Below are 72,089 nucleotides of genomic sequence, written 5' to 3' on the forward strand. Positions count from 1 at the left end.
AACCAACACAACATGAACACTTTGCGCTTGTCCTCAACGATCTCCTCAGTCACGAACTCTTTCGCAACACGAATGGCCTCCACAGCACCACGAACGGCTCCCAGAAAACCTCGACGGTGTCAAGTTGAGTCTAACACCACCAACAAGGCTACCTTGGTATTCTCGGTGTGAGAATCCAGAAGGTGGGCTCTTTTCGAAATTAGTATGAGGCAGATGAACAGTGGAAACACTGATCGCATACACGACTGGGAAAGTGGGAGATGGCAAAGACCCATCGTATAAGTCGATGCCCAATTGTTTAGATAAAGCTATGCGATCATCTAGCAAAAGTCATGCGATCGTTTAGCCTATCGTTTAGCTCGATCTGTTATCTACATACTCTACACGATCATTTACCTTGGGTTAGTGATCATCTAGCAAAACTATATGATCGTTTAGTAAATACTGCACGATCGTCAGCTCTACTCTGCACGATCGTTTAGCCCGCCCAGTCGTCATTTAGTAAATCTGAATTTACTTGACGACTTCATGAGTTTCTTTTGCGCGAGAGAGAAAACTCAAAAACTTTTTCTATCATTTGCAAAACTTCTTTTGAAAATAGGAAAACTAACTCACGATTACCATGATCCAATAACCACGCACTACTTTGGTTATTTAAAAGAAAAAGAATTAATTATCCAATAATTAATATTATTGTAAACATAAATGATAACCAACTTATCATACTATATTTATAACCTATAGTTTTAATATTTCATCTCATGAAACATATAAACCATAGTTCTTTTTCTATTCCATGGTATTTAATGTAAATCTCATTTACATCAATCCTCCATAGATGTAACTTATACATCATACCGATTATATCATATATAATCAAAATACCTCTTGTCAATTTGAACATTTCAAATCAACACAAAGAACTGATCCTTAACTAAATCCATTGAGCTACCAAGGGGACCTCATGGACCTGTAGCTTGAAGCTTCAACAGTACATGAATAACTGACTAAACTCTTTAGTCACGGGATTCACCATCCGTTAACTACCAGACACTCCACTAAATACCGACAACTGAACTCTCTTTACCATAAATATATTATGTGTTTATTTTAACCAATCAGTAGTGTGACAACCCTTCACAGATCGCTTGTAAGTACAACTGGGCTAATAACCATTATGCCCCTGTAGTTACATCTGCTTTCTTAAGTACCACTGATCCTTCTAATGAACATAAGTCATAGTTCTACTATGATTGAGTCTTCTCTTCCAAAGAGAAGCTATGACCACTATGTTCAAGCCCCAGAATCAGCCCTTAAGGGAGCAATCTCTCTACTTCTCCTTGCTTCGGGAAAGAAGTGAATTCCATATTGTGGATTGATTTCCCAGCTCCCAGATCAGACAATTCCCCAAAAAGGTAGGCATGTTGAGCTGACAATCTGGCCACTCTCACCCATACTAATCAAAGGACCACCCTCAAGGTAAGAGTTTCCAAAACACTCAGGATTGAGTTCGTGTCACCTATGGTCGTTTAGGTGAGATGTAAGTCTCTAGTATCAACGGTGTTATATACAGAGTCTAGTCATCTCATGGTCCAAGTCTTATACAAACTCTTTATATAGAACACCCCCGCTCACACGTCTCCATATGAATAGTTAGGATCTACCATCTGTTGTAGTTTACAACACTTGAAACTTCTACAAGCGGATCGTATCTGTAGTGTCACCAGGATCAGGTATTGTAAGATGAGAAATTTGTAGATCGTGTTTGTCAACAACTCGTGAGGTTGCTGATGACGTAGGCGCTTTGCGATAATGATAATATGCGATACTACGTCTAAAATGATGTATGCGGTGATGCTTAGATGCTTTCGTAGTATGCATTCGTGTAGTGTTCCGTGTGTCACAAGTTTTCTTACGCTAGAACCAAGTATAATTCCAACGCAAGTTTCTCAGAGTGATCTGAGGTCGAACACGGGGATTGTGGTGATTAGTATGATACTGATGTGATATATGAGACCAGGAAACAAAATAATAATGAATTGGTTTGAGAAAAGTAAAATGCGATAAAAGTAAAATGCGATAAAGAATAGAGAGCAATGATAAATAAAGTGCGATGATAAAATGAATTGCGGTGATAAAATAAGATGCGAAAATAAAGTAGAATGTAGTAACAAATAAATAAATAAACAATTAAATATACAAATTAAGGACTGGCTGTGAAAATGTGCAAGAGTATCTGATGAATGTAGTGGCAAGTCTTGTGAAATGCGTCAGAAAAAGAATGGGTTGAGGGAAAAGACATTGCAAGTTCGTCAATCTTGTTGAGGATGCAACTAAGGTTCCCCTTTCCCTTGGCTTACACCTTTCAGTGATCGGTCGCGTTTCCATATGTCTATGGGGAAACAGGGATGAACGTTGTGAATGCAAGGTTGTTTCCATCTCTAGAAATACTTCTCCCTTTAGTTAACGCATTCTTCCAACCTTCTTTCTAGAGGCGGAATAACATTTTCACTTCTGCTCTCATAGGTGAAGATGTCATTGAGCACGCGTTAGCTAAACTTAGCCGATTTTTTCAACAAAAATTAACTTACTCCCTCAATCCTTCCCCCTTACCCTAGGGGATTAGTTACACATGGTGAAGGAAATGAATCATGAATTTATGGTGAAGAACAGAGATATGATGATGAATACGATAATGATATTAAAATCTAAAGATAAGCGTTTGTTACAGATAGTGAATGAAAGATTAGAGATCAACACAGTGGATGAATAGAAAATGAGAACAAATACGGAAAGCGTGTCAATGTCTTGACACGGATCCCGATCGGAGACGATTTGCTTGCCAGCATGTGGTAGGAATGGAGTGGAGAACTTCCTTCTCAGGCTTGTTTTCCAGGTAGAAGTGATCTTTGCACAGAGCTTCTTCTTCGGGAATGGGAATGATATTCTTGCTCCTGAGACTTACCTTTCCGTCTTGTCTCGTCTTTCTCCCTGGATTTTCTATAAGTTGTCTCTTCAGACCAGCCTCCTTTCTTTGAATTCGATGAAGCTATTTATAGACTCTGGCACCTTCTGCATCAATGGTCCCACTTTGAAAAGCTAATTTTTCCTACCATGGCTTGTAGAAACGTCCGCTCTGCTTCACATTTAATTTGTTAGAATCGTACAACAGAAAAGCTGTACAATTTCAGAAGTCCTTGTGAATGCGTCACTCTTTACATCTACAATCGATCGCCGCATGCGGTGTAATTACTTTGATCGTTTTATCAATTGTCACATGTGATACAAATGCGCTAATCATTTGCATCCATGATCGATCGTCGCATGCGCTGCAATTGCGTTGTTCATTTTCATTCTCGATTGACCGCTACATGCAATGCAAATGCATTGTTTTTTTTGTCCTCGAGCGATTGTCACATGCGGTGACCTCTTTCTTGCCAAACAAAGACTTGGACTTTTCATTTTTCCATCGCAATGGGGTTAGCGAGTGTGCTTACGACACTTTACAATTTTCACGTTTCAAAGCCAATTTCTATACAATCGACGCAACTTTTCCTCCTTTTGCTGCATAATCTAAATAAAATGGTATAAATAACTTGTATTTCTACAAATTATCAGGTATCCCACCTTAATCCTTATACTACAGAACTATTTAGGTTATCACTTAAGGCACGATCCACTTGTATATCACATATACATGCTTAAGTTCACATAAGATAACCAAGGAGCTTTGTTTATTGGATATGAGTAAATGCCAGAATTAAATAACATTTATTTATTCATTGAACAATATGTATCTTTACAAAACAACCAGACTCTGGGAGAATTAGGACACCAATCCCAACAAGCTACACAAGATGAAATTTACTCCTTCTCCGAGGCAGGGGTAAGTAGATAAATTGCTCCCTTAAGGGCTGATTCCGAGTCTTGAACAATGTGACGCCACACCATCTTCTAGCCTGAGAGGGGTTCAGTCATAGTAGGATTATAATCTACTGTTCATTTGAGGGATCGGTGGTACTTAAGAAATTAGATGTAACTACAGGGAAAAACGGTAATTTGGTCTAGCTATACTTACGAGCAATTTGTGAAGGGTCATCGTACTATTGATTGGTTATATCCAATGGACACAAAATATATCTGTATTATGAAGAGTGCAGTTGTCAGTCTTTAATGGATTGCTTGATATTTAACGGATGGTGAATAATGTAATTAAAGAGTTTAATTAATTATTCATGTTACGTTGGAGCTTCAAGCTACAGATCCATGAGGTCCCTTGGTAGCTCAATAGGATTTAGTTGAGAATCAATTTTTGGATTAATTTGAATTTTTCAAATTAATAGAGGGAATATAATTAAATTGTTTTAATTATATGAGATATAATTGTCATAATGTATTTGATACATTATAGCTTAATGGGAGTAAATAAATATTTGAATTAGATTCAAATGTAGTTTCTATGAATTGGATTAATAGTTGTTAACTTTAATATAAATATGATTTATATTATATGTCATATAATAGAGAAAATAAACTATAGTTTATATTGTATGTGATACAATGTTAGAGTTCAAAGTGGGTATGAATATTTCATCTCTTTCATAAATGATTATCCAAGGTTTGGGTATCTCTTCCTAATGCAACGTAAGTCTGAAGCTCTTGACAAGTTCAAGGAGTATAAGGCTGAAGTTGAAAACTTGTTAGGTAAGAAGATAAAAACACTATGATCTATTCGTGGTAGAGAGTATATGGACCTCCAATTCCAGAACTATATGATAGAACATGGAATTGGGTCTTAACTCTCGGCCCCTGGTACACCTCAATAGAATGGTGTATTAGAAAGGAGAAATAGAATCTTGTTAGATATGGTTTGGTCTATGATGAGTTATGCTCATCCTTCAGACTCGTTTTGGGGTTATGCAGTGGAGACTGCATGTTATATCCAAACAATGTTCCCTTCGAAGAGTGTTTCAAACACCTTTTGAGTTATGGAGAAGCCGAAAAGGTAGTTTACAGCACTTCAGGATTTCAGGCTGTCCGACACATGTGCTAGCGACTAACCCAAAGAAGTTGGAACCGCATTCGAAGGTTTGCCTCTTTGTAGGCTACCCCAAGAAAATGAGAGGTTGATACTTCTATGATCCAAGTGAGAACAAAGTGTTTGTTTCCATAAATGCTATCTTCTTAGAAGAAGACCACATGAGAGATCATAAGCCACAAAGTAAGCTCGTTTTATGTGAGATCTCAAGTGAGACTGGGACTACTGAGGGTTCAACAAGAGTTGTTGAATAGGCTGACAGATCAACAAGAGTTGTTGAGGTCAGGATGTCTAGTCAACCAGCTCAAGAGTTGAGACTGCCTCGACGTAATGTGAGGGTTATGAACCCACCGGATAGTTGCATGGGTTTGACTGAAGCCCAAAATGTCATTATGAATGATGGAGTCGAGGATCTGTTGTTTTTTAAGAAAGCAATAGAGGATGTTGACAAAGATGAATGAGTTAAGGCCATGAACTAGGAAATGGAGTTTATATACTTCAATAACGTTTGGGAGCTTGTTAATCCACCTAATGGGGTAAGACCTATTGGGTGTAAGTGGATCTATAAGCGAAAGAAAGGTGTAAATGGAAAGGTGCAAACCTTTAAGGCTAGACTCGTGGCAAAGGGTTATACCTAGGTTGAGGGAGTTGACTATGAGGAAACTTTCTCACCCGTTGTCATGCTGAAGTTTATCAGGATTCTCCTGTCCATAGCCACATTTTATGATTATGAAATATGAAAATTAGACGTTAAGACTGCCTTTCTTAATGGTAATCTTGAGGAGACAATCTATATGACTCAATCAGAGGGGTTCATAGTTCCAAATCAAGAGCAAAGAGTTTGCAAGCTTAATAGGTCCATTTATGGGCTGAAACAAGCATCTAGATATTGGAACATCAAATTTGACACCGTTGTCAAGTAGTTTGGCTTTAACCAGAACGTTGATGAGCCTTGTATTTACAAGAAGATCATCAACAGCTCAGTAGCTTTCCTGGTACTGTATGTGGATGATATCCTACTCATTGGGAATGATGTGGGGTATCTGACTGACATAAAGAGTTGGCTAGCTGCCCAGTTCCAAATGAAAATTTGGGTGAGGCATAGTATGTTCTAGGGATCCAGATTATTCGAGATCATAAGAACAAATGGTTAGCCCTATCTCAGGTATCGTACATTGATCAAATGTTGATCAAGTACAGGATGCAGGATTCCAAGAGGGGTTTGTTACCCTTCTGGCATGGAATTTTTTTGTCTAAGGATCAATGTCCTAAGACACCTCATGAGATTGAGGAAGTGAGATGGATTCCATATGCTTCTGCTATAGGAAGCCTAATGTATGCAAAGTCATGTACCAAACTCGACATTTGCTATGCAGTAGGGATTTTCAGTCGGTATTAGTCCAATCTAGGATTTGATCACTGAAAGGTGGTCAAGACGATCCTCAAGTATCTTTGGAGAACGGGGACTACATGGATTCTGACTTTCAAACCAATAGAGATTCTCGTAAATCGACATAGGGGTCAGTGTTCACTCTGAATGGAGGGGTTGTAGTCTAGCGAAGCATTAAACAAGGATGCATCGAGGACTTCACTATGGAAGCCAAATACGTAGCCGCTTGTAAAGTAGATAAGGAGGTTGTTTGGCTGAGGAAATTCCTTTTAGATTTGGAAGTTGTTCCGTATGGATTTTCCTATCACTATTTATTGTGATAACAACGTGGTTGTGGCAAATTCGAAGGAGCCTTAGAGTCATCATCGAGGTAAGCACATAGAATAGAAATATCACCTAATTAAGGAGATTGTGCATCGCGGTGATGTGATAGTCACGAAGATCGGATCAGAGAAAAACGTTGTTGATCCCTTTACAAAGGCCCTCACAGCTAAAGTGTTTGAGAATCACCTAGAGAGTCTGGATCTACGGGACATGCGGCATCTTGTCTATGGCAAGTGGGAGATGATACTGGAGTATGCTCTAGTTTATTATATGTTGTACATTTTTATATTGTATTGTACATTAGTTTCTCGAGTCCTTAGGACAAGTGGGAGATTGTTAGGATTGGTGTCCTAATTCTCTCAGAGTTTTGTTGTTTTGTAAAGATACACATTGTTTAATGAATAAAATAAATGTTATTTAATTCTGGCATTTACTCATATCCAATAAACAAAGCTTCTTGGTTAGTAAACTTAAGCATGTATACGTGATATACAAGTGGATCATGACTTAACTGATAACCTAAATAGGCTTGTAGTATAAGGATTAAGGTGGGATACCTGATCTTGGTGACACTATGGATATGGCCCACTTTGTAGAAGTTTGCAAATGTTGTAAACTACAACAGATGGTAGATCCTAACCATTCATGTGGAGATGGCTTGGGCGAGCTACTAAACAATAACGATTTACTAAACGATAGCTTGGGCAAGCTAAACGATCGTGTAGTATTTCCTAAGAGATAACTTGCCTAAAATATACGATCGTGTAGTGTTTGTAGGCTAAAGACACTGAGGTATGCGATGAGCTAAATGATCACATAGCTTTTGCTAGACGATCACTTAACTTTAGCTAAATGATTGGGCATCGACCTATACGATAGGTCTCCACCATCTCCCACTTGCTCAATCGTGTACACGATCGTTGTTTCCTCCTTCGTCTGTTTCATACCAAGTTGAAACAGAGCCCACCCTCTGGATTCTCACACCGAGAATACTAAGGTAACCTTCTTGGTGGTGTTATACTCAACTCGACACCGTTGAGGCTATGTGGAGTCCGTTCGTGTTGCTAAGGAGGTCGTGATCAAGGAGATCTCTGAGGATAAGCACGAAGTGTTCATGCGGTGTTGTAATTGTGTTGTTTGAGCGTTTGAGGTTGCTGTGTTCGACCGTTTGTGGGCAAGAAGTGTGGAGACAAGTCGACAAATGTTTGTAGAGTTTTCTCCTTGTTCATTTGTTGTTCATGCTGAAATTTTTGTATTAATTGCATAACTGTATGTTTTTGTACGACTGTAATTTGTAATGTTCATTCATGATTGTAATTTGGAATGATCTTATTTCCGCTGGTCATGAAAATCTCAGATATTATTTCCTTCACCCTTGATGCACAATCTCTCGGATGAGATGATATTTTCTGCTCTATGTGCTTCCCATGCCTGTGACTTCTAGGCTCTTGGGAATTAGCCACAACATCACTATTATCACAATAAAGAGTGATGGACTTTGAAATGTGTGGAACTATTTCCAGATCCATTAGGAATTTTTTGAGCCACATAGCTTCCTTAGTAGCTTCATAAGCCGCTATGTACTTAGCCTCCATAGTGGAGTCAATAATACCCTTCTACTTGGTGCTCCTCCAGACTACTGCTCCTTTATTAAGAGTGAACACTGATCCTTATTTGGATTTCTTAGAATATTTATCAGTCTGGAAATCAGAGTCCGTGTTTCATGTAAGGATTAGATCCTTAGAACCATATAATAGCATGTAGTCTCTCATTCTCCGTAGATACTTGAGGATGTTCTTAACGGTAGTGCAGTGATCAAATCATGTATTAGATTGATTTCTACTGACTTTCTCTACTGCATAGCAGATGTTAAGTCTAGTACATAACATCGCATACATCAGTGATAACTTGTAGAAATACAAGTTATTGTCTCTTAAAGGTTGGAACAATTAAAATTTTTAGTGATAAAAATGCATAGAATTCCCTACATATCATCAACTCATACAAAAGTAGCTTTCTTGATAAATCTGCTTCACTAACGCATCTTATGATAGGAATTCAAGAAATTTCACTAAGTGTTACAGACCAAGCTAACACAAGGGCATGCATCCAGAGATGTTTAACGTGGAAGAGATACATTGGCTCGCGTTTTTTATGTCAAATCACTAGTTGTAGGTATGGGCATTTGACTGGTGTCGTCTAAATAGCTCAGAGATGGCAGGCGGCTGACCAGGGTATAGAATTTAATGCAAATCTTGTCACAAGTTGCTAAAGAAATGCCTATAAATAGAAAAGCTTGCTACCAAAGAAAAAAGGGAAAGACAACATTAGAAAACTGTGACAATTGAAATAGTTAGTAGAAGTTCTATTGCTGTAAGAAGAAGATAGGAGGAAAAAATCCATTGTCATCGTTGATCACGAGAAGAGAAGTTGTTGAAGATTAAGCTCGAGAGAGGATTCTTCATCATTTATTTCTATGTTGGTTGTAACAAGCACTAAAATCAAGCCAAAAAGGACAAAAGATTGAACTCTACGGTTTGGCTTCATTCTTTTACTTCTTACTTCGCTATACATTTCATTTGATTGAGTTGACATTGTTATAAAAACACTTATGTAGTTGTCGATTGCTTGACTTGATATGTACTTGGATTCCATGCTTTAATCATCTTGATCACTTGATTGAAGTTATTAAGTAGTTAAACCATTCGAGAGAGTAGCTTAACTATAGAACGCATTGATTCAGAACATATAGTAGGTTTAGAGATAAAAGTACTTGCATTTCTACCTATTTTTGTGACTAATGCATGCACCCTAAAGATAGGAATACATGTGACATTTCATTGAGAAATGTTGAACAATATGATCTAATGAACGGAAACCCTAAGGCATACACATACATTTTGTTTGCAAGTATGCAACCAGATTATCTTCATCTCATTCTCACCACATTCACACACACTTGATCATCTTACTTGGAATCAATGCATATCCCAAACACTTAGTGCCATTCAACCATAAATCCCTATTTTCCCCTTGAACTTCTGTCTTCTTTTATGTGGGCACTGAGGTTGGTGTAAATACTTTTCACTCACATTAATCTAGGAATTCTCTACAATTGAGGAAAACGAAGGGACTACGTTGGACTATCCTGAAATCTCTATGTTCGACCCTAGACTTACCAGGAAACTTAAGTTAGATTTATACTTGGATCTGATTTAGGAAAGCTTGTATGCATTACACAAGGTGTGCTTGTAACCATTTCAACGTATCACCTACTTTTCTTACTTAAAAGAAGTGATCCATCATTCATCTACATTCATCTTATTCACTTATTGTCATCCTTCATCATCATCCATAGCACTTTTATATTCAAATCACGAGGCGAACAAGTTTTCGGCACCGTTGCCGAGGATTTTAGCAACAAAACTAACCAGAATTTTGTTTTTGTTTCTTTTGTAGAAAACTTTTAGCCAAAGAAGTATTACAAGCCAAGCATAAACTTGTAAACGTTTTATGGGCAGGAAGGGTACTCCTGAACTCGTCTACAACCTCGAGGTTGAAAGAACATTTAGACAAAGGAACTGATCTAATCTTCGTCGAAGGTTAAGGCAACAACAATAACAGCAACAACAATAGATGGCGGACTGACCAGATGATCGGAATTTAGCTCAGCAATTAGCAAATGTTACCCTAAATCCAGTCTTGATGGCAAAAAATAGCACGCGTCTAATGCGAGAGTACACGTCAGTATTATTGTATGAATTTTTGCCCGCAATCATATATCCAACGCCTGATTGGACAAGATTTGAAATGAAATCAGTAGCACTCCAAATGCTACAAATAGTAGGACAATTCTGAGGCACCCATGCTCATATGAAACGCTCCTTGGAAACATGTAACTTATTTATGTTTCTTGGAATCACACCAGAATCTATCAGACTGTCCCTATTGAACCACGTATTATCCTTGATTGTTCAGATGGAAACTTTCTATAGAGGGATTGAATAGACCTTCCCAAATAGTAGCAAATGTAGTCACAACTGGTGGCATAATGGATAAATCATATAATGAAGCTAAGGAAATCTTAGATCGTATCGCCAAGCATAATATGAAGTGGGTTGATGATACTTATGATTCCAGAATAGATGGTAGATAGCATTCTCATGCGATTGACTATAATGCAATGACCACTCTCGGCACAGGTGGTTGCAATGACGAACTTGTTGCAAAATCTATCAATGGTAAATACAGCACGGACTTAAAAGGAGCATCGGATGGACGTATTCACGCAGCCCATGGCTAGCTATGTGGGTTGTGGAGAACCTCACTTCTACACTGATTGCCCGCAGAACCCACAGTCATTCTGTTTCATTAAAAACAACCTATTCTCAAATAAATACAACCTTGGATGGAGGAACCATCCAAATTTTTCTTGGGGAGGTCACCAACAAGAGCAAAAACATCCTGGAATGCATTAATAGCCTAGGTAGAGGCCGCTACCTAGATTCCAGCAGCAACATCAGACCTTAAATAGAAGAGGCCATGCATCGAGTTCAACATCTCCACTTGAGAATCTATTAAAGGAATATATAATTCAGAATGGTACGTTATTGAAGAGTCAGGCAACATTAATCCGGAACTTGGAGATGCAAGTGGGGCAAATTGCAAGCAAGTAAGGAATCGGCCGCATGGAGTATTGCCTAGTGACACTGAAGTCGCAGGAAGTAACAACAGAAAAGAACAATGTCATATGGGGACATTGCGAAATGATAGACCTTTAGTTGTGTGAACCCTGAATCCTAATTTCTTTACTTGGGTACATTCCCTATTGAGATTAGTGTGATGAGTAGGTTGATGTGGAAGCCAGTGTGGAATGATAGAGAAAAGAGTGGAGATTTGAAGAAAAGAGGGAATTTGGAAGCTTAACTTTTGGGGAAACATTTGGAAATTTGGCTAAGTATAAATTTTATGTGTAGATGCATTGGAAGGGTGGTGTTGATGCGTTGGAAGAGTGGTTGGGGATGGCATGCGGCTAAAGGAAGAAAGATGGAGGTGATGCATTGGAAGGCAATCCATGCGTCGAGAGCCTTGACCAGCACTCCTGCCATGCGTCGAGCAGCCTCAGTCAGCACCCCTGCCATGCGTCGAGTAGCCTCGGAAAACGCCCTTGCAATGCGTCGAACAGCCTCGGCCAAACGCCCTTGCCATGCGCCACGCCCAAGCGCCACGCACAACCCATGCGACCAAGCAGCCTATGCAGCACGCCTATACGTTGGTGGCCAGCACCACGTGCCCATGCCAAGCAAGTCGTGCAATGCTTCCTAGTAAGCCATGCGTCGAGGATGGACGGTCACCCTATGCGTTGGTGATGGTTAGCTCATTGCGATGGCTAAATTGGATTGCGATGGCTAAGTTGAATTGTAATAATAGTGAATTGGCTTGCTATGCGTTGATGATAGCCTAGGCATTGAGTATGGACTATGCGTTGAACATCCAAGAGTTGAACGCATACAAAGGATGAGATCACCTGGGAAACGTCATCAAACCATGTGTCTTCTTGGAAGGAAAGCCTTAAGCCTTAAGAATTTGAGGTGGTGGCATCAGATTGGCGGATCATGCGTTGGCAACATGGGAGGAAGACACTTAGCTTGCGTTGATCACAACATTGCATTGATGGGGTGAGAAAGAGACACTTGGGCATGCAGCCAAGTAGGTGGTGTCAACTCTGGAGAAAGTTTGGACGCCTATAAATAGAGCCAAGAGACTTCATTTTTAGATCACAATTCAAAAATATAGTAAAAAGAGTGGGAGTGTTGAGTAAACCTTGCGTTGGAGCCAAATCAATGCGTTAGTCATAGAATTTCAAAGAGGACGCATTAGACAGTGAAGTCTGCAAAGGACGCATCAACTTGAGACGAGGAGTTCTCCCAATTTACTCATGCGTTTGGAGTGATTCCAAAGTCACCTGAAATCTCTGAGAGTGTATTTTTCAAGGCAGGGCTGCCAGAGGAAAAGCTCGAAGGGATCGGGCTGGAAACTGACAAAACAACAGAAGGGTCAAAATGTTGGATCAGTTTGGGCCAATCTTGAAGATTCTGCTATTCCGGCCAAACCACAAGGAGTTCTGAGCTCAAAATTTAGGTAAGCGTCCTGAGATATTTTAGAATATGTTTGTAGAAGGAACTATCTCAAAGTAAGGTTTATAACTATGAGTAATCTAAGCTATAAATTGAATCTGAATTCTAGGGGTGAAAAGGGAGCCCGAGGTAGAAAAGGGAGCTACTAGGGTGAAAAGCTCCTAAGCAATTAAGGTGAGTGGCTAAAACGTTTTAACTAAAATATTTGCTTAAATTTTTTTATTACAACGTGTTCTAGAAAGCATGTTTTAAAGAAGATTATTCTCATGCCAGCTACTTTACAAAGTGATTTCGCACACCATGAGTTATGTTTTAAACGCATGCATGTGTGAGAAATTGTTGAAAAGTATTATATGTGTTAAATATACTCAGCATGCGTTAGTACTTTTAAAGCCATGTTTTTATATGTGTTATACTTTACATGCTTTAAAGAGAAAGTCATTTATGACTAGTTTTACTTAAAACGAGATACCGAAGGACATTTGAGAAGGTATCCGCCCAACTAGATACTAAAGGACATTTGAGAAGGTATCTATTGGTACTGAAGGACGTTTGAGAAGGTACCAAACCAACCAGATACTGAAGGATGTTTGAGAAGGTATCTGAATAGAAGTACCTAAGGTATGACAGTACTTAGTATGGCCATGTGCTCGTAGGTAGTTAGAGTCAGAGATTGAGCAAAAGGGTTCTCTCTTGACTAGCAGTTGGTGTTGAGATTGTTTTATCCACAGTAAGAGTTATTCTCAACTGAGAAATAGTTTTATTGTTTATGATTAAAACAACTTTATATGTTTTATGCTTGGAAAATGTTTATGCAGTACAAGTACTGTAAGCTTATATTTAAGTTAAACTCTTTATTGAGATTTTGCATGAGAATCAATTATCTTTCTTAAGTCGCTCACTGGGCGCAAGCTCACCCCGTTTTCAAATGTTTTCTTCACCCCCCCCACCCCCATAGGTAGCGGTCAAATCCTTTGAAGATAGCTTTGCATCTGCTCTGCCACTAAAGGATAAAAAGATTTACAACCCGTCTATTTAGGTGGTTACTGTTAATATTATACACATGTTACTGTTGTTCATATAGAGACTAGGGTTTTTGGGTTTTGGGATTTGTGAATTTAGTGTTGTAATGACTCTAAATATGTTATGTTTCTGAATTAATAAATTTTGGCCTAAAGATATTCCACTGTATATGAGTTTTATATTGGTATAAGAGTTATCCCATAACAGTTAGTAAGCAGTAAGTGTCAGCCACAAGGTTGATAATTGTTGTAGTCACGCTCTTTCCTAGGCTAAAAGGGTGGTCTGGGGTGGGGTGTGATAAGTTAAGAATAGGATAAACCCAAGAAATGATAGTAATCCTTCAGCATTTGAGAATACAATGCAAATAATGGCATTTAAAAGAGAACAACAAGAAAGAGCACCTGGCTCTATAAGTCATTCAAAACCAAGCACGTCTAATGCGGGGGCACCTGCAGTGTAACTGAGTGCACCATTCCCCTGATGCCTACAAAAGAAGAATGACGAGAAACAATTCAAGCGCTTCCTTGAAGGTCTTAAGCAATTGCTTATCAACATTCCCCCTATAGAAGTGTTAGAACAAATTCTAAGTTATATAAAATTTTTTAAGGATTTTTTTAACAAAGAAAAGAAAGATCAGTGAGTTAGAAGCAATAGTGCTAATGCAGGAGTGTAATGCATTGATCAACAACAACATTCTTGAAATGCAGAAAGATCCAGGCAGTTTTATTGTTCTTGCTCAAATGGAGGAATAGATGTAGAGAATGCATTGTGCAATCTTGGAGTAAGTATTAACCTCATGCCCCTTTCGATCTTCAAGAATCTTGAAATTGATAAAGCTCAACCTACTTTGTAACGCTTCAGCTTACTGGTAGGTCTATCACGTATCCCGAACAAAAGGTTAAAGAAGTCTTGGTAAAGGTTGACAAGCTTATATTTCCCGTGGACTTCATCATCTTAGACTATGAAGCTGATCAGGATGTTTCAATCATCCTTGGATGCTCATATCTTGCAACCGAAAAAGGATTGATAGATGTGCATTAAGGGAAGCTCACCATACATGTGAATAACCAGGAAGTTAAATTTAATGTATTGAATGCATTGAGGTTCACAGATGCTACAAAGTAATGTCGACTTATCGACTCAACTGAACTACATGAAGAAGAAGAGATGGAACAAGTTTGCGAGGTCCATGCATTGGGTGAGACTATGAGAAGATTTGAACCACCAAGTCTGGATGAATGGCAGACGAAACCAACGCTTCCTTCCCTAGAAAAGCAACCAACACTCGAATTAAAACCTCTCTTTGACTATTTAAAATACGCTTTTCTTGGAACAATAATACTTTACCTTTTATTATTTCAACTAATCTTTTTCAGTCTAATGGGCTTTCTCTTTTGCAGCAAAAAGGGAGAAGAATATCCACTTCTCTGTTAACCTCCCACATGTCAAAAAAAAAAAAAAAAAAAAAAAAACAGAGAGAGAGAAAAAAAAAGGGAGGGAAGTTATTTTATTAACTCCCTCCCTTTAGTTTGAATTTAAATTAAAAACTTAATTTTATTTTAAATACAAATATATTATAACTAATTTATTATATAACTATAACTTAATTTTATTTTAAATAAAATTATATAATAATTAATTTATTATATAACAATATTTTAGATCAAAATATAACACATAACCTATAGTTTATATTATATGAAATAAAATATAACCTATAATTTGTATTTCTCTCAATAATGACATTTAATATAAATCAAATTTATATTTAATGCAATTATATAAATCCAATTCATATAATTAATATTTGAATTATATTCAAATATTTAATTCCTCTCATAATAACCTTTATATTATAATGCATTATATACATTATATTAATTACATTACATATAATTGATTTAAATTAATTATATCATATATAATTAATCTCTCAATTAATTTGAATAATTCAAATTAATCCAAGATTAATTCTCAATAATCCCAGTTGAGCTACAGAGAAGACCTTATAGACCTGTAGATTGAAGTTCCAATAATATTTGAATAATTAATTAAACTCCTCTAGTTAAATTACTCAACATCCATTTATTGTCAGTCACTCCACTAAAAATCGATAGTTGCACTCTTCACACTACGGATATATTTTTGTGTCCATTTGATATAACCAATCAAGAGTGCAATGACCTTCCACAAATTGCTCATAAGTGCAGTTAAGAAAGCAATGCCCCTGTAGTTATATCAATCTCCTTAAGTACTACTTATCTCTCTAATGAACAACAAGTCATAGTCCAACTATGACTTCCAACTATGACTTAACCCCTCTCAGGCCAAAAGAAAGTGTATGACGCCAGATTGTTCAATCCTTGGAATCAGCCCTTAAATGAGTAATTTATCTACTTATCCAAACGTTAGGGAAGGAGTGAATTTCGTCTTGTGTATTTATGTTCTCAACTCTCTAATCAAATGAATCCCCAAAATGATAGACTTATTGAGTCACCAATCTGGCCACTCTCACCTATATAAATCAAAGGACCACATTCATAGACAGGAGTTCACAACTCACTTAGGATTCAGGTCATATGACCTATAGTCATTCTGATGAAATGTAAGTCTCTATTATGAACGGCGTTATATAATGAGACTAGTCATTTCGTAGTCCATTCTTATACAAACTCTTTTATAGAATACCCCCATTCACATGTCTCCACATGAATGATCAAGATAAGATCATTTGTAGCACTTTACAACAAATATAACATCTACAAAGCAGGTCATATTCATAGTGTCATCAGGATAAGGTACTCAGCCTTTTTCATCTACTTCGCACCATTTGGGTTATCACTTAAACATGATCTATCTATATGTCTCTACATACATGTTTAAGCTAAAGATGCTAACTTTGGAGTTACATTATTGGTTTGTGGGTTAATGATACTAAATATTGAATAAAACATCTCATATTTTATTAGATAAATAAAATGTTTGTATATTACAATTACAAAATACATCTACCCACAAAATTTAGGACATCAACATCAACAATATCAACATCTATCTGTGATAGACATTGATAACTATCTAAAAGCAACGAAACTCAAATCTAGTATTCAACTTCAGGAGTAGATCTATTTTAACACCAAAACTTAATGGTTGTTATCTCACGATCTTTAACTTTATCTGAAGATAACTTTGAAATGATATCTTGGACATCTCTAGAAGTGACCATGGCATCCGTGCTCCAATGACTATGCTATGATGTCAGTCATGGATGGGAGAGCTCAAACTGGATGTTAAAGACATTACAATGGCGGGAAAAAGTGGAAAGGTCTGGCAGTGAAAAAGGGTTGTGACTTGGGATGGGGTGCGAGGCTAGAAACTTATTACGTTTCGGCTACACGAAGACTATGGGTGCTGAGTCCGCTGACTATAAAAATCGCGGTTTCCAAATTTTTTTCCATTTTATTTTTTAAAATAAAACGAAAAAGAATTATATAGAGGAGGAGAAATCCCCTTAATTAAATTAATCTAATTAAATTTAATTTAATGAATAAGAAAGTGAGTAGCTATCAAATTTAATTAGTTTAATTGATTAAATTTAAAAAATAAATGGGAGTTATCCTACTTTTTGAGATAACACAAAAAGAGATTTTTTTTTTTTTTTTTTCTATATGCGATTGGATTCGCAACTTCTTGTAGAGAAAAACTCTTCCTTATCTCCTTTCCTCCGTCTCAATAAATTTTACAGGGATTGAGTTCTCAGTAAAAATATCTCACAAATTTCAATTCCCTACTTTCTTTCAAAGTCGGTTTGCACAAACTGATCCTTGTCAGGAGAATAGTGGGAAACCCGATGGTGGCGTCACATTCACGTTCTAGAGGAGATCATGATGTTATACGTTGAGGATAAAGAATAAATATGGGAATTCTTGAAAAGTGTCTTCAAAGGTAAGTTGTTTTTTCTTTTGTAAAATTAACTTTTAATTCATATTTAATCTTTACTGCATTGTGAATGCATATTATGTTTTCCATTTTGTGTTGAAAATTTTAAAACAAAATTAAAAGTAAAGTGGTCATAGCTTTCACGGTGAGATTCAATCCCTTCAATTCTATATTAATAGATGTATATCTATTCAATTTTAGACAACTATTTAGAACATAGCAAAAATGGTGTATGCTTACCATATATATAAGCAACCATATCAGTAACGAAGGTCATAAAGATGGTGAAATTTGTAGTACTTTAATGATCTAAAAAACATTCTTGCTATATTAAAAGGAAATAACAAAATAATGGTAAAAAGAATAAAATAAAGTTATGGAAAGATATACACAGGCAATTAATACATAAATTTTGTATAGAGGAGTTTACTTAAAATTCGACAAACTTTCTGAAAAAAGAAAATCCATAAACTTTATCTATAAGTCAGTAGTCAATTCCAAAATTCATAAATTGATTAAACGATTAACATTGCATCACTATTTTTATCTATTCTATCAAATAAATCTTTCCTCAAGTAGATGATGATCCCATCAATTTTCTTTCATAGTATCTCTCTTTCAAAATTTGAAAATTCAAATTCAATTTGTATACATTTAAAATAAGTCAATCTAATAATAATGTCGTAATATTAAACAACCAAACATGTAATTAAGATTAATTAGAAATGATACTAATTGTGTTGTCTTGATTTTTGTGTAATTAATCTAATTGTCTTTTATCACGTGAGTTTTCGTTTTAAATTAATAAAGATGAATACAGATCAAAATGTACTAAAGTAAAATAATATATATATATATTATTATTATTATTAGGACAGCATGCAAGAAAATTGGTTAGACTACATAATTTACCTATATGGTAATGGGTGGAGAAAAAGAGGAAATTTCTTGTGAATAGTGATTCCATGCACTTCACTCATATCCAACACTTCTCCCTTCATATCCTGAGGCAACTTCCAATCAAACCAATACAAAAGACTGGCCAACACACATTCCAAAGATGCAAGCCCAAATGCCAATCCAGGGCATTTCCTTCTTCCACTTCCAAATGGAATCAACTCAAAATCTAACCCTTTGAAATCAACTGATTTCTTTTCATTCATGAATCTCTCTGGGATGAACTCGTTTGGGCTTTCCCAGATTTCGGGGTCTCTTTGTATTGCCCAGACATTCACAAACACACTTGTTCCTGATTCCACATGGTACCCTTCGATGTCTACCATGTCTAATGTTTCTCTAGGCACAAGAAGAGGAACTGGTGGGTGGAGTCTCAGAGATTCTTTTATCACACATTTCATGTATTCCATTTTTCTAATGTCATTTGTTTCAATTTTTGCCTTGTTTTTTCCAACTATTGTTCTTATTTCTTCTTGGACTTTCTTCATGGTGTTTGGGCTTCTTATCAACTCTGCCATTGTCCATTCTAATGTTGTTGCTGTTGTGTCACTCCCACCTGCGAACATGTCCTACCATTGAAACATAAAAATGTATTCGATCAGAAAGTATTCGAGAAAGCTACTACAATGGTTGACAGTTTTACACATTTAAATATATATGTGACAATTTTTAAATATTAAATAAATGTGTGGGCGGCACAAATTAGATAGGTGCACAAAATCATAATATATAAATAATATCAATATATTAAAGATTAATAAAAATATTTTTAAATAAATAAAAACAAAGCACTTTTTTTATTTTATTTCCTCTGAACAACTAACAACTATTTTTTTCTCAAGATCTTTATGGAGTATACGATAGATTTTTAAATATATGTTTCATAATTATTAAATGATGCGTTATCATTGAATAATTTTTTATGTTTATATACATATGTCAGGGGCTAGAATAATAAAATAATACCTATATCTCCTATCCATGAGTAGGAACCTCATACTCCTTAATTGCTTTTTTTTTTTTTCTTTTTTTTTCTTTTTTACCATTAAGAGAAGAGAAATGCAAAAAAGGAAGGAAAAAAAATTAAGAGATGTTACAATGTTTATTAAATTTATGAGCTACTTCTAAATGAAATTCTATCTTTATCTAATTAATATTTATTCTAAAATTAAGGGTGAGGTGGAAAAATCATCTCCATTCTTTTTCAAGGGGAGAGTGGAGATAATGGATGCATTCTCCCCCTTATAAATAATATATTTTAAAACTAATCTAATTATTTATAAACAAAAATGGTAAGTATTCTAAAATTTAATAAATATCAATAAGTACAAAGTTTTTTCCAAAACAAAATATATATTAAAATTTTAGTATGGATAATAGATATCATACTTTCTTAATTTTTAAAAAATAATTTAACTTTAATTTTCAATAGAGATTTTTAGACTTAAAAAGTATTCAAACTAACTGTATACTGGAATATATAAAAAATAATGATAATAAAAATATGTTATTTAGAAAGCTATATCAAAACAATTACAAAGACACACCACCTATAAATTAGACACTCAATAATTATTAAGAACCATCTATGCATCTACGATAATTCATCTTTTTTAGTTCGATTAGTTCTCTAATCATGGTTTATCACACCGCAAATTCTTTTTTATTATTTTTTTATTGAAGTAGATTGTAAAAAGATATATAAATGCAGCGGATATATACCTATATATTAATAATTAAAAAGTAATAAATTCGAGAGAGAGAGAAACCTGTATTATGCCCTTGAGGTTATCCCTAGTGAAATGATAATCAAGCATGTCATCTTGGTTATTGAGTTGCAACATAATGTCCACAAAATCCATTTTATGATCATTAGCTTCGTCACTCCTCGACTTTGTGATATGCTCTTCAATCACCATATCATAGAATTCATCCATTTTCTTAGAAACTAATTTCATTTCCCCAACCACTCCTCTAATTACATCAACCCATCCAAAAGAAGGGAAGAAATCCCCCACACAAAACACTGACAATAGCTCAATGGTCCTTCTTGACACCTCTCCATATTTACTCTTCCCATTTTCATCTTCAAATTTCTTCCCCATAACACATCTTGACACTATATTGTTTGAGATTTGAGAGAACAATTGGCTAAGATTCAAACCCTCACCACCACCACCAACACTACAATTAGCTGCCTTATGAATTCTATTGATAAGAGTATCAATTTCTTCATCTCTAATATATTGAAATGACTCCACTCTTTTGAGGCTAAAGAGCTCGAGAACACACATTTTTTTGGCTTGTCTCCAATTCTCACCATATGGGGCAAAACCCACATCTTGGCAACCATAGAACAAGAGATTTGTGGCTCTAGTTTTGGGCCTATTGGAGAATATGAGGTCATGGGTCTTCATTACCTCTCTAGCCATTTTTGCTGAGGAAACAACTAGAGTTGGAGTTTGGCCTAGTTTTAAGAGCATGAGAGGACCATATTTTTGGGAAAGGGAAGCTAATGATTGGTGTGGTAAGGTTCCTAATTGGTGAAGGTTGCCAATGACGGGAAGTTTGGGAGGTGAAGGAGGGAAATTGGGGCTTTGTTTTTTGCTTGGCAATAACTTTAGCAAAAGGAGGATGAAGATGAAGAAAAGGCAAAAGGAAATATAGATGGGATTGGCTTGAAATGGTGGTTGAAATTGTAGCCAAAGTTGGAAATTTGAGGCTTGATTCATTTTTTTTTCTTTGTTATTCGATTCTTGCAGCTATGTCTTCCTTCTAAAGTATTTATAGTCAGTCGTTTGTGATTGTTTTTGAGAGGAGTGCTTGGAAAATAATTTAGGATATGTTTGAGAGTGATATCAATTTTGAAATGTTTACAAATTAGTTTTGTTATTTACAAAATTATTCTTTAATATATTTTTAAAAAGTCAATGTAATGTTTGGTTTTATACAGTTAAACATCATTTTCATATTATCAAAATTGATTTTGAATGATTAAACTTAATAGAAGAGAATTTAATCCTTTTGAATTCATTTCTAAACATTCGTTTAGAAGGGATTTTAGAAGGTTTTGAAATTATTTTTAAGAAAAACACAGTTCTATTCACTAGGTTGTGTGTTTAGTTTCTATTTCGTCCTTAGATTTCAAAATTTCTTTGGTCTTTAAATTTTGAGTTTGATTTTGACTTTAGTATTTATGTTTCAAAATATTACAAAATTTAACAATTAAGTATGAGTTTTGCTTCAATTTGGTAATTAGATTTCAAGATTTACATTTTCACCTCAATTTTCTCAAAATACTTCATTTCAGTTTCTTTGGCGTTAATATTAATTTATTCATTAAGTTATAATAAATATGATCTAAAATTTTAAAAATAATTTTAATAAGATGAAAAATGTGAAACTTAATTAATTAATATAATTATTTAATTCTTGTAAATAATATATAAACTTTTTTTTCTTTCATCTAAAACAAATAATTCAAACTTTTATCTCCATTAAATTTTCATTCTAAATCATACTACATTAAACAAATTCAAATACGATGTAATTAAGTTTTCGTCCCCATTAAACTTACATTCTAAATCATAATTAACTTAATAAACAAAGATATTCATAAATTATTTACAAATAAGATATACGACTATGAGAACATAGCACCAATATAGTTTTGCTTTGATTTTTATGTTTTTAAAATTTGATTTATAATTGCAACCTAACATCTTCTTGACGCTTGGTAAATTTATTCAAGTTCAAATCTATTCTTAATTGACAAATATCCGCGAATCACGGTTGATATGCCCATTTCTCAAGAATAAATGGGAAAATTGTAGCAAATACGTTTGTTTGTTTGTTTTGCGTGAGATAATAGAGAAATAAATGCACCTCAAGAATAAATAAATAAATAAAAATCTAGAAACGGCTAGATAAGAAAACGTCTCTTCCTTGATTTCGTTGTCACCACACAATATCGAGATATTTTATATGGCTGTCATAAACATCACCCTTTTCCTTCAAGTGTGATTGCAACACGTGAGGTTCAAAATATTTGGCGACGCACGTTACATTTTTGTCTACAAATCATGTGACTAAGCTGTGCTTGGAGTCTACCTATTTTAAATCACTAGTTTTTGCCATTTTATGTCAATTTTTTTAAATGTCTCCTAAATATGTCAAGTAGGTTCAAAAGCACTAAATAATTGATGGGTGCAAATAACTTAAATCCCCCTTCGGAGGATGATAGATGTATATAAATAGTAACAGTTATGATTTGAAAAAACTATAAGATGACTCGTCATTCGAAACACGGATGTTAAACAGAAAGCACGAACAAGCACTGTAATAATAAACAAAACTAACTGTAAGAAAGCAAGTATATGCACTAGAAGTTGAAAACCAGTTTGGTGAAATCCACCTACATCTAGAGGCAGTGTGCCCAGGAAAAATAATTCACTAATATTAAAGAGTCAAACAATTACAATGTAATACTTATCTGTAATTAAACGATTGCTACATTGACTCACGTAGAGCTCAACTCGCATATCAATTATGCTCCCCTAAATGTGAGACTTCCTCTGTATTGAACTCAGCTCTCCCTAATTAGTTAATATTAGTGTTGAATACTTCGACTTCTGACAGTGTGTGAGACTCATTTCTTCTTGTTATCTTTTGATAGCTCGATGAACTCCTTTCACTAACGAACCTTAGGTCCTCCCTAAGATAGAGAACACCTCAAGAATGAAGTCTTAGGCGCCCCTAAGACCGAGAATCCCTTCACAACAATAATACCTTAGGCTTCCCCTAAGACATAAATTATCTTCAAGGTATTGCGATTTTCAATCAATTCCATCACACAACGGAAAATGGCAAGTATAGATGAAAAACTTTGATGTTGTACAAATCGGTCACCAAGAAAAAAAAACACTTTCATACCATAAACAAATTCAACAACCCTAAAAGAACACCATTATCCTCCTTTTGAAATCGAGGCCAAGAAAGGAAACCTCCTCAATAAAAAATAAGCAACAACTCAAATAAGGAAAATATCAGGAAAAATAAATATGCATAAGGAAAGAAAATATATTGCAGGAAATAATATTGTCGATAGCCGATGTTAATACTACATTTGTGACAACAACACAAACCATCGGAAGCCACCTTAGAAAAATATAGAGCCAATCAACAAATTTCTAACAGGCTTCCCATTTAACTGATACTTCTAAAGGTAGAATTATCACACATCAATCAATCAATAAAATGAGAGTTGTATGAAATTAAGTCTAAACAACAATAGTGACAATAGAATAGGCAGAGGTCTTTACAACACAAATTAAGTCTTCTAGCCAACCAAAGTCCAAATATAAATAAACAAACAACAAAACTTCCAAAACTAGAACCATCAAAGCAAAAACCACCAAAACCAAAACCAAGTTGTGGTCCTCTATTGTCTCCCACTTTCTGGCTTAAAAGAAAAAAATCAATCCTTCCTTTGAGAAAATGAACCCTCACTAGATTGGGACAGAGTGGCCCGCATTAACTACAACACTTCATCAAATCTCAATCTTACGGTCCTAAATTTTTCGCATATTGGTATTGATATCTCGTGACTCATTTGATAGTAGGTGCAAAATGCAGCTTCCAAATGAGGATTCAATTAATGCTTGGCTAGAACCATCAAGATGAGGAGCTAAAGCTATGGTGTCAATGTTAGAGACGTAATGAATTTGCAAGAGCTTGGGATAAATAGAGGAGAGACTGTGAGGAGCACCAATGGATTCTAAAGAAATAAGTAAGTTAGGTTTTTTAGCCAATAATATGCCATAGATTAATCAAGGATACCAAAAATGTTGGGTTTTATGTCCTAAAAACTCGCAGTTTGTAAAATGATAAACATTTTCTATAATCAATATACCTGTTATTGATTTCATAAATTGTATGAAAGTATAAATCCAATAAACTAAAACCCATGACTATTTTATAAGTACTTGAACTTTATGTAGAGACATAAGAGTGGATCGAGTTCGAGTAAATAGTCAAAATGATCTATGGTACATGAATGAGATTAGGTACCTTGTTTTGGTAACACTATTGGATGCGGCCTACTTTGTAGTGGTTACAAATAGTTGTAAAGTGTTACATAATATGTGATCCTAATTCGTACATGTTATGACATGAGAAGTGGGGACGTCCTATACAATGAGTTTGCATAAGATCAGGACCAAGAAATAAGTCACTCTTACTTTTAACGTTGTTTACTGTTTAAGACTGACTACTTCACCTAGATGACTTAGATACTCAATCTTAATCTTGAGCTAACTATGAACTTCTGTTTATTGGGATTACTCTTAGATTTGCATAATTGAGGGTTGGATCAATAAAACTCCCATTTCAGGGGTAAGACCAGATAGATAGTTGGGGACATAGGGTGCAAGAGAAGTTCACGCCTACTTGATTTAGGGATAGGAGAAAGGTTATTCTCTTAAGTATTAAATCCAGGTCTTGAACAAGGGGCCCCACCCTCTCACTGGGTTGAGAGAGTTTGGTTTGGTGATTGGTTCACAAATCAGTTGTTCATTAGAGGATCAGTAGGGACTTGAGGAATAAGACGTAATCTCGGGGATAAAATAGATATTTGACCCAGCCGTTATTACGAAAAACCTGTGAATGGTTGACTTGTTATGGTTAAATCATGTATACATAATATGTCACATCCCGTCCCAGACCACCCTCTTACCCTAGAGAAGGGCGTGACTGCAGTAGTTATCAACCCTTTGGCTGACACTTACTGCCTAATAACTCTTGCGGAATAACTCTGATACCAAAATATAACTTATATATAGAGGAATGTCTTTAAGCCAAAAATTTATTAATTTAGAAACATAACTTATTTAGAGTCATTACAACATTAGATTTACATGTCCCAAAACCTAAAAACTCTAGTCTCTATATGAACAACAGTAACATGTATATAATATTAACAGTAACCACCTAAACAAACGGATTACAAATATCTTTATCCTCTAGTGGCAGAGTAGATGTAGAGCTATCTTCAACATTTGAAAACGGGGTGAGCTTGCGCTCAGTGAGTGACTTAATAAAGATAATTGATTCTCATGCAAAATCTCAATAAAGAGTTTAACTAAAATATAAGCTTCTACAGTACTTGTACTACAGTATAAACATTTTCCAAGCATGAAACATATAAAGCTATTTTAATCATAAAACAGTAAAACTGTTTCTCAGTCGAGAACAATCCCATGGTGGGTAAAAACAATCCCAACACCAACTGCTAGTCAAGAGAGAACCCTTTTGCTCAATCTCTGACTCTAACTACCTACGTACATGTGGTCATACTAAGTACTGTCATACTTTAGGTACTTTTGTACAGATACCTTCTCAAACGTCCTTCAGTATCTGGTTGGTTTAGTACCTTCTCAAACATCCTTCAGTATCTGGTTGGTTGGTTTGGTACCTTCTCAAACAGCCTGACCCTTCTGTCTTCTTCTCAGTTTTCAGCCTGATCCCTTCGAGATTTTCCTCCGACAACCCTACCCTGAAAACGAGACTGTTAGAGCTTTCAGATGGCTTTGAAATCACTCCAAAGACATGAGTAAATTGGGAGAACTCCTCGTCCCAAGTTGATGCTGCTTTCCAAAGTTTCACTGTCCAATGCATCCTCTTTTAAATTCTATGACCAATGCATGGATTTTGGCTTCAACTCAAGGCTTGCTCAACTCTCCCACTCTTTTTACTGTATTTTTGAATTGTGATCTAAAATGAAGTCTTTTGGCCCTATTTATAGGCGTCCAAACCTTCTCCAAAGTTGACACCACCTACTTGGCTGCATGGCCAAGTGTTTCTCCCACACACTACCAACACATCATTTTGATCAGTGCAACCTAAATGTCTTCCTCCTGTGTAGCCAACGTATGAGTTTCCAATCTGATGCCACTACCTCAAATTCTTAAGGCTTAAGGCTTTCCTCCCAAGAAGACACATGGTTTGATGACGTTTTTTTAGTTGATCTCATCCTTTATATGCGTCCAACTCTTGAATGTTTAGCGCATAGTTCATACTCAATGCATAGCCTATAATCAACGCATAGCAAGCCAATTCACTACCATTGCAATCCAACTTAGCCATTGCAAGAGCTAGCCATCACCAACGTATAGGGTGACTGCCTATCCTCGATGCATGGCTCACTAGGTAGCATCACACGGTTTGCTTGGCATGGGCGCATAGTGTTGGCCACCGACGCATGGGCGTGCTGCATAGGCTGGCCGCTCGACGCATGGGTGTGCTGCATAGGCTGGCCATCACTCGCTTGCTCGATCGCATGGGCGTGCTTGGCCGCATGGCAGGGGTGTTCGACAGGGTGCTCGCTTTATAAACATTGACGTATGGGCATGGCCGCTCGGCAAGCTTGGCAGTGCTCGATGCATGCTTGGGCAGTTTGGCCGAGGTTGCTCGACGCATGCCACCTTCTAGCCCTCGCGCCATCCCAATGCCTCACTTCCATTTTCCTCCCTTCACCAATGCATCCAACGCATCCATCATCCAACGCATTGGTCCCTTCAAACGCATCCCACACAAAATTCTATACTTAGCCAAATTTTTCCAAATTTTCCCCAAAAGTTAAACTTCCAAATTTCCTCTTTTCTTCAAATCTCCACTCTTTTCTCTATCATTCCACACTAGCTTCCACAACAACCTACACATCACACTGATCTCAGTAGGGAATCTACTCAAGTAGAGAAATTAGGATTCAGGGTTCACATTTACCTCCCCCTTATAAAAATTTTGTCCTCGAATTTTCGCTACAAGTCTGTCAATTAAACAAATATGGATACTTGTTTCTGATTTGCTCTTCGACTTCCCACATTGCTTCTTCCGTGCTATGGTTTCGCCATAGTACCTTTACCAATGGGATTGTCTTATTCCTTAAAACCTGTTCTTTTCTGTTAAGAATCTTCACTGGTTCCTCTTCATAAGACAAATTCTCTTTCAACTGTACCGGTTGCTCAGGCAACACATGGGTAGGATTTGGCACATACATTCTAAGCATTGTCACATGAAAAACATCATGAATACGAGATAACTCTGAAGGTAAATCCAATCGATATGTCATTGGGTCAACTCTTTATATTATCTCGTAAGGTCCAATATATCTTGGGCTTAATTTCCCTTTCCTACCGAACCTGAGTATTCCTTTCTATGGAGATAACTTCAAAAATACTTTATCACCAACTTCAAACTCCAAATCTCTTTTTCGCTTATCGGCATAACTTTTTTGCCCATCTCATGCCGTCTTAAGATTATCTCTTATAATCTTAACGTTATCTGATGTCTGTTGTACAAGTTCTGGACCTAGTAATTTCCTTTCACCGACTTCATTCCAACATATCGAAGTTCTACATAGCTTTCCGTATAGTGCCTCATACGGTGCCATTCTAATACTCGAATGGTAACTATTGTTATACGAAAATTCGATTAACGACAGATGCATATCCCAACCCTTAAATTACAATATACATGCTCTCAGCATGTCCTCTAATATCTGGATGGTTAGTTCAGACTGACCATCTTTCTGTGGATGAAAAGCAGTACTAAAATATAACTTGGTTCCCATAGCTTTCTACAAACTAGGCCAAAAATTTGATGTAAATCTGGAGTCTCGATCTGATACAATTGAAAATGGAGTCCTAAACTAACTCACAACTCAATCAACATACAGCTTAGCTAATTGGTCTAGGGTATAAGTAACTTTAATAGGTAAAAACTTAGTTGTTTTTGTCAATCTATCCACAATTACCCATATACCATCATAGCTCACTGATGTTTTAGGTAATCCAAACAGGAAATCCATCGTAATATGCTCTCATTTCCACTCTGGTACTGGGAGTGGATTAAGTAATCCTACTAGCCTCTGTTTATCTGGTTTAACTTGTTGACATATTAGACACTTGTCAACATACTCCGCTATTTCTCTTTTCATACCAGGCCACTAGTACGATCTCTTTAATGTTTTGTACATCTTCGTACTGCCCGGATGCATAGCATAGGCCGAACTATGTGCTTCTTCTAGAATAGTTTAAGTGATAAGTCCTTAGGTACGCATATCCTACCTTCTTTCAATAACACTTTGTCAACTCTTAATTGGTAGTCCATCCTCAATCCTTTATCCACTTCTGAAGATCGGAATCCTTTAATTGTTCACGTAGAATATCTTCTATGAGCATAGGACGCACCTGAAATAAAGCTAGTAACCTTCCTTTTTGACTGATTGATAATGCTGCCCTAGCATTATACAACTCATGAATCAGTGTACCCTTCACTGAATTGATACTAGCTCTAGCTGATCTAGTTTTTCGACTTAGAGCGTCAACTACCACATTTGCTTTACCTGGGTGATAGTCAAGGGTACAGTCATAATCCTTGATCAACTCGAGCTATCTTTTTTGTCTCAAGTTTAGTTCCTTCTGATCAAAGATGTGCTTTAGACTTTTATGATCCGTAAATATGTGATACCGCTCACCAAACAGATAATGTCTCCACAACTTTAAAACTAACACAACTACCGCTAACTACAAATCATGTGTAGGGTAGTTACATTCATGCTTCTTTAACTGTCGAGAAGCATAAGCTACTACCTTTCCCTTCTGCATCAGCACAGATCCTAACCCTTGTCGGGATACATCACAATAAACCTCAAACTCCTTACCTGATGTAGGTAGAGTTAATACTAGTGCTAACACTAACCTCTGTTTCAGTACTTGAAAACTATGCTCACATTCTTGTGACCACTCAAACTTCGCATCTTTTCTGGTCAGGTTTGTCAATGGTAGAGCTATCTTAGAAAACCCTCCATGAATCTCCTATAATAACCTGCTAAGCCCAAAAAATTGCATACTTCGGTTATATTCAGGGGTCGTTCCCAGTCGACTATTGCTTCTATCTTTTAGGAATCAACGCTAACTCCATCAGTTGAAACTATATGCCCAAGGAATACGACTTGATTTAACCAAAAATCACACTTACTAAATTTGGCATATAACTGTTTTTCCCTTAGAATCTCTAACACCATCCTCAGATGTTATTTGTGCTTCTTTGCACTACTAGAATACACTAGTATATCATCTATGAAAACTATCACAAACTAATCCAAATAATGATGAAATATCCTATTCATCAAGTACATAAATACCGCAGGAGTATTTGTCAATCCAAACGGCATTACTAGGAACTCATAATGTCCCTACCTAGTTCTGAATGCAGTCTTTGGAACATCAGTGTCTTTCACCTTCAACTGGTGATAACCCAATCTCAAATCTATCTTAGAGAACACCGTGGCTCCCTTTAACTGATCAAAGAGATCATCTATACGAGTTAATGGGTACTTATTCTTAATGGTCACCTTATTCAACTGTCTATATTCTATGCATAATCTAAGAGTACCGTATTTCTTCTTAACAAACAAGACTGGCGCTCCTCAAGGCGACACACTGGGTCTAATGTACCCTTTATCCACAAGTTCCTGTAACTAAACTTTTAACTCCTTCAATTCCGTTGGTGCCATCCTATATGGTGCCTGGGATATAGGTGCTATACCCAGAACTAACTCAATAGTCAATTTTATTTCTCTGTCAGGTGGTAAGCCTGGTAACTCTTCAGGGAATACATCTAAGAATTCTTATACTACAGGTACATCCTCAGGTTTCATTTTTTTATCTTGTGAAACTGCTAGATAGGCTAAATAGGCTTCACATCCTTTACTTAACAGCTTCCTAGCCTTCACTGTTGATATTAAACTTCCTGGAAGTATTCTTTTACTTCCCACTAGGATTATTTCTTTTTAACCTAGTTTCCTAAACACTATTTCTCTTTTAAAACAATCCATAGTTGCATAGTGTTTACTTAGAAAATCCATACCTAAGATAACATCAAACTCTAGTAATTCTAATGGAATCAAGTCAACCCAAAAACTCTGATTTCCAAGAATTACTTCACAATTCCTGTAATACTCATGTACAACTAGAGTATCTTTTACAGGCGTAGAGATAAACAAATCCTCATTCATACACTCAGGCACTCTATCTATATGTAATGCACATATGCTAGATATGAATGAGTGCGTAGCACCAGGATCAAATAATGCATAAGCGTATTGATTACATAAAGTTATCATACCAGTTACGACATCTGGAGCCTCTTCCGCTTCTTGGTGTGTCATAACGTATACTCTACCCTGTTGCTGCTGCTGTTGCTATTGCTGTTGGGGTCATTCAGCTACCTCTTTTTACTTAGCTACACCGGATCCCTCACCTCTAGTTTCGATCGCTCTAGATTGGTTTACAATCTGTGTAACCTCTCTTTGCTCACTCTGTGCTCCATGACCTAGTTGAGGACAATCTCTCTTGAAATGCCCAGCTTGTCCGCACTGGAAGCACACGTTCCTATTGCCATAACATACTTCTGTATGAGGTCTTCCATAGTTTACACAAAGTGGTTTCCTCCCTGTACTAGCTACTGACTCACTAGCACGATCCGATACTGATTTACCACTCGGTCAAGCTATAGGTCTTAACCTTTTTCGCCCTGAACTTTGTTGGCTCGTGCCCCCAAAACTCCTTATACTTGACTGTCTAGAGAATGGGGGTCTAAGTCTCTTACTTCTTGTTTCTTAAGGCATCCTAAACTGTCTTTTACCTGGCTGGAGTACATCTTCCCTCACTACACTCTACTTTACTCTGATAGCAGTCTCAACTAACTGAGTGAAATTCACCCAATTGGATGTAGAGGTAACAGGTGTACGTATTTTTTTTCTTAGGCCATTCTCAAATCTTCTACACCTCTTCTTTTCCTCTGCGATGATCGGAAGGGCATACCGAGATAACTCAATAAATCTTTGCTCATACTCAGCAACTGTCATCATTCCCTAAGTTAGCCTAAGGAATTCCTCCCTCTTCGCTTCTTTAAAAGAACTAGGGTAGTATTTATCCTCAAATACTTGTCTGAACACAGACCAAGTCATAGTTTCTGAACTATTCCTTCTAGCCTCTATCACTTTCTAACACTTCTCAGCCTCTTTCTGCAGCAAGAATGCCACTAACTCGACCTTACGGTCCCTAGGGCATTGCATAACCTTAAAACATTTCTCAATCAAATCCAACCAGATCTCAGCATCTACTGAATCTGTGGCTTCATCGAACGTCGTGGCTTCTAAAGCTTTCAACCTCTCGATGTCGAATTTCTTTTGGATCATTCTGAATTGATCCTACACTCGCCGCCAATCTTTAAGTGATTCTATCGAATACTCGATCCTCCATCTGGGGCTCTACATCTACCCTTGGTGTACTCGACTCGTTTGCAGAAGTTGCTTCCTGCTCTACTAAGTCTCTAACTCTTTTCCCTTTCGGATCTGGGTCCCGTCTAACTTTAGAACCTCCACTGGTAGGGTCAACATTCCTCTCCTCAGTCTGCTTGCTCCGCTTGCCACTTCTCCTCAGCTTTTTTGCCTAATCATTAGGTACACGTGTTAGGGACTTATCTATGGGACTTAATCTAATGCATGAACTCTCTCTTTCACCCAATACCTTATGCTCTTAATACTAAGCTAGCTCAAACCTTTCCTAAGTTTAAGTATACCTTTGCTCTGATACTAAGCTGTCACACCCCACTCCAGACCACCCTCTTAGCCTAAAGAAGGGCGTGACTGTAACAGTTATCAACCCTTTGGCTGAAACTTACTGCCTAATAACTCTTGCGAAATAACTTTGATACCAAAATATAACTTATATATAGCGGAATGTCTTTAGGCCAAAAATTTATTAATTTAGAAACATAACATATTTAGAGTCATTACAACACTAGATTTACAAGTCCCAAAACCTAAAAACTTTAGTCTCTATATGAACAACAGTAACATGTGTACAATATTAACAGTAACCACCTAAACAGACGGGTTACAAATCTCTTTATCCTTTAGTGGCAGAGTAGATGCAAAGCTATCTTCAGAGGATTTGACCGCTACCTAGGGGAGGGAAAAAAATTTGAAAACGGGGTGAGCTTACGCCCAGTGAGTGACTTAAGAAAGATAATTGATTCTCATGCAAAATCTCAATAAAGAGTTTAACTGAAATATAAGCTTCTACAGTACTTGTACTGCAGTATAAACATTTTCCAAGCATGAAACATATAAAGGTATTTTAATCATAAAACAGTAAAACTATTTCTCAGTCGAGAACAATCCCATGGTGGGTAAAAACAATCCCAACACCAACTACTAGTCAAGAGAGAACCCTTTTTCTCAATCTCTGACTCTAACTACCTACTGTCATACCTTAGGTACTTCTGTATAGATACCTTCTCAAACATCCTTCAGTATCTGGTTGGTTTGGTACCTTCTCAAACGTCCTTCAGTACCAATAGATATCTTCTCAAAGTTCTTCAGTATGTAGTTGAGCGGATACCTTCTCAAACGTCCTTCGGTATCGCGTTTTAAGTAAAACTGGTCATAAATGACTTCCTCTCTTTAAAGCATGTAGAGTATAACACATTTAAAAACATGGCTTTAAAGGTACTAACGCATGCTGAGTATATTTAACACATATAAATCTCTTTTCAACAATTTCTCACACATGCATGTGTTTAAAACATAACTCTTGGTTTGCTTGGAAATTACTTTGTAAAACTAGCTGGCATGAGAATAATCTTCTTTAAAACATGCTTTCTATAACACGTTGTAATCAAACATTTTAAGCAAATGTTTTAGTCAAAACGTTTTAGCCACTCACCTTGATTGCTTAGGAGCTTTTCACTCTAGTAGCTCCCTTTTCTACCTCGGGCTCCCTTTTCACCCCTATAATTCAGATTCAACATACAGCTCAAATTACTCATATTTCTAAATCTTATTTTGAGATACTTTCTTCTATAAAAATATTCTAAAATGTCTCAGGAAGCTTATCCTAAAATATGAGCTCAGAACCTCTCTTGGTTTGACCGAAATCACAAAATCTTCAAGACTGGCTCAAACTGATCTGACAGCCTGACCCTTCTGCATTTTTCTCAGTTTCCAGCCCGATCCCTTCGCGATTTTCCTCCGGCAGCCCTACCCTCAAAACTAGACTCTCAGAGCTTTCAGATGGCTTTAGAATCACTCCAAACACACGAGTAAATTGGGAGAACTCCTCATCTCTAATTGATGTTGATTTCCAGACTTTCACTGTCCAATGCGTCCTCTTTGAAATTCTATGACCAACTCATGGATTTTGGCTTCAATATAAGGCTTGCTCAACTCTCCCACTCTTTTTACTGTATTTTTGAATTGTGATCTAAAAATGAAGTCTTTTGGCCCTATTTATAAGCGTCCAAACCTTCTCCAAAATTGACACCACGTGCTTGGCTGCATGGCCAAGTGTTTCTCCCACACACTACCAACACATCATTTTGATTAGCGCAACCTAAGTGTCTTCCTCCTGTGTAGCCAATGCATGAGCTTCCAATCTGATGCCACCACCTCAAGTTCTTAAGGTTTAAGGCTTTCCTCCCAAAAAGACACATGGTTTGATGATGTTTTTTAGGTGATCTCATCCTTTATATGCGTCCAATTCTTGGATGTTCAACGCATAGTCCATACTTAATACATAGCCTATAATCAACGCATAGCAAGCCAATTCACTACCATCGCAATCCAACTTAGCCATCGCAAGAGCTAGCCATCACCAACGTATAGGGTGACTGCCCATTCTCGACGCATGGCTCACTAGTGATCCACGGTGTTGGCATAGGCGCATGGTGCTGGCCACGACGCATGGGCATCTGCATAGGCTGGTACCCGCTCGACGCCATGGGTGTCTGCATTAGGCTAGCCATTGCTCGCATTGCTCGGAGCCGCTATGGGCAGGGAGTGTTCGACAGGAGCTCACTTATAGCGCATCGACGCAATGGTTCAATGGCCTCTGCAGGCTCGGAGTGCTCGAACGCATGGGCTCGGTAACATCGACGCATCCTGTTGCAGTTGGCCGAGCTGCTTGATGCATGGCTGGGCATTTGGCCAAGGCTGCTCGATGCATGACTGGGCATTTGGTCGAGGTTGCTCGACGCATGGCTGGGCATTTGGCTGAGGTTGCTCGACGCATGCCACCCTCCAGCCCTCGTGCCATCCCAATGCTCACTTCCATTTTCCTTCCTTCACCAACGCATCCAACACATCCATCATCTAATGCATCCAACGCATCCATCATCCAACGCATTGGTCCTTTCCAATGCATCCCACACAAAATTCTATACTTAGCCAAATTTTTCCAAATTTCCCCCAAGAGTTAAAATTCCAAATTTCCTCTTTTCTTCAAATCTCCACTCTTTTCTCTATCATTCCACACTAGCTTCCACAACAACCTACTCATCACACTGATCTCAGTAGGGAATCTACTCAAGTAGAGAAATTAGGATTCGAGGTTCACATAATATATCTACAGTGAAGGGAGTGCATTTATGGGCTTTAGTGGAATGACCCATTAGTTAACGAATGAGGATTAATTTGGTCTAATGAGTTTAGCCGATTGATCTCGGATCGTTGGAGCCTATGATCTGTAGGTCCACGAGGTCCCCTTACTAGCTCGTAATGGACTAGCTCTAGAATAGCGTGATAAGTTAATTTTAAACGTTCAAATTAGAATTAAGGGAATCAGTAATTGTATGAGATATAATTACATGTTTAATTTTAGAATTAAACGAAATAGGAGAATTTATATATTTAAATATGATTTAAATATATAAAGATGGATATGTATTATAATTAATTTAATATTTGATATTAAATTAATTAAGTTTTATTTAATAATTAATTTATCAAATTAATTAAATTTTCATTTTTAAAATAAAATAGATTTATAAAATCAAAATTTTATTTTTAGATAAAATTGAAAAATTGGAAAACTAAAACACAAAATGGAAAAATGGCCTTGTCTTCTCCAAGCATGAGCTGCAACTTATGTAGCTCTTTTCTTTGCATGTTGATCTGCAATATAATGAAGAGATTGGAGTGAAAATTGGCCATGCAATCAAAAGAAATTTGAGAGAAAAACTAGTTTGAAAAAAGGTTCTTCAACAAAGTTTCTGCAGTGAGCTTTTCTCCTTCATCCTTTGATTCAAGCTTGTTTTGAGTCCCACAACTCAATCTAGAGAACCAAGAGAATAGTGGGGAAGATCTTAAGGTGGTCTACAATAAGATATAGAGAAGATTGTAGCTGGAGAAGGAGCTTTGAAGAAGTTCTACAAGAGGTATGTCTTGAAACTCATTTTTCTACAGAAGCAAGCTTTATATTATGCCAAAATTAGTGAATTTGAATGCTTAGATGATCTTGTGCTTCCGCTACTGTTGATACAATCCTACAATTTGTATCAGAGCATCAAATAAGCATTCAATTCGGTTTAATTTTGGTTTGGTGGGTGTTTTATATGAGAAATATGAAACTGGTGCACTGATATGGTTTTCTGAGATTTGACTGTTTAATTCTCTTTAATTTCTCATTTAAATTTGTAATTGGCTCTTGCTTGATGAGCTTTAATGTGTTCCCCAAGAGTCTGTAATTTATTTGGAGTCATTAGAGTTAAAATTAAGCTATAAATCGATGAAACAAGAAAAGAGGCCAAGTTGTAGTTCTAGAAAATCAACCTCTGTTCTTATCGTCGTTATGGTTCCAGTTGCTAAACGATCGTCTAGCTTCAAACGCTACACGATGTGAAGAAAAGCTAGACGATTGTATCGCAATGGGCACTGGTCGTTGTCATGTTGAACGCTAGACGATTGTGTACCTACGGGAGCTAAACGATGCGTTCAATTTACTATATGATAGCATTAAGCGATCGTTTAGCTTTGGCATGGGAACTAAACGATATGTTGAATTTACTATACGATGGTACTATACAATCATTTAGCAACTATGTGCTCTAAGCGATGTGATGAAGTACTAGGCAATAACGCTGAGCGATTGTTTAGATATGGAGCTAAGCGATCGTATAGATGAAGTGCTAAGCGATGCGTTGAAGTTTCTATACGATTGAACTAAACAAATCGCTTACCTACGATGCTGAACAACGCGATGATGTTCTATACAATAAAGCTAAGCGATCGTTTAGCTATGGCGGATACTAAAACGATGACATGCAGTGCTAGACGATGGTGTTAAGTGATCGTTTGGTTATATACGATAGAACTAAGTGATAGTGATGAAGAGCTATACAATAGCCTTGAGCGATCACTTACTTCAATCGTTTATCTTTGATCGAGAGCTAAACGATGCATCGAGTTGCTATGCAATAGCACTACGCGATCGTTTACCTCTATGTAGGAGCTAGGCAATGTGACGAGTTGCTATGCGATAGCACTACGAGATTGCATACCTTTGCACGGCAACTGGGCAATGCGTTGAATGCTATGCGATGAAATTAGACGATCATTTACCTTTTCGCGCACTAAACAATCAAGCATTTATTAAACGATCTGGCAAAAATGTTAGGCGATGGTCGTCATTATTAAACAATGAAACTTAGCGAGATGTTGAACATGTGTAAGGGCTACCGGTTCGACCGGTTCTCTTGTGGTCTGGTTTGGTTCTACTTCAAATGGTTCTTGGCTGGTCCTGTTCAGACGGTTCGGGTCCAGTTCAAGCTACTTGAGTTCTTTTTTGAGCGGTTCGGAAGCTGTTTTGTAATAGTTAGGCTTCTATTTGCTTGTTTTTGCCAAAACTAAAACCATGTCAGTCGTGTTTAATTATTTATGCATTTCATATATGTTATAATTAAATAAATCTTATATGTGCATATAGTATGCCATTTAGATTTAAAATCCTACCATAGGAAGCCTGTAACATGCATTGAAAGTATGTTATAATTGTTATAATATATAGTATGCATGTTAGGGTTTCTCATATTTAATATAAATGTTATACTAAATGTTGAATGCCTCATGTATGTTGTGGATGTTTAGCATGTCTCAAGTTTTATAAGTTGTTATAAAATTGGGTTAGACATTTAAAATCCATAAACAACAACTGCATGCTCACATAGGTTGACCATCTGTTTTAATTGTTAAAACTTATAAGACTAAGGTTACAAACCCAATCGGTATATAATCCTGTCTAAGACTATGGGTTCTTAAGTTGATGGTTTACGGAACACCTCCTACCTGGGGATTATGGCCGAATTATTGAGCGTTGGTAACCGATTTTATGAGCATACGTGAGTGATGTGAGGTAATAAAATGGTTTATCACCTAGACATCATAGGTTAAAATCCAATTATAAGAGTTATACTTGGATAAACCACATAACTTAGGGTTGTTTTATTAGCCGAAAAGAACCTAAGTATAAATATACACAAATAGAACACTTCAATGGCAGTTTAATAACTTCTATATGACAGAGTTATTAGAAAACTTCAGTGGGAGATTAATAACATATATGATACGTTATTTTTAGCTCTCACATCTCTAAGAGTTCACAATTAAGATTTAAGCGGTACTTCATGTCACCCTAGAAGTGACCTCCCTACGGAGAGTATTTTTTTAGTTTAAATCTAGATTTTGGTGAATAAGAGGAAGTTGTTCAAACATAAGTCTATTATACGATAAAAAGATTTCAACTGCCACGTCTCCACATAGTTTACACCGTGAGATTCATATGACGCTTTGTGTCACCCTGGAAGTGGCCTCCCAATGGAGAGTGCTTTGTATGAGTCAATATCAAGGTAAATGGAGGAAGTAGTTCATAGTAAGTGGGTGAAGAATATGAGTCAATATATCCTACGGTCTCCTCCATTAGTTTGAACCGTGAGATTCCTATGTTTCGCATGCTGGTTAGCTTTAATGGCCCTTTGCTAGTCGTTTAGTGATGGCTATCCCCATGAAGGGTTGTCACATAGGATTTGGAACAACCCAGGCTTCAATAAAATGAATAGGGTCTTATAGTTCCATCTTGGATGTTGTCTTCTATTTCGGAGGCAAGTTCATACCGTCCTATAGGATCTGAAAATGGCAGGTCACAATTATAAGAATTACTAAGTTGTAGTAAAGATCTTGACCGAAAACGATAACTAAACGACTATAGAAATAAGAGTTATTCAGGAGACAATAGGAATAAGAGTTATTCCGGGGATAATGTTTGGTCAAAATTGTTTGTTTTAGTGAAGGAGTATCTGACTGTCGAATTTGATTTTGGATTTAGTTACAATTTGCTAATTAGAATTTGTCTGAATTTTATCAGCATGTCGAATTCTATAATACTCGCTTCTGATGTACATAACAGTAAAATCAAATCAACAAACAAATTACTAGTAGTTGATTATACCAAAAGAGTTTTAACAGAGGATTGTCTTCTATCTCCCAACTCATCTAAAATTATGAATTATGTAGATGAGGATACTGAATTCGAATAACAAGATAAATATGATTTACTTGTTATCGAAGCATGTTTAGTAGAAAATGATAAAATCTGGATAATTGATTCAGGTGCCACTAATCATGTATGTACTATCTCACAGGAGACAAGTTCTTGGATACAGTTGACAGAAGGTGAAACAATCTTTAAAGTAGGGACCAGGGAGATTGTTTCGGCCAAAACAGTGGAAGATATGAAGTTATTTATAGGAGATAAGTACATTTATTTGAAAAATGTATATTATATTACTTCTAAAAAAAGGAATCTAATATCTTTCTTCTGTTTGCTAGAACAAAATTATAAAGTTTATTTTGAAAATGGTAAAGTGTTCATCAATATGGGAAATAAATAGATTTGGTCTGTAAAATTAGAAAATAATTTGTACATGTTAAAACAATTGAGGTCAAAGCTGTTTTGAACATAGAGATGTTTAAAACTGCTGGGACTCATAAGAAAAGGAAGATTTCTCCAAATGCCTATCATTGGTACTTGAGACTGGGTCACATAAATCTCAATAGGATTGAGAGATTGGTTAAGAACGGTCTTTTAAACAAGTTGGAAGACAGTTCATTACCACCACATGAGTCCTGTCTTTAGGGTAAAATGACAAAAAGATCTTTTTCTGGAAAAGGTCTTAGAGCCAAAGAACCCCTAGAACTGATTCACGTAGATCTTTGTGGGCCTTTAAATGTTAGAACAAGAGGAGGGTATGAATATTTCATCAATTTTATAGATGATTATTCCAAGTATGAGCATATTTACCTAATGCGCCAAAAGTCTGAAACTTTTGAAACGTTTAAAGAGTATAAGGCTGGGGTTAAAAACCAATTAGGTAAAAAGATTAAAACACTTTGATCGGATCAAGGTTGAGTATTTGGACATAGAATTCCAGAACTATTTGATAGAACATGAAATTCAGTCTCAACTCATAGCCCCTGGCATACCTCAGCAGAATAGTGTGGCAGAAAGGAGAAACCTTGTTGGACATGGTTCGTTCTATGATGAGTTATGCTTAGTTATCAAATTCTTTTTGGGGACACGCAGTTGAGACTGCAGTATATATTTTGAACATAGTTCCCTTGAAAAGCGTTTCTGAAATGCCTTATGAGCTCTGGATGGGACATAAAGGAAATTTATGTCACTTCAGGATTTGGGGTTGTCCAGCAAATGTTTTGGTGCAAAATCCTAAAAAGTTGGAACACCGTTCAAAAGTATGTCAATTTGTAGGCTACCCAAAAGAAACAAAAGGTGGTTTCTTTTATGATCCTCAGGAAGATAAAATGTTTGTATCGAAAAATGCAACCTTCCTAGAGGAAGATTATATAAAAAACCATCAACCTCGCAGTAAGCTAGTAATAGAAGAAATGTCCAAAGAAACGACAAATGTATCAACAAGAGTTGTTGATCGAACAGGTCCTTCAACAAGAGTTGTTGATAGAGCAGGTCCGTCAACAAGAGTTGTTGATGAAACTGATACTTCACATCTTTCTCAAGAGTTGAGAATGCCTCGTCATAGTGGGAGGGTTGTGCAACAACTTGATCGGTACATGGGTTTAACTAAAACTCAAGTCATCATGATGATGGTTTAGAGGATCCATTGTCTTTTAATTAAGCAATGAACGATGTGGAAAAAGACCAATTGATTAAAGTCATGAACCTTGAAATGGAATCTATGTATTTCAATTCTGTCTAGGATCTTGTAGATCAACTGGAAGGGGTAAAACCCATCTGCTGCAAATGGATCTACAAGAGAAAACGAGACCAAGCTGGTAAGGTACAAACCTACAAAGCTAGACTAGTGGCAAAAGGATTTACCCAAAGAGAGGAGTTAGATTTTGAAGAAACCTTCTCTCTAGTTGCCATGATAAAGTCTATTAGAATACTCTTGTCCATAGCTAAATTTTATAATTATGAAATATGGCAAATGGATGTCAAGACAACTTTTCTGAATGGCTATCTTGAAGAGAGTATCTATATGTCTCAACCAGAAGGGTTTATACAGTAGGGTCAAGAGCAAAAAGTTTGCAAGCTTAATCGATCCATTTATGGATTAAAACAAACTTCTAGATCCTGAAATAGGATATTTGATGTTGTGATCAAATCTTATGACTTTGAATAAAATGTTGACGAACCCTGTGTATACAAGAAGATCATCAACAAAATTGTCGCTTTTCTGCTGTTGTATGTTGATGATATTCTATTCATTGGGGATGAGGTAGAATATCTAACTGACGTTAAGAGATGGTTGGCTTCACAATTCCAAATGAAAGATTTGGGAGAAGCACAATATTTTGTTGGAATCCAAATAGTTTGAAATCGCAAGAACAGAACATTGGCATTATCTCAAGCATCTTATATACACAAGATGTTGTCTAGGTATAAAATGCAAAATTCCAAGAAAGGATCTTTACCTTTAAGGCATGGAATTCACTTGTCTAAGAAGTAGAGTCCTAAGATACCTCAAGAGGTTGAGGAGATGAATCAATTCCATATGCATCTGCAGTTAGGACTTTGATGTATGTAATGTTGTGTACTCGTCCCGACATATGCTATACCGTAAGAATTGTCAACAGATTTCAGTCCAATCCTGGTCATGACCATTGGACTGCTGTTAAAAACATTCTCAAGTATCTTTGAAGAACGAAAGATTATATGCTCGTGTATTGTCCTAAGGATCTGATCCTTACTAGATACACTGATTCTGACTTTCAGACCGATATTGATTCGAGAAAATCAACTTCAGGGTCAGTATTCACTCTTAATAGAGGAGTAGTTGTGTGAAGAAGCATCAAGCAGAGCTGTATTGTGGACTCCACAATGGAAGCTCAGTATGTTGCTATAAGCGAATCAGCAAAAAAGACATAGCTGATCCATTTACGAAGGCTCCCTCGGCTAAAGTGTTCGAGGGTCACCTAGTAGGACCAGGTCTACGAGTTTTGTATCACTAGGGCAAGTGGGAGAATTGATGGGTATTGTGATGCACTAGTTTATTATATTTGTACATTTTATTCTCTCCATGTAAACTCAACATGTATATATTTGTATATATTGATCCACTGGAGTTTTAGTCCAAGTAGGGGTATTGTTGGGTTTTATGTTCTAAAAACTCGCAGTTTGTAAAATGATAAACAATTTCTATAATCAATATACTTATTATTGATTTCATAAATTGTACAAAAGTCTAAATCCAATAAACTAAGACCCATGACTATTGTATGAGTACTTGAACTTTATGTGAAGACATAAGAGTGGATCGAATTCGAGTAAATAGTCAAAATGATCTATGGTACATGAATGAGGTTGGGTACCTTGTTCTGGTAATACCATTAGATACGGCCTACTTTGTAGTTGTTACAAAGAGTTGTAAAGTGCTATATATGATGTAATCCTAATTCAAACATGTTATGACATGAGGAGTGAGAGCGTTCTATGCAATGAGTTTGCATAAGATCAAGACCAAGAAATAAGTCACTCTTACTTTTAACATTGTTTACTGTTTAAGACTGACTATTTCACCTAGATGACCTAGGTAACTCAATCTTAATTCTGAGCTAACTATAAACTCCTGTTTATTCGGGATTTCCCTTAGATTTGCATAGTTGAGGGTTGGCTCAATAGCACCGGCTCAATAAGACTCCCATTTCAGGGGTAAGACCGGATAGATAGTTGGGGACATAGGGTGCAAGAGAAGTTCACACCTACTTGATTTAGGGATAGAAGAAAGGTTTTTCTCTCAAGTATTGAATCCAAGTCTTGAACAAGGGGCCCCACCCTCTTACTGGGTTGAGAGAGTTTGGTTTGATGATTGGATCACAAACCAGTTGTTCATTAGAGGATCAGTAGGGATTTGAGGAATAAGACGTAATCTCAGGGATAAAACAGATATTTGACCCAGCCGTTATTACGAACAACTTGTGAAGGGTCGACTTGCTGATTATAGTTAAATCATATGGACATAATATATCTACAGTGAGGGAAGTGCAACTATGGGCTTTAGTGGAATGACCCATTAGTTAACGAATAGGGATTAATTTGGTCTAATGAGTTTAGCCGATTAATCTCGGATCATTGGAGCCCATGATTTGTGGGTTCGTGTTGTCCACCTACTAGCTCGTAATGGACTAGATCTAGAATAGTGTGATAAGTTAATTTCAAACGTTCAAATTAGAATTAAGGGAATTAGTAATTATATGAGATATAATTATATGTTTAATTTTAGAATTAAACGGAATAGGAGAATTTATATATTTAAATATGATTTAAATATATAAAGATGGATATGTGTTAAAATTAATTTAATATTTGATATTAAATTAATTAAGTTTTATTTGAAAATCGGGCATGTAATCAAAAGAGTTTTGAGAGAAAAACTGGTTTGAAGAAAGGTTCTTCAACAAGTTTGCTGCAGTGAGCTTTTCTCCTTCATCCATTGATTCAAGCTTGTTTCGAGTCCCACAACTCAATCTAGAGCACAAAGAGAATAGTGGAGAAGATCTTGAGGTGGTCTACAATAAGATATGGAGAAGATTGCAGCTGGAGAATGAGCTTTGAAGAAGTTCTACAAGAGACATGTCTTGAAACCCATTTTTCTGCAGAAGCATGCTTTATATTATGCCAAAATTAGTGAATTTGAATGCTTAGATGATCCTTGTGCTTCCGTTGCTATTGATACAATCCTACAATTGGTATCAGAGCATCAAATAAGCATTCAATTTGGTTTAATTTTGATTTGGTGGGTGTTTTATATGAGATATATGAAACTGGTGCACTGATATGGTTTTATGAGTTTTGGCTGTTTAATTTTCTTTAATTTCTCATTTAAATTTGTAATTGGCTCTTACTTGATGAGCTTTAATGTGTTCCGAAGAGTCTGTAATTTATTTGGGTCATTAAAGTTGAAATTAAGCTATAAATCGAAGAAACAAGCGAAGAGGCTAAGTTGCAGTTCCAGAAAATCAGCCTCTGTTCTTATCGTCGCTGTGGTTCCAGTTGCTAAATGATCGTCTAGCTCCAGATGCTACACGATGTGAAGAAAAGCTAGATGAACGTATAGCAATGGGCACTGGTTGTTGTGATGTTGAACGCTAGACGATCGTGTACTTGCGAGAGCTAAACGATGCGTTTAATTTGCTATACGATAGCATTAAGCGATCGTTTAACTTTGGCGTGGGAACTAAACAATACATTGAATTTACTATACGATGGTACTATGCGATCGTTTAGCAACGATGCGCTTTAAGTGATGGGATGAAGTGCTAGGCGATAGCGGTGAGCGATCGTTTAGATGCAAGCTAAGCGATCGTATAGACGAAGTGTTAAGCAATGTGTTGAAGTTTCTATGCAATTGTACTAACCAAATCGCTTACCTACGATGTTGAACGACGCGATGATGCTCTATATGATGGAGCTGAGAGATCTTTTAGCTACGGCGGATAGTAAAACGATGACATGTAGTGCTAGATGATGATGTTAAGCGATCGTTTGGTTCTATACGATAGAACTAAGCAATAGTGATGAAGAGCTATACGATAGCCTTGAGCAATCGCTTACTTCGATCGTTTATCTTTGATCGGGAGCTAAACGATGCCCAACAACACGAACATAATACGAGCAAACCAGTGAACAGTACAAATAGTATGATCCTTAATAACAATCAAGTAAAACTCGATCCTTGACATTCAAACGGAAACTTGACACTACCACGAGGCTACCTTGGTATTCTCGATGTGAGAATCCAGGAGGTGTGGGCTCTGTATAGATTTGGTAGAGGGAAGGAGGAACTGGACGATCGAGTAAGTGGGAGAAGAGAGAAGTCTATCGTTTAGACTTGGGTAATCGATCGTTTAGTAGCGAGTAGCTATCGTATAGGATACTTATTTGATCGTTTTCTTTTCTCTCTAGACAAGTTATCTAATTAACTTGCTTTGCATGCCATGAAATGGAAAAATGAAAACGATTTTCATTTATCCTTCAATTACCAAAAACTCATTAAAACTTCCCACTAAGTCGGTTATTAGGAGAAAAAAATAGAAAATCAATTATCTTATAATTAATTTATTATAAATAAATATAATAACTAATTTATCATATTATATTTATCCTATAGTTTTAATATCACATCTTATGCAATATATAAACCAAAGTTCTTTTTCTCGTTTATGGCATTAAATATATATCAATTATATCATATATAATTGAACTAATTTAATTATATCATATAATCAAATTCCTTCTTTTTAATTTAAACACTTCAAATTAACACAAAAACTGATTCTCAACATGAAAGTGTGGTGCCACATTGTTCAAGCCTCGGAATCAGCCCTTAAGGGAGCAATTCATTTACTTACCCCTGCTTCGGAGAAAGAGTGAATTCTGTCTTGTGTAGTTGAGTTCCCAGCTCTCCAATTAAACGAATCCCCAAAGTGGTAGGTTTGAGTCGGCAATCTAGCCACTCGCACCCATGCAAATCAAAGGACCGCCCTCATAGGCAGGAGTTCACAACTCATTCAAGATTAAGGTCATGTATCTATACTCATCCTAGTGAAATGAAAGTCTCTGTCATGAATGACGTTATATAACGAGATTAAACATTTTGTGGTCCAGTCTTATACAAACTCTTTTGTATAGAGCATTCTTGCTCGCATGTCTAATACATGAATAGTCAAGATCAGACCATTTATAGCACTTTACAATATTTGTAACACCTACAAAGTGGGTCACACTCGTAGCCTCACCAGGATAAGGTTTTCCTCATTTATCCCTATACTACAGACCATTTAGGTTATCACTTAAAGCATGATCCACTTGTATGTCTCCACATACATGCTTAAATTACAACGATAGCCAGAGATCTTCGTTTATTGGTTTGTGATTAATACTACTAAAATATCTTAGATTTCATAGACTGAAGTGAATAAAATATCTCATATTATAAATCACAAAATTATTTGTTCATACATATGTTTACAGACTACAGGACTCTATGAGATTTAGGACATCGACCCCAGAAGGCAGTTTTGGAATAAATAAATAAAATATCACAAACCAAATGTAAACTAACTTGATTTTACTTATTTTCAAGATTTTGTTATAATTGTAATATTTAAAAACTGGATAACATGGGTGCTAATAAATAAAATACATTTACTAACCAATGCAGTCCCCAAAATTATAGGAATATATATGAAAATGAAAGAATAATTAAAATAGACATTGGAAAAACTTTCTTGGGTAGTTTCTCAAATATGACCCATTTTTTAGAGAGTTTTTAAAATTTAGAAAAATAAAATAAAATGATTATCAAACAAGATACATTTTCCAAAAAAAAATAAAAAAGATGAAAGATTATATCTGAGGATTACTTTTCCTTAATATTTCTAAGGTTGTTTTATCATGTGCATTTTTTTTACACACAGAAAAAATTTAAAAAAAGCAATTCATTTTTTTTTAAATAAATTATTTGTCACATGCCAAAATTTTATCAACCAATTACCTGGATTGTACTAAGATCGGAGAGCACCCAAGTTTTTTCTGTGTAGAATTCTAAATTTTCAAATTGATTAGTTTAACCAACCATTTTTTTAAAAAAATAATATGATATTGTTTATAAAAAGAAATGACACATATTTCTCTTATGTTTGAAAAATAATCTAGAGCAAATTAAGTTGAAAACAAGTATGATATAATATTTTTTAAAAATATTTAAAAATGTAATGTATGAACCAAAAAAATTATGCAAATTTTGATAGTTGATCTATATATGATCATTTTTGTTAGTCACGAGAACTTAGGTTATTTACCAAACAATATAACCTATTTTTGTTAGTCACAAGAACTTAAGATTATTTATGAAACAATATAACATGTCTTTTTAAGGATTAAAGTTGAAATTTACCCAAAAAAAACAAAAAACTAAATAAATTTACTTCATTCTAATTTTTTTAGAAGGATAGTTCCTGCAATTATTTCGAAAGTTACAACATCAAACTAAGCTTATATCTTTTACCACATATAAATATATATAAACATATATATATATTTTTATATGGGTATACATGTCTCCTTTTTTGTAACTAATTTTAATTTTTTTCAAAACAAATGTTGAAGGATGAAATGGATCTTAACAAATCATAATGATGAATTAATATATAAAGATAGTGCATTTTTATGGATACTTGATTTTTTAAATCTAGTTGCTAGGGATCACTAGATAGATTTTCTTGTATATGCATAGCTCATCATAATTATAAGAGCTTCAACCTCGTCCTTCTTGAAGTCTTCCAGACCAACCCTTTCTCTCTGGTCAAGATCTTTATTAATGGATCTCTAATCACTTGATAGATAACTTTATAGATGATTCATGATAATTATAAGGGCTTCACCCTCACTCCGCTTGAAGTGTTTTAGGTCATTTCTTTAGTTAAGACCTTCGTTAATGGACATGCAAGATTATCACAACATTAATTTAATGTAATTCACACTCATTATTTCATATGGGATCCATCCAAATTATTTTCTTTTTCTTTATAGGTTTAGATTTACAATTATAAAATGTGATCTTTTACACTAATAATTTGTGGCAATATTATCACAATTTATTAAAATATGAGGTAAGGGTTTCTCCCACGGTATCAAAGTTTCATATAATAAATTTTCTAGCCAACAAGCTTCCTCAATAATTGAAGCTAAAGCAATAAGCTCTACGGTAGAATTGACAATAATTGTTTGTTCTCTTCTTAGATTTTTACAAATAACACCACCTCCAAAGGTCAAAATCGAATTAACATTATAAAATACTTTAAACAACATAATATTTTTTATAAAGTAAATCATGGTCTTTCATTCCTAATAAGTATTTCATAATACAAACAATGTCATGTCAAATCTCTTAACTTGACTTGCTCTAAAACCTGCTAAAAGCTCCTACAACACATGTAATATCAGGTCCACTACAATTAATTACATATAGTAGGTTTTCAATCACACTAGCGTACTCTTTTGATTATGCGATTCAATAAAATATCTAAATTAACCATGCAACCAAAATTATTTCCCCAAAACACGTTGTGGAATTTTTTTAAAAATAATATTTTTTTTAATAAATAATGACAAAAATAGGGTTGGAGGGAAAGTATTCCAAAGAATAGATTTTAAAATCGTGTACCGGATGCATGATTACACCTTAATCATGTATCGGGTACACGATTAGCTCTAAATCGTGTACCGGGTACATGAGTCCCTGTCCAATCTGGCACGCTGAGGAAATCGTGTACCCGATACACGACTTCCTCACCATTAAATCGCCGCCTGCCCCTTCTTCTTCTTCATCGAGACCACCGAGACCTTCTGCCTTCATTCTTCCTCACCGATAACTTCGAACGATTTTGCTCCATTTTTCTTTATGTCTTCCAAAATCTTGCTAATTTTCCTCACCGAGTCCTCTATTTTTCTCACCGAAATCTTCCAAAATTCCGATTTTGCTCGATTTTCTTCACCAAATCCTCCATTTGTTCGTCCGTCCAAAATCGTCCGCACGCTTCTGTAGTAAATTCTTTCTCTAGTTCTTTGGGCTAATCTTATATTTCTCTGGTAAATCTTGGATTATGTATATTTTCAATAAAATTCTTTCTCTAGTTCTATGGTAAATCTTAGATCTTATATTTTTTTATTTGTTTGGGCTGATTTAAACTTAGAAATATATGTATGTTAAACTTAGAAATATATGAATTTGTTGGGTTGATCTTATATGTATTTGTTGGGCTGATCTTATATGTATATGTTTGTAGATCTTAAATATTAGATTTTATAATTTTTTTATTTGTTTGATCTGATTTAAACTTAGAAATATATGTATGTTAAACATAGAAATATATGAATTTATTGGGCTGATCTTATATTTATATGTTTGTAGATCTTAAATCTTAGATCTTATATTTTTTTTTTATTTGTTTGGGCTGATTTAAATATATAGTTTATAAATCTTAGATTTGGGCTGATTTAAATATATAATATTTAGATCTTATATGTTAAACTTAGAAATTGAATTTTGTTGGGTTGACATCTTAAAATATTTTTTTTATCAACTATAACAGTTGAAAAAATCATAATAAATATGTTGATGCGTTCTGAAGATTTAGTTATTCATGAACTTGGAAATGATGGAGATAATGACGTTGACGTTGAAGTTGATGAATTATTTGGAAACGACAGTAGTGGTGAACATGATCTTGAATTGGTACCGTCAGAAATGTTCACCCGAATAGATTGAGAAATGACAAATTCAACGCGTGAACTAGGGTCTACTTCGGAAGAAAGGAATATAGATGGAGATAACTATAGTTTAATACAAAAAGAACATTGTTTAATGCCAAAGAAGATTTACAGCTTGCTGTAAAAAAAAATATTGTGTGACAGAACACTACAAAATTTTCGTAGTGGAATCAAATCAGGATCTTTAGTATGTTAAATATAAATCATGGAGTGACGGTTGTGCTTGGAGGTTACGAGCATGTCGGCGTAAAATTCATGGGATGTTCGAAATCACCAAACTTCAAGAAGAACACTCATGTTTGTTTTCAGAATTGACACGGGATCATTCACAGCTTGATTCAAATTTCATGAGTATTGAAATTCAAAATTTGGTTAGAGATGATCCTGGAGTATCTATGGCCCTACTTCAAGAAGCCATTAAAAAACAATATGGTTATAATGTCAATTATAGACGGGGGTGGCAAGCCAAGAGACAAGCATTGATTGCTATGTTTGGCGATTGGGAGAAATCATATTCGGAGCTTTTGTATTGGCTAAGTGCTCTTGTTTATTACAATCCAGAAACACGAACAGATTGGTTTTTCCTTCCCTCTAATGTATCAGGTACGACTATTTTTGGATGAGTTTTTTGGTCTTTTAGTCTTGCAAGAGAAGGGTTCAACCATTTAGGCCATTAATCCAGATTGATGGAACTCATCTCTACGGAAAGTATAAGGGAAAATTCTTGATAGCCTTATGTATTGATGCAAACGGACATATATTTTCCCTTGCTTTTGCTATCGTCGAATGTGAGAATTCGTCCAATTGGTCATGGTTTTTGTGGGTATTGCGTGAATATGTTAATAATGAAGAAAAAAGGCATTCTTGCTGCAATTAATAATGAAGAAATTGGTTAGAGTGAACCCAGAGCATATCATCGATATTGTCTTCGCCATGTTGCCAGTAATTTCAATACAAAATACAAATCAAAGCAACTAAAATTTGGTGTTTAAGGTTGGAAATCAACACCAAAGGCATAAGTTCATTCAGTGCATGAAAGAATTGAAACAGTTGCCCCTTGAATGTCTTGAATTTTTTTCAGACATTGACTTGGAAAAATAGACACAGTCACACAACAGTGGGTACTGCTATGGGTGGTTGACAAACAATGAAGCTGAATGCATGAACGGTGTTTTCAAAGGTGCTAGAATGTTACCAATTACTTCTTTGGTTAGGCTAACATTCTATCGCACAATACTGTATTTTGAACGCTGGAGACAAGAAATCAATGAAGCACTCGATCGTGGGGACATATATACAGAATATGCCCTAAAAAAACTGAAGAGATGAGAAAAACGAACATCGGCACATACGGTGACATCCATTGACAGGGAAAGTCAAACTTTCGAAATACAAACTGGCATAAGTATGATTTCTCCCTATAAAGGACAACACATCCAAGTTTTGAGCTTGAAAGAAGGGACATGTTTTTGCAATAAGTGGCAATCAATCAAGATTCCATGCTCTCATGTAATTGCAGTTTGTAATTACATGCATATGATATACCTACCACTTATTGATGAATGTTACAAATTGTCCATTTCAAACGTTGTTATGAAGGCTGCTTCCATCTAATTCAACACCCAGATTATTGTCTAGAATTATCATTTATAGAAATTCATCCAAATGCAGACTTACTAAGAGAACAAGGTTGGCCAAAAGTACGCACATTCATAATGAAATGAATTGGAGAGAAGCAAGCCGAAAAGAGCGATGTACAATTTGCAGAAGAGAAGGACATAACAGACGACGCACTTGTCCACAACGTACACTGGGTGCTTCGTCGTCTTTAGGTCATTAGGTGTATTTTTTGTTTACTTGTATATTTTATATACTTGTATTCTTTATGTACTTAAATTTTTCATGTAATTGTATATTTTATATATTTGTATTCTTTATGTATTTATATTTTTCATGTAGTTGTATATTTTATGTATTTGTATTCTTTATGTACTTATAATTTTCATGTAATTGTATATTTTATGTACTTGTATTCTTTATGTACTTATAATGAATTTATGTAATAAATTTATTTTATGTAATTGCATTTTTATGTACTTTTTATGTATCTTTTATGTCATGGATTTTATTATGTAATGTAATTTGAACTTTTTAGGTAATGGAGTCTAGTCTTTCTAATCCTATACAATTGTACCAACAAAATACGCATCATTCAGGACAGTATGAGATAGTTCTTCCACTGTAGTGTTGAGTTGTCGGAGAAGGGAGGTGACTGCACAACATACTATCCCATTTGATCACCGTATTATGTCATATGTTCAGTAGGCAGGTTTTCTTGGGGTTGCACAAATTGGTTTCATCCAGCTTGATTGGCACCTTATTACTGCTCTAATTGAGCTTTGGAGACCAGAAACCCACACATTTCACATGGCTTGTGGGGAATGTACGATTACGCTGCAGGATATTGCCATATAATTTGGGTTACGAGTGCATAGACAACCATTGACAGGTTCACTACAGTATGACTGGAAGAACTTTTTAGAAGAGCTCTTAGGTATTCTATCAGAGGATCTGAAGGGATCAAGATTAAGTATCCCTTGGTTGGTGTCCCAATTTCCAGAATTACCTCCCGATGCCGATGACATCAGCGTACGTAAGTACGCATGAGCATACATCCTGTAGCTTATTGGAGGATTTTTATTTGCTGACAAGTCAAATACTCTGGTGCATCTCATGTTCCTCCTACTATTGTCAGATTTCGAGCATGCTAGTACGTACTCGTGGGGTGGTGCATGTCTTGCATGGTTGTATAGAGAACTTTGTCGGGCTTCTAATGCATAAGCATTGGAAATAGCAAGGCTACTAATACTATTACAAATATGACTTATGATCGATTTCCAATTATAGCACCACAAGTCCAACTATAGGCCCCAGATCATCGTCCACTTAGTGCCAGTTATTATTTCATTTATATATTTATTTTGTTATCATTTTATGTAAGAATATAAATTAATTATATTTTTTATAATTTTAGTTGGAGTGATGCATTAGCTGCCTCTAAACAGTCAGCAAATATGTTGCTCGTGTATAGAAAAATATTCGACATATTGATGCACAATCAGGTAGTAAATGTGTATATAAATGAATATTTAAAATATTTTATATGTATACTTATTATTATTTTTTATCAGATTATTTGGATGCCATACACACAGATTTAGTCATCCTTACCTGATTATTGTCGTGATAGTGAAGACATCTAATTGACCTTAGCCCTCTTATATGCTTCCATATAGTAGAGTGGCATCATCCAGATCGTGTATTGAGACAGTTTGGTTTATGACAAATGATACTTTCATTGTCCTATACACTCCCAGCATTACACCCGATCGATTTGAGAGGTAAGCACGACCAAGACTGGCATCGAATCCATGTGGAATATTTATCCTACTGGCATGGACGACATGATCGTTGTGCACAAGAAGAATTAACAAATGGGCCAGCTGTATCAGACGACTACTTTCCCTGGTATAATTCGATCATGAGGTGATTTATCACACCTGACAGCACTTACTATTACTGCATGGTAACAGATTTAAAATCAGACATTTTCCATATATGATATGAATATTATTTAATATTTATTTATTTTTATTATACATAATAATTTTATCGGCGATGTTCAACAATATTCAGTGCAGAACAACTTACCAGAATTGGATTCAATGTGTCAGCAAACATTGGTCAGCATAGAAGGTATTATTCAACAAACAAAACGACTCAAAGTTGCTGATACCGATCGAAAACGTATTCTTCGTAGATGACAGTGACAACAGGGTGAACCTAATTTAGAGGGATACGAAGACAACCCCCATGAGAGGTAAGGGCCAGGGGGGGTCGTTTTTAAATCCCACATTGTATCATTTTCAAATTGTAAATTAAAGAACTAATTGTAAATATTCTTTAATATCATGGTATTTTTTTTTTAAATATGAGTGCAAGATGTTTTCATTGTAGATTAAATATATAATTAAGTTTAATAATGAAGAAATTTGTGGACCAATTCCTAAAGTTTTAATATTGGTGTACATCTACAATTAAAAAAAATGGTCAACAAACTTTTTTAAAAAAGAAAAACAATAATTAGCAAATTGTTTACTAGGTCCATGAGTTTACTTGACCGGTCAACCAATCAGCCGACGTGGTGCTGACTGGATTAAACGATACTCGTGTACCGGGTACACGAGTATGCCACATGGAAATTGTGTACCCAGTACACGATTCCACTACCCCAATTTTGTCAATAGTTTCCCAAAATATCTATTCTTAGAAAATGTTTCCATCCAACCATATTTTTGCCATTATTTATTAAAAAAACATTATTTAAAAAAAAATCCACATTGTGACTTCATAATTAAGCAAACCATATGGTTACTCTTACAAAAGAAAGGCTCATTACTCCATAATTACAACAAACACATTATTATTTATATTCACTCACTCACTCAATGCCTAATAGTTAATGATCAAACACCAAGAATTACATAGAATATGGAATTGGGATGAGATTGAGAGGAAGTTTCTTGAAAATAGAGAGGCCATGTTGTTCAGTCATATTCAACAACTCACCAGCTGGGAGCTTCCAATCAAACCAATAAAGAAGATTGGCCAATACATATTCAAAAGAAGCAATCCCAAATGACATTCCAATGCACTTTCTTCTTCCACTCCCAAATGGAATCAACTCAAAGTTATGGCCCTTGAAATCAACTTATTTCTTTTCATGCATGAATCTCTCTGGGATGAACTGGTTTGGCCTTTCCCAGATTTCAAGGTCTCTTTGTATTGCCCAAGCATTGATCCAGACCCTTGTTTTTGGTGGAATTTGGTAGCCTTCAAGGTTCAAACTTTGCATTGTTTCTCTTGGTAGCAATAGAGGACTTGGTGGGTGCAGCCTTAGAGATTCTTTTATAACACATTTCATGTACTCCATTTTTTAAAAGTCTTTTGTTTCAATCATTGGTTTTTTCTCCAACTATTGTTCTAACCTCTTCTTGAACTTTGTTCAAGACTGTTGGGTTTCTCATCAGCTCTGCCATTGTCCATTCCAAACCTGCTGCTGTTGAAACGGTTCCACCTAGTAACATATCCTGCAATTAGTTTTCAAAATGTTATATATATTATTCCTAATTTGTTGCTAACTAAGTAGTAGGAATTTGGTTAAAATACCATTTTGATTACGTGCTTTAGAACTTGTTTAGCCTATGCATTTTTAGAAAAATTGATGTGTTCTAACTAGTTCTTATAATTGGTTGAAAATTAATTTTTATCTAAATTGGCAAGAAATAAAAAATTAATCTTAATTCAAGATAAGACACAATGTGAATATCTTCTCTAAGAAAAAAAATTTACTTTTGATTTGGGAGGTTTGGATTAAGTTGCATTCAAGTCTCTCTTAATTTTCAAACTCAATAATTTTACATGTGAGGTTTTGTAAGGCCACAAATAATATATACTTATAAAAGGAGGGGTAAAAAGGGAAATGACATAACAACCAATGATGACCAAGGAAGAAATGTGAGAAGAGAAGAAGGAGGGGACCATGAGGCTGTTAAAAAGAGCAGGGATTGTATTGAAGGGGCAAGAAAAGGATGAGCTAAAAGTTAGAAGGCTTTTAGTGAGGAGAGAAGTGTCCAGCTCTCTCTAAGGTGCTGGGGTGTCCTTGCTTGTATTTTCTTCTTTCGAAGGGACGAGGGAGATTCATTTTGGGGAGAGGGTTGCTCTATTTTAGGGAAGGAACGACAGGGAAAGGTTGAAGAAATAGTTGATAAATAAAAGCAAGGAGTCTTGAAGTATTCACTACTGTCTTCTTCTTCTTCTTCTCTTTCTCTCTGTTTTCCTTGTTTGGTGCTGTTTTATTTTTACTTGCAGGGGTTGAAGAGCTTACAAGTGGTATCAGAGCCGCTTCACCTGGGGCGTACGCGTGTGAATGGCTTAGAAACAAATAGAGGATAAGCTGGAAAAGAATGAGAGAGTGGTCTCTGAGATGAAAGAAATGCTGTTGGGGCTGTGTAAGAATATTGAGAAGTTGACAGAGGAGATGAGGGAAAGCAATGCGGCTCGGAAAGCAGAGGAATCAGGTGCTTCTGATGGGAGGAGGATGAAAATGAAAGGAAAAGTTGACGAAACCGAGTCGACCCCCAGCAATGGAGGAAGGAGATCCGATAAAAGCAAGTACAAAAGGCTGGAAATACCCATTTTCCGCTGGAGAGAACCTGAAGTCTTAGGTATAAGCGGCAGAACACTATTTCGAAATCCACGAGCTGTCTGATCAGAAGAAGGTTAAGGTCGCGGTTATCAGTTTTGGGCCGGAGGAATAGACTGGTTTTGATGGAGCCACAACCGGAAACCTATCAATATGTGGGAGGACTTGAAAAGAAGGATGTTCGAATACTATAGATCGATAGGAGAAGGGAGCTTTGGCGCGAGGTTGCTGAGGATAAAGCAAGAAGGATCCTATGTGGACTACGTGAAGAAGTTTGTCATCTACTCGCACCCCTACCTGACCTAGCCGAAGAATTTCTCAAAGATGCTTTCGTAAATGGGTTGGAACCAACGTTGAGGGCCGAAATGATCAGTAGAAAAACCGATCACCCTGAAGAAATGTATGTATAAAGCCCAGCTGGTGAGCGACCGCAATGTGGCCCTAAAGATAGCTTTAGTGGATCTGGAGTTGTTGGGCCTAGCAAAAAAGAAGCCCAAGGAAAGGAGAACTCGATGTTGAAGAGCGGGAAGACCCTGGATACATAGGGAACCAAACAGATCACCCTACCTGTGAAAAGTAACTTTGTGAAGAAGGAGCCACCCATGAAAGTCTCTCAGATAGCGAGCTCTGTGAATGGCTGGAGAGGGACTAAGTTTTCGTTGTAATGAGAAATATAGCCCAGGACACCGATGCAAGTTGAAGGAGAACCGGGAACTGATGTTATTCGTCACCAATGAGAATGAAGAAACAACCATAGAATAGGAAAAAAGGGAGAAACTGTGGGAAGAAGAAGAGATGGAACAGAGGAAATGACCAAAATTTCCTTGAGGTCAATATACGACCTATCAGTCCGGGGGGATGAAGCTGAGAGGGAAAATGAAGGGGAAGGAAGTAGCGAGACTGATCGACTGCGGAGCCACACATAATTTTGTGCATAAAAGGTTAGTAGACGAGCTAAAATTACCAATGAATAGGAAGAGCTTCTCTGTAGTAATCGGGAATGGAGATGCTATAAGAGGGGGAGAGGTTTGCAAGGCGATTGGACTAAAGCTACCCAACCTTAGTGTTAAGGCCGATTTCCTAGCGATTGATTTGGGACAAATGGACGTGGTGCTAGGGATGCCTTGGTTATGCATGACTGGGTTTATAGGAGTACATTGGCCATCTTTAACCATGTCGTTTCTGTCAGGGGACTCATAGGACATTCTGAAGGGTGATCCTTTTCTAATCAGGGCAGAGGTCTCTTTCAAGATGCTCACAACGTCCTGGGAAAAGGAAGACCAGGGATTTTTGGTAGAATTTCAAAATTATGAGTATGATAGTGAAGAAAAGATTGAAGGAAAAGAAGAGCTTGAGGAGTCAGGGGAGCTTCCACTCATGATCCGAGCCCTGTTCGAAGAGAATAAGGACATATTTGAGGAAATAAAGACACGACCACCTAAAAGAGCTATAGACCACCGCATCTTGATGAGCGCGGATCAGAAATCGATCAATGCGAGGCCATATAAGTACGACCATAACCAGAAGGAAGAGATTGAGAAATTAGTGGAAGAAATGCTTAAGGCAGGCATCATCCGGCCAAGCCACAGTCCATATTCCAGTCTGGTCCTATTAGTGAAGAAGAAAGATGGGGGATGGAGGTTCTGTGTCGATTATAGAAAACTAAACCAAGCAACGGTGGCAGACAAGTTCCCTATACCGGTCATTGAGGAGTTGTTAGATGAATTACATGGGTTAGCAGTTTATTCCAAGTTGGATTTGAGGTCAGGGTATCATCAAATCAGAATGAATGAGAAGGACATCGAGAAGACAGCTTTCAAAACTCATGAAGGTCACTATGAATTCCTTGTCATGCCATTCAGACTCACGAATGCACCATCTACCTTTCAATCCTTAATGAACCAGGTTTTTCGACCTTTTCTTCATAAGTTTGTAATGTTTTCTTTGACGATATATTGATGTACAGTCCTGACATATCAACACACGAGACACACTTGAGAGTGGTGTTCAATTTTCTTCGAGACTATAAGCTATTTGCAAACAAAAGAAATGTACTTTTTGCCAGGCGCAAATTAGGCCACTAGATATCAGCTAATTGAGTAGAAGTCGATGATGGGAAGGTCAAAGTCATGAGGGAGTGGTCACAACCTCAGAATGTTTCTGAATTAAGGGGGGTTTTGGGGCTCACGGTACTATAGGCATTTTGTGTAAGGGTATGGGAACATCGCAACCTCACTTACTAAGCTTCTCCAGAAAAAATCATTCAAATGGGGTGAAGAAGCCAATCAAGCCTTCATAAATCTGAAGCAAGCCATAGTCACAACCCCGGTCCTAGCCCTCCCAGAATTCTCTAAAGGGTTTGTGATAGAAACAGATGCATCAGGAATGGGTTTAGGGGCTGTTTTGTCCCAAGAGTCGAAGCTTATAGCATATTTTAGTCAAAAACTATTAGCAAGAGCCCAAGGCAAGTCTATCTATGAAAAGGAATTGATGGTAGTAGTCCTAGCAGTACAAAAATGGAGGCATTATTTGTTGGGAAGCAAGTTCACAGTGATCTCAGATCAGAAGGCACTGAAATTTCTGATAGAGTAGTGAGAGGTGCAACCCCAGTTCCAACGATGGCTAACCAAGCTACTTGGATATGATTTTGAAATCCTATACCAACCGAAGTTACAAAACAAAGATGCAAACGCCTTGTCAATAGTGCAGACACAAGGGGAATTGAGTGTACTATCAGCACCAACTATTATAGATATTAAAGTTGTTTTGAAGGAAGTGGAGGAAGATGAGGAGCTACAGAAAATCATCACCCTTTTGAAGGAAAATCCAGAGGGGAAACCAAGGTATAAATGGCAACACGATAGATTGACCTACAAGGACAGGTTAGTGCTATCCCGAAAGTCTAGTTTGATTCCTTCACTATTGCATACATTCCATGACGCAGTGTTAGAAGGACACTCTGGATTCCTGAGAACTTACAAGAGAATGAGTGGAGAACTGTATTGGCAAGGGATGATATCTGATGTGAAGAAATATGTTGAAGGGTGTGAAATATGCCAAAGAAACAAGTTCAAGACTCTCACATCAGCAAGCTTACTTCAGCCACTTCCTATTCCATATATGATATTGAAGGATTAGAGCATGGACTTCATGGAAGGGTTACCAAAGGCCGAAGGGTATGATGTTATAATGGTTGTTGTAGACCGCTTGAGTAAGTATGAACATTTCACCCCTCTCAAACACTCTTGCAAAGCAAGTAGCGGATATCTTTATTCAAGAAGTAATGAGGCACCATGGAGTCCCCTTATCTATTTTGACTGATAGAGATAAAATCTTCGTGAGCGATTTTTGGAAGGAGATGTTTACAACTATGGGGAAGAAACTAAAAAGAAATACATCATTCCATCCTCAAACAGACGGACAAACGGATAGGTTGAACATTTGTTTAGAAACTTATTTACGCTGTTTTTGTAATGAATAACCGAGAAAATGGAACAAATGGATAGCATGGGCCGAATTGTGGTACAACACAACCTTCCATATCTCCATCAAGTCCACTCCCTTTCAGGAAGTATACGGGAGACCGCCCCTACCTCTTATCACTTATGGGGATAGAAAGACATTCAACAATGCCGTGGAGCAGCAGTTACAGGAGCGGGACTTAGCGCTCAATGCCTTAAAGGAAAATCTAGCCATAGCTCAAAATCGAATGAAGAAGCAGTCCGACAAACATAAGAGAGAATTGAGTTTTGAGATTGGAGAAGAAGTGTACTTGAAATTGAGGCCTTACCGATAAATAACATTGGCAAGAAGAAGAAGTGAGAAGCTAGCATCGAGGTTCTATGGACCTTATCGAATAAATGAACGAGTAGGAGAAGTAGCTTACAAATTAGACTTTCCACTAAAAGTTGAAATACACAACGTATTCCATATCTCTCAACTCAAGAAGAAACTAGGATAGAGCCAGTAGATCCAACGACATCCTCCTATGCGACTGAGGAGTTTGAGTTGCAAACAACACCTGAGACCGTTTTAAGAGTACGATGGAATGGGGATCTGGCAACACACGAGTGGTTGGTCAAATGGAAAAGGATGTCAGAAAATGAAGCAACCTAGGAAGATGTTTGAGCCTTGAATCAGCAGTTCCCATGATTTAACCTTGAGGACAAGGTTCTTTTCGAGAAGGGAGGTATTGTAAGGCCACAAATAATATATATTTATAAAAGGAGGGGTAAAAAGGGAAATGACATAACAACCAATGATGACCAAAGAAGGAATGTGGGAAGAGAAGGAGGAAGGGACCCGAGGCTGTTACAAAGAGCAGGGATTGTACTGAAAGGGCAGGAAAAGAATTAGTTGAAAGTTAGGAGGCTTTTGGTGAGGAGAGAAGTGCCCAACTCTCTCTAAGGTGCTGAGGTGTCCTGCTTGTATTTTCTTATTTCGGAGGGATGGGGGAGATTTATTTTAGGGAGAGGGTTGCTCTATTTTAGGGAAGGAATGATAAGGAAAGGTTGAGTGTTTGTATCGAGAGGTTTTAGAAGAAATAGTTGATAAATAAGAGCAAGGAGTCTTGAAGTATTCACTACTATCTTCTTCTTCTTCTATCTCTCTGTTTTCCTAGTTTGGTACTGTTTTATTTTTACTTGCAGGGGTTAAAGAGCTTATAGGTTTATCCTAAGTCTGTCAGTTTTTCTCCTAATAAGTCACCGAAAATTGAAGTGGCACTCATTAAAATGAAATTTTCCTAGTTTTTAAAGTATTAAAATTAACCAAAAAGAAAGACTTTTAATATGTATACATTTTAAGTTTTTTTTCCCTGGGATGGATTGGTGTGGTTCTTCTATGCCTAGAACACCAGAATATCGAACCATGAACGAAGAAAGGCATGAGAGAAAAGCATATTGGCTAGTGATTGTGAGGCCCCAATTCTTGACTGGAGAGGACACCAAAGGTCTCTACCCTCCCAGGACCATTATAGTTACGACCACCGTTCACCGGGGCTTTGGTCGCCAACTCCCCTGTCATCAAGTCACCAACTTCCTTGACCTTCCGGCACTGGACAGGCGTCAGCCCCCATACATGGTCTTACAACTTTGCAAACAAAGAAAATTTTCGGTGGTATTCCTTCTATATATTGTAGAGTTCTTTACCTTGTCAATTCAATTTCCAATTCTTGGTCATTGAGATTCATGGGCAATACCGATTAATATTTTAATTGTCAATTGCAATAGGTTACAAAACTTAAGCTAATGGAATGAAGGTAAATTTAATATTATATTATTTAACACTTCCCTCACTTGTGAGCTCAAAATATGAAGAAGGCCTAATCAATATTAATTGGGGAAGAAATGATGTTGTAGGGGCTTGAACATAGGACCTCCTTGAACCACCTAACTATCTTAAATCATCGATTGACCCAAAAATTTAAGCTATAAGTAAAGATAAATTTAATTATATATCATCTAACAGATTAACTTTTTAAGATTGTGTTTGTTTCATTTGATAAGAGGTAAATGTGGTTACTAATTTTAAGAACTGTATATAAAAGAGAGAGAGAGAAATACTAAACCTGTAAATTGCTTTGAACTCGACCATAGTGAAACCATAATAAAGATTGTCTTGTTGTTGCAACTTTAGCATAATCCCCACAAAATCCTTCTCACAAGATCCATTATCACCACTACTCTTCATTTTTTCCCTATGTTCTTCAATAACTTTCTCAAAAAGCCCATCCAATTTTTCAAAAGTGGTTTTGAGTTGTCCATGAAATCCCCTCAACACATCAATCCATCCAAACCAAGGAAACGCATCCCCAACACAAAACCCCACCAACAGCACCATAGCCTTCCTCGTCACATCTCTAAACCCATTATTTTTATCCTCAAACTTCTCTCCCAGATCGCATCTTCCCATTATATTGTTTGAAGTTGACATAAGAAGCTTGTTAAGATTCACTGATATTGATGAATTCCCACCAATCTTTTTCACAAGCTCTGCGACTTCTTCATCTCTAACATGTTGAAAAACTCATCTCTTTTGGCACTCAAAAGCCCCATAGCACACACTTTTCTGGCCTCTCTCCAGTGCTCTCCATAGGAAGCAAAGGCCACATCTCGGCATCCATAGAGTAAGGATTTTGCAGCTCTATTTTGAGCTCTGTTTGAGAAGATGGTGTCATGTGACTTCATTACTTCTCTAGCTAGTTTTGCTGATGAGGCAATGAGAGTTGGGGTTTGGCCTAGTTTGAGGAGCATTAGAGGCCCATATTTCTCTGAAAGAGATGCCACTGAGCGGTGTGGGAGGCTGCCTAGTTGGTGAAGGTTGCCAATTATTGGGAATTGTGGCGGTGATGGTGGTAAGTTAATTTTGGGGCTTTTGGTGGACAAGAGATTGAGTGAAAATAGGAAGAAGAGGAAGAGGAAGAGGAAGATCATGAGTGAAGAAGAGATGGGATTATTGAAGTGAATGGTGTCTGCATATGAAGATTGAGTAATTTGCTGCACAAGTTGGAGATTTTTGTACGATATTGGATCCATTTCTGTCCCACTTTCTTGAGGGAATGGTTTTTTTGAATTGCATAAGGTTAGATATCAAGCTACATTTACAATGGGGAGGGAGGCAATTGACCATCCAATAGACACCAAGAGTAATGAAGTCTATGGTCAAATCTATCTTAGCTTAAGAGTTAACTTCAATACAAAGGGTTTTTTTTTTTTTTTTTTGGAACACTTCAATTACAAAGGTTGCTTATACAATGTAACAAGATCACATTCATTTTTCAAATCCTCTATGATTGGATACATGTAGTTGTACAAGGTGATATTGCAATAAATTGATAAGACCGATTATAGTTTTTTATCGACTAAATCTCAGTTGAAACTCAAAAGCAACTGGGAGGTAATATGATGATTAAAGAATGAGTTAAGAAGACAAATGAGTGGTACCTTTTATTATTTAAAAGAAAAATAATCTTGAGAAAAATTATTTTCAAGTTAAATATTGTTGGAATGCTTTGAATTTATTTGTTGGCGCTTCGAACAATCAAGTACGGGGGTCTCACCCCGAAACCTATTCAGAATTCGTATTTAGCATATTTATTTATTTATTTGTAGTTATCTACGATTATGACCCTAGGGTTTAGAGTAGTGTGCTATATAAACTCTCTAACCCTAGAGGCGCCGTTTGATGTAATTTTCTGAAAATATTCTCCCTAATAATATTGTCCTCCCTCTGCCCGTGGACGTAGCTAACACACTGTTAGTGAACCACGTATATCTGTATGTCGATCTTCTCTATCTCTACGTTTCTTTTTGTATTTTTTAATTGTCGATTTCGTAACAAATATATATTCAACGCTTTGTAGAAATAACGTAAAACATGAAACATTTAAGAATTCAAGGTAATTAAAACACTAGAGAGATCTATAAAATTATTCTTTAAGAAAATTCATAATCATACAAAGTAAAAATCTTCATACAACTTATACTCAAATTTGTAATCTTACCGACATAGAGTAATCTCAATACGTGCAATGGAGCAATATGATCTGTTCATATTGAAGTATTCTCAAGAGGCGTACATTGTAGAACAAATTTGATCCTACTACAAATAGAGTAGTCTCAAGACGTATAACAAACCAATCTAATATGGTCATATAGGTGCATGTAGAGTTGCTTCAAAAACCTAAAGCCTATGTGTGTCGAAGAGGTTCTCAAAAGCCACTTTTAGCTTAAAACTTATATACAATTAGTTTCGTTGCTCAAGTCTCAACCATTCATTTGAGAAGGTACAATTTTGTCATTTTCCATTCATTTTAGGATCATTCTCTCTCCATCTTACCTCCACGTTGTTTTTTTCTTATTAAAACAGTACCATTCTCTCTCTTTATTAAATTTATGTGTAATTTTCCCTCAGATTTCTGATACCATTATTTTAAAGAAAAACAATAAATAAAAAAAAATCCGATTCCGTCATAGAAAAACGAAAAAAGAAAAAAAAAAAAATCCTTATTCCTTATGAAGAGTCTTTTTTATTTTCTTTTGTTTGAACAAGAAATTCATAAAATTAATTGGCATGTCATTTCGTTTGGTTACTAATAGCTAATTGGAGAATAGAGTATATAGCAGAATTTTATATTTCAATTAGAAAAAATGACAAAATCATTAATAATAATTTAATAAATCTGTTGTGGACCACGTGATATGACTTTTTCTAATTCTATATTTGCCCTCAATCTGATCTGTAGTACATATAGTGTAATTGTTAAAGACTGAGTTTGTCACACCCCCTTCCAGATTACCCTTTTAACCTGAGAAGGGATGTGAAAACGGCAGTTGACAACTCTCTTATGACAACTATTGTCCAACCTATATCAAGGAACTCGTATCTTTAGCACTTGTTGACCTGATAGTAGTTAAGAATTTTACAGTAATTACATACATCATCTCATCTTTCACTTAACTACATAGGTACTACCATTCAGAAAGTTCACATCCATTATGTTACAGCCATTCAGATAACAAATATTTACACGTAAAACCTTTGACTCCAAATCTCTACCCAGAAATCTCAAGACATGAATAGCCAAAATTAGGGTTTAAAACATGACAAGTGAACCACCTAAACTTCAAGTTATTGGAGAATTCTGGTAATGACAGACTGGTAGATCTACTCAACTTTGGGACGTCAACCACTACCTGGGAAGAGCAACTGTTTAAAAGAATGAGCTTAAAATGCCCAATGAGTGACTACTTAAAATAAAACATGCTTCAACATAAATAACATAGATATGGTTCCTCATAAAACATTTACATAATCATTTTTAGGGTTGGGAGATAAAATTGAAAACATGAAATCATATCATATGTGAAAACCCTGAAGTGAGCTCGTTACTATCTTGTAAAGTATCTCTACTCCTCTGTTTGAACATATAGGAGATTTTGCTCAATCCCTAACAACCTTAGTTGAGAGTGTGCCCTTTTGCTCAATCTCATCAACGCCGATAATACGAGTCATATGTGCATGTAGAGCTGGATTAGGTCATGACCACGTTACTATACCCCATCTATCTTTCGTATAAGGCTTCATATGGAACCATACCAATGCTGGAATGATAACTCTAATTATAAACGAACTCCATTAATGGCAAGTGTGTATCCCAGCTACCTTTAAACTGAATTACACAAATCCTCAACATATCTTTTAATGTTTGAATCGTCCACTCTGACTGCCCATCCTATTGGGAATATTTTAAAACTCGCAGTTCGTAATTTTTAAACATATTCTATTTTTCTATAATTGAGACTTCATTTAATAAAAGTATTATTGAAATTGCATTATGTTATAAAATTCAATAAACAAACCCATGGCTATAGTATGAATACTTTAAATTTATGTAGAGACATAAAAGATGATCAAATTTTAGTATATAGTAAAAAGGTCTATAAGTATATGGATGAGATTGGGTATCTCATCCTGGGGACACTATGGATGCGGTCCACTTTGTATATTGATACAAACGATATGATCCTGAAATCGTTCATGTGGAGACATGCGAGTGGGAGCATCCTATGCAAAAGACGTTTACATAAGACCAGACCACGAAATAGTCATTTTTCTATATAACAATAGTTTACCGCTAAAACTGACTATTTCAACTTAATGGTCTAAGGTAACTCGATCTTAATTTTGAGCTAACTATGAACTCCTGTTTATTCGGGATTATCCTTTGATCTGCATAAGTGAGAGTATTTCATCGCTCGATAAGCCTCCCATTTTGGGGATAAAATCGAATAGATAGATGGAGACATAGTCCTGCAAAATGGAATTTATTCCTACTCATCTTAGAGTTAGCAGATAGGTTGTTCCCTTAAATACCGATTCCTAGTCTTGAAAAAAAGGGTCACGCCCTCTCATGACAGAGAGGGATATGCTTTATTAGTTGGACTATAAACCAATTGTTCAATAGATGATCAATGGAGACCTAAGGAGCACAATGTATTTATAGGGGTAAAATGGTAATTTTGACCTAGCTATAAATACGAATGGCCTGTGAAAGATCGACTTACTGATTATGGTTAAATCAAGTGAATAGAAACATATTTACAGTGAGGAGAGTGCAACTACTAAGCTATAGTGGTATGTCTTGATAGTTAACGAATATTGATTAATTCGGTTTAAAGAGTTTAGCCAATTAATCTTAAATCGTTGGAGCTCATGATCTGTAGGTCCATAAGGTCCCTCTACTAGCTCGTAAAAGATTAAACATTGGGTAAGAATATTGAATGAATTTGAAATATTCAAATTCAATTCAGGGTTTGGATAATTATATTCGATATAATTATCTTTTTAATTTATTGAAATTAAACATATTTGCAGAGTTCAATATATTTAAATAATGATTTAGATAGTGATAATTACGTGAATAGGATTCATGTTTGAATTAGAAATTTTATTAATTTAATATTTGATATTAAATTATTAATAATTAATTAATTAAATTTATTTAATTAATTATTTAAATTAAATCAAATTTCAAAATTTAAATTCAATTTTAGAAATTGATTTTGTGCTTAATTTAATTAATTAAAAAATTAAATTAAAGTTTGAAAAATTGATTAGTGGATTTATCCATATTTAACACATAGCCCACTTTCATATTGCTTTTTGAAGTGTCAAATGGTTGATTAATGGGTGTTTGCATGGTTAAGTTGAATAAATACTTTAATTTTGATATGTTTGAAGGGCATGCAGTTGATTTTTACGGAAAAATTTTGCTAAAAGTAGTTTTCAGCAAACCCTCTCCAAACCCTCAAAATCCCTTTCAATTTGGAGTTTAACCACTCAATCCAAGGCTGAGATTAGTACAGAAAACACTTTTAGTGGTCCACTGAAGAGATTGAAGATCAATTTCATGGAACTTGCAAGGAATTAGTGGAAAACTATAAAGGTATTCAAACTGAAACCCTATTGTTATGAAACTTTATGTTTGCATGCTTGTTGTTCAAATTAATGTAATTAGAGTGCTTAATGATTTTGTTAGCTTCTGTGTATTGCATGTTTATTCTATCAATTGGTATCAGAGCATGATTTAAGCACTCAATTAACATTAATTTGAGTATGGTGGGTGAATTTCTTGAGACGCATGTTATGGTGACTGATATGATTTTTTTTTTTTTTATCCAGCTTTGGCATTAGATTATTCTTTGATTATGTTGTAATAATTGTAATTGGCTCTTGTTTGATAGGCCTTTATGTGTGCTTGATGGTCTTTAATTTTATTGGAGTGAATAGAGTTGACTTAAAGTTTTAATTGAAGATTCAAGCAAGCAAGGTCAGTTGGAGAAAACTGGAATTGGTGCCTCTGTCAGGCAGTGTTGCAAATAGTGTAGGATCTAAAGGCAACACTAGAGGGGGGTGAATAGGGTTGACTACCAATTTTTTTTTTTTTTTAATAATTTAACCTTCAAACAATGCTCAATAAAGTTAACCCACTAATTTGATTAAAGAAAATTTATGCAAGACAAAACTTAAATCATGTCAGCTATGATAACTTCAAATTTAAAGACAATTTAATCAAGGATAAATTTAAATAACATACTAAAAATTAAATCATGCAATTTGGAAAGATTAAAAAAATAACCCAGACAAGAAGCAAAAAATTTGAAAACAAGAAATAAAAGAGAAAGAGAAAGAAACAACACCGGGAATTATAATGGTTCGGCAAACTACCTACTCCACTCTCTAAGACTCCTTCTTGGGTATTTCACTAAGTGGTCCTCTTACAGGTGAGGACCAAACCGACACACGACCCTCTTTTTCCTAGGCTAAAAAGAAACCCAAGATCCTTTTTACTGGTTCAGGTTCAAACCAATTTTTTTTCTCACAACCTAAGGTGTACCCACACCTTAATACAATTCCCAAAAATTAAAAGAAAACCTCACAATATTACCTCTTGAAGGCTAAATACACAAGTTGAGCACTTAGGAAAAAAACTCACAAAAATAACTGTAGCCATTTTAGGAGCAAAGAGGACAAGAATTTGAGAGTAGAGAGAATTGAGAGCTTAAAACTTGATAGATTTTGGTGTGTCTATGAAGGGTAAAATCAAGTCCAATTTATAGGCGAGGGGGAAAAATTTTGGACATTGGATATGATTGCAAATGAAGGGTGGAGATTGAATAAAAATAGAAAAGGAAAGAATTTGAAAAGGAATTTTGAAAGATTGGAATTATTGAGATTTGGAGAATAAAAAGGATTTGAAGGATGAAAATTTAGGAAGGAAATCAAATTTGAAAAGGCTAAAATTTGGTGAGAATTTGAAGAAAATTGGATCAGGAAATTAGAGAAAAATAAGAAAATAGAAATGAAAATAAAAAATAGCCGGATGATATGAGCACCACGCGCACAGGGGAGGAGATTGAGCGTCACGTGCCACATTCTGTGAAAAAACCGCAGGCACGTGCGGCGCACGTGCGCGTCCGCACGTGAAGCTGAATGACCGCTACTTGTCATTATCTCATTCGTCCACAGTCATCACGTCACTGCCACATCATGTGCCACGCCAGCAAAAAGTGACCGGTTGGAGCGTTACGTCATCCGCCACATCAGCTGCCACGTCATCATTATTGACCATTTGTGTGCCACGTTGGATGTGACGTCAGCAAATATTTAAAAGTTTTTTTTTTACAGCATGCAAGTACGATTCTTTTGGACATGATTGAAATCTAGCACACATGCATACACTAAACATAATATTAGGCCTACTCACAATTAAGTAAAGCAAGGATCCAATCATACCTCTATAAGCTTTAATATCTACGTTTTTACCTTTTTCATCTATATCAAGTTTTGTAGTGGTACTCATCGGGGTCTTTGCTACTTTTGCATTATCGAACTTAAACCTTTTGAGTAGATCCCTTGTGTACTTTTCTTGATTTATGAAGATTCCTTCTTCAAGTTGTTTAATTTGAAGCCCAAGGAAGAACTTAAGCTCTCCCATCATGCTCATTTCAAATCACTATGCATACACTTAGAAATTCTTCACAAAGAGAAGAGTTAGTAGCACCAAATATAATATCATCAACATATATTTGCACTAATAAAATATCATTATCTTTAATTTTGATAAAAAGAGTAGTATCAATAAGTCCCATTCTAAAACCATTTTCTAGCAAAAAATTACTCAAACAGTCATACCAAGCTCTATAAGCTTGTTTAAGACCATAAAGTGCTTTATTTAATTTAAAAATATGATTTGGATTATCAAAGGTTTCAAAACCAAGAGATTGTTCAACATACACTTCCTCCATTATGAAACCATTTAAGAAAGCACTTTTTACATCCATTTGAAATAAAGTAAAATTCTTATGAGATGCAAATGCAAGCAGCATGCGAATAGATTCTAATATAGCAACAGGAGCAAATGTTTCTTCATAATCTATTCCTTCTTCTTGACTATAGCCTTGAGCAACTATCTAGCTTTATTTCTAACAGATAACAGTTCTCTTTTATTTCTAAATATCCATTAGTACCAAACAGGATAATCACTAGGACGCAGACTAGTTCCCACACATTATTTCTTTCAAATGATTTAATTTTTCTTGCATAGCAATTAACCAGAACTCATCAGATTCAACATCTTTAAAAGACTTGGTTCAATTTTGAGACACGGAAAGCAACATTATTTAAAGCATTTAAAGAAGAGCGATTCTTACCCCTTGGATACATCATCCTATTATTAACTCCTGAGGATGGTGAGTGGAAAATCTCCAATCCTAAGGGAGGGATTTTTCTGGACTTTCTTAGATTCATTTGATATTTTTTCCCTATCTAATACTAAGATCTTCAACAGGTATTTCTATTCATCACTAGTAGAAACTTTATTAGTGGCAACATGTGTTTCATCAAAAACAACATTCATTGACTCTTCAAGTACATAAGTTCTTTTATTAAAAACTCTATATGCTTTACTACATGTAGAATATCCTAAGAATATGCTAATGTCCGTTTTTGACTCGAACTTTCCAAGTTCCCATTGTCTTTTCAAAATAAAACATTTGCAACAAAAGACTTTAAAATTAATAATATTTGGAGTTTTTTTATTAAAAACTCATAAGGAGTTTATCTAAAAACAGGTCTTATTAAAACACGAATTCATTACATAAGATACAGATTAACAGCTTCAGCCCAAAAAGATTTTGATAAATCAAATTCATTAAGCATGGAGTAGCTAATTCTTGTAAAGATCGATTTTCCTTTCTACAACACCATTTTGTTGAGGTGTTTTTGAGAGGAAAATCATGAGAAATTCCATTTTTTCACAAAATTCAAAAGAAGCATTTTCAAATTCTCCTCCATGATCACTTCTAATTTTTGAAATCATAAAACCTTTTTCATTTTGAATTCTTTTTGAAAAGCTAATAAAAGATTTTAAAGCTTCATCCTTATGAGATAAAAATAAAACCCAAATAAATCTAAAAAAATCAACTATAACAAACACATAATGTTTTCCACTTAGACTTGCAACTTTAGTAGGTCCAAAAAGGTTCATATGTAATTTTGGAAGACCTCTAACAAGGGATTTCTTAGAAATATTTGAAATTAAATGCATGCTAGCATGACTTGCCATAACCACGAATTCTTCATGCAATGCAAATAAACATTTATTTTCTACTATAGGACAATCTAATAGATCAATAGTATAAACATTTTTATCTCTATTTCCTACAAACAGAACTTTTCCATCACATGCATTTTCTATTGTACAATTTTTATCACTAAAAATTACTCTATATCCTTTATCACATAATTGACTAATACTTAATAAATCATGCTTTAAACCATCAACCAACAAAACATTTTCAATAAGAAAATTCGAACCATTACTAATATTACCTTTGCCAACAATCTTACCCTTTTTATTGTCACCGAAGGTAACGTATCCTCCATTTTTCTTTTCTAGGCATGTGAATTTTGTGTGGTCCCCAGTCATATGTTTTGAACATCCACTGTCAAGTACCACTTATTCTTTATGGATCTCAAACATACTAAGAGAATTAATTCTCAAGATGTAACCTTAGGTACTCAAATTTGGTTGGGTCCTTGGGGGTTAGCTAACAAAAATTTAGGAATCCATCTCTTTTCATTCATAATATTGATTTTTTCTTAAATTGCATGCATAAGCTTTATGACCATGTTTTCCACATGCATGACAAATAATAGAACCTTCTTTGACAAAGTAGTTTGTAAATTTCTTTTGTTTTTGGTGAGATTTATAACCTAAGCCACTTTTATCAAATATGCGTTGTTGCTTACCCATAATGATATACAAATTCTTTTTCCCATTTGTCAACTTTAAAAGAGTAGCTGAAATATTTTCATTTTTATTTTCTAATAATTTATACTCTTCTTTTAAAAGACAAATTTGATTTAGATAAATCTAGATCTTTTCCTAATGTCTCATTTTTCTCGTTTAGATTATCTAGCTCAATTAATAAATTATTGTTTTCAAGAGCTAATTTAGCATTTTTCTTCCTAAGAGACATATATTTGCAACTTAGTTTTTCAAATTCAATTTTAACTTCATTATATGCATCAATGAGCTAATCAAAAGTAAGGTTTTCAGGACTTACCTCATCATCGTCGTCGTCGTCGTCTCTAAAAGCCATAACGCACAAATTTGCTACTCCTTCCTCGCTTTCAAATTCGCTTTCATCGCTTTCGTCCAAAGTAGCTTTCATAGCCTTCCTACTCTTCTTTGAAATGGCTTTTCTTTGAGGATAGTCCCAGTTCACGTGTCCGGGCTTTTTGCATTCATAACAAATGATTGTATCTCTGTTGCTCTTTTCTCCTTTGCCTTCTTGATTGTTGACTTTCTTTGAGAAGTTCCTTTTCCTAAAATGCTTTTTGAACTTCTTGTTCAAGTAAGCGAACTCCTCATCATTTAGTTCAGCTTCAGTTTCAGAGTCCTCTTGAACTTGAGTGGACTTTAATTCTAGGTTCTTCTTCTTTTTGACATCTTCTTCCACATTGGCCTTCATGATTATCTCATGTCTCATGAGAGATCCAACGAGCTCCTCTAGTGGAAGTTTTGAGAGGTCTTTTGCTTCTTGGATCCCCGTCACCTTAGCTTCCCAACTCTTAGGCAATGATCTAAGAATTTTTCTCACATTTTCAGAGGTGGTATAAGATTTTCCTAATCCCTTCAAAACATTAACAATATTTGTGAACCTAGTAAACATTTCAGATATAGTTTCATTTGCATCCATTTTAAACAATTTATAATTATGAACTAACATGCTAATCTTTGACT

At 35.8% G+C, this 72,089-nt stretch overlaps 2 protein-coding genes and 1 pseudogene across 2 annotated transcripts in view; all 3 read right to left on the reverse strand.

The window, feature by feature from the left end:
- Positions 1-18,678: 18,678 nt before the first annotated feature.
- On the reverse strand, positions 18,679-21,582 carry LOC120083876 (cytochrome P450 71A1-like). The gene is made up of 2 exons (XM_039039780.1): positions 20,578-21,582; positions 18,679-19,377 (listed from the first exon to the last, which is right to left on the reverse strand). Exons 1-2 carry the CDS (start codon positions 21,538-21,540, stop codon positions 18,760-18,762), a joined length of 1,581 nt encoding a protein of 526 aa, XP_038895708.1. The 5' UTR covers positions 21,541-21,582; the 3' UTR covers positions 18,679-18,759.
- A 32,386-nt stretch (positions 21,583-53,968) lies between these two features.
- On the reverse strand, positions 53,969-62,532 carry LOC120083588 (annotated as a pseudogene).
- An 8,847-nt stretch (positions 62,533-71,379) lies between these two features.
- Positions 71,380-72,089, reverse strand: part of LOC120084093 — a 1,086-nt gene continuing 376 nt past the window's right edge. The window contains exon 1 of the mRNA XM_039039991.1: positions 71,380-72,089. This exon is cut by the window's right edge and continues 376 nt beyond it. Within this exon, the coding sequence (XP_038895919.1) occupies positions 71,380-72,089 (710 nt within the window).

This window comes from Benincasa hispida, chromosome 8 (assembly GCF_009727055.1).
Source record: "Benincasa hispida cultivar B227 chromosome 8, ASM972705v1, whole genome shotgun sequence".
NCBI lineage: Eukaryota > Viridiplantae > Streptophyta > Magnoliopsida > Cucurbitales > Cucurbitaceae > Benincasa > Benincasa hispida.

Coding starts and splice junctions, on each gene's coding strand:
- LOC120083876 (XM_039039780.1), bottom strand. CDS start 21,540: ATGAATCAAGCCTCAAATTTCCAACTTTGGCTACAATTTCAACCACCA. Junction 19,378..20,577: donor ACCTCAAGGGCATAATACAG/GTTTCTCTCTCT, acceptor TTTCAATGGTAG/GACATGTTCGCAGGTGGGAG.